This window comes from Miscanthus floridulus, chromosome 5, assembly GCF_019320115.1.
Source record: "Miscanthus floridulus cultivar M001 chromosome 5, ASM1932011v1, whole genome shotgun sequence".
Classification (NCBI taxonomy): domain Eukaryota; kingdom Viridiplantae; phylum Streptophyta; class Magnoliopsida; order Poales; family Poaceae; genus Miscanthus; species Miscanthus floridulus.
This window is the reverse complement of record NC_089584.1, coordinates 36138829-36210917: the sequence shown is the minus strand read 5'-3', so window position 1 is coordinate 36210917 and position 72089 is coordinate 36138829. Positions and strand designations below refer to the sequence as shown.

Genomic DNA, 72089 nt, shown 5'->3' with positions numbered 1-72089 from the left:
CTTACTCTAGCAAGCAATTCTATGGATATAAAACAAGTATTGAATTGCTCAAAGTAAATACTCAAAGTAAGTGCTCAAAGTAAGTAGAGAGAGAAAGGAACGCGGCGATGTTTTGCCAAGGTATCGGAGAGTCGCCACTCCCCACTAGTCCTCGTTGGAGCACCCGCGCAAGGGTGTAGCTCCCCCTTGATCCGCGCAAGGATCAAGTGCTCTCTACGGGTTGATTCTTCGACACTCCATCACGGCGAATCACCCAAAGCCGCTCACAACTTGAGTTGGGTCACCCACAAGCTCCGCCGGGTGAACACCAAACTCCCAATCACCACCAAGCCGTCTAGGTGATGGCGATCACCAAGAGTAACAAGCACGAACTCTCACTTGACCACGCGAAGCCTAATGAGAAGATGGATGCACACTTTGCTACTCTTGATTTGCTAGTGAGGCTACTCTCTTTGATTCTCAAATCACAAACACCTCACTAGGATCTTGCTCTTCTTGGCACTCACAAACGTGTTTCTCAGCTGTTGGAATGAGCAAAGGATGCTCCACTCACGAGTGGAGCTTCTATTTATAAGCCAGCCTAAAAAACGAACCGTTATGAGCTTCTGCGGGATGACCGGACGCTCCGGTCGTGATGACCGGACGCTCCGGTCAGTTCAACCCGCGAACTAGCATTCAAGTGATGACCGGACGCTGTCAGGGTCCGGTCAGTACCGACCGGACGTGTCCGGTCGCTCTTGGATGCTTACTGTAAATGACCGGACGCTGGATACTCAGGGTCCGATCACACTGACCGGACGCGTCCGGTCACACTTTTCCAAGTCTGGACCCTTACTGGAGTTGACCGGACGCTGGCCCTCAGCGTCCGGTCACATGACCTCCCAGCGTCCGGTCACACCAGACTTGATCTTCTCGGTCAAATGAACTGACCGGACCCTGCAGCCAGCGTCCGGTCGCACCGGAGCCAGCGTCCGGTCAGTATTTGACCCTCCATTCACTTCCAACTTCCGAACATATGTGAATGAAGTTTGCTCCAAAGGATCTTAGGCATTCATAGGAGCTACCTAGAGCTAGTTTTAACAAGTGTGCACCACACCTAACTCACTAGACTCAACTAGGTCAAGCTACCCGTTCATACCCCCCTTCATAGTACGGCCAAAGGAAAAAACAAAGTCCTAAACTACTCTAAGTGTCTCTCCAACTCCAATCGACACTTAGAACTAGTTATCCTTAACCTTGTCGTCCATCCTTTGAAAACCGAAATGATTTCCATCGTAGGGGCATGACAACCTCGATTGCCCAATCGATCTCCATTACCATGACCTAACTTAATTGCCTCTGCAAAACACACGTTAGTCATAGTAATCTTGTATTGACATTAATCACCGAAATCCAACTAGGGGCCTAGATGCTTTCATAGGGGATTATTATTACTCTCATAATAAAATGATGAAAGGAAAAACAGAGATAGGGTAGGGATATGGTATGGGTATTGGTGGGTGTAACAGGTTGTGTCCCGGGGCCAACGGGGATTAGCTTGGTTATACTGTTTTCTCTGTTCGTGTCGATTAAGGACCGACCGTTGCTATGGATGATAGTCAGGTCACAAACTTATTATCCTGAGCACATACTTGCTTATGGGAGCGGGAAGGCTCGTTACGCTCTTGTCGTAGGTTCCGGCTCTTTCTGGACCGACTGATTGGAGGCGGGGAAAGATGGAGGTCTAAGCACCATACTGAGACCGGGTCTCAAGTGTGGGGCTTGGAGTCCAAGTTTGGATGGGGACCTAGACCCTATATGTAACACCCCTGGTGTTACGAGTTTATTTAGCACCGCGATTTAGGGCTAAGAAAAATTTCCGAAACGAGTTTCTCGGGTTTTTAATTTAAAACGTACTTGCTGCGACAAGTGAATCCCGTATGACTTAGTTTCGTGGACTCAAATCAACGCTCAAGATAAATTACGTAGTGCATAGAAATATTTAGGAATGTCCGACGACAATTCTAGAGAACGTTTTGTTCGTTTAGATTAAGCATGAAAATCAACTTTTATAAATAAAATAAAAATCCATTAATAAATAGAACGATACATATAAACTCACAGGTTTATTTTGTTAAGCACGAACTGACGAGAAAGAGAGCGCAGCAGCTTCGTTTATTTTTTTTCGGCATGCACCATACTCGCCTGGAATCCAACACGGTTCACTGCGTCCGGCATCGTCTTGCACGTCGGGCACGGTAGAACCAAGGAAACCACTGTAGCACGAGACAGCAATGTCCGCAGAAAACACTGTAGCGCCATGGAAAATACTGTAGCGTCGAGGAAAACCAGTTGTAGGGTAGAAACCCTGTTCATCCGGGAACGCCACAGTCGTGCGCAGCATCGCTTTATTACCTTTAAGCAAGCTAGTTAGACGCTAACCTTACGACGCGTCGCTGTCGCGCCTTCGCGTCGCCTACCATTAAAAGGTTACGCCGAGCCGTTCCGCTCCACTGCTCACTTGTTTCTCTCAATCAAGTTTCTCTGTTCTTGTCCGTGAAAGTTGCGTCTATCGATTTCTCCCGAGCTGCAATAATCAGCTGAGGTAGCTAATCTGCAATTGATCTTCTCATTCTCTAATGTTTCCTTGACCTGTGGTCTCCTTCCCCATTAATTCCTTGACCTGCATGAATGAATCAGCACCTCACCACCAAGCACGTTTAGCCCAAAGCACACTCTAGTCCTGATGTGCTCGTCAAGTCCAAAGACCACTCAAAGTCTATCATTTGAATTAATGTACTCATGACCAAAGACCCACTCCAAGTTCATCACGTGAAATCCAATTCACATGACTAGCTAGCCAAATGCCAGCTCCACCTCCAGCCCTGCATCTCCTGCCTATAAAGGACACGCCAAGCCTGTCGAGCCATCCCACTCCGCCGCTCACCATCTTACTCTCTAAATCGAGTTTCTCTGTTCTTGCCTGGGAAGGCAATGCTCTGTTGATCTCCTTCCTCAAGCTGCAATAGACCAAGGTAGATAGTCACCATACATCCCCTACCTCCCTTCTACCTCCCCATGCCCTTAGATTTGGAAGTCATGGCCAGAATCGCCATCAGGCGAAAGTCCAGTAGCTGTCCATGGTGGACGAGCTGAGGAGCACAAACGCTCGGTGCTCTCTGTGTCTCTCACAAAGAATCCTAGCCGTATACCTGCCCTGCTCTTTGTTTAATTCCACAGCAGCAGCTTGTCCTATGCCATGTGCTAGTAGCAAAGCCGAGAACCAACTCAGCTCCTATACACGTAAAGTCAAGAGTCATGAGCCATTAATCCACTCCACCAATTTCTTTATTCCTTTTCCCTTTCTTATAACCAGCGGCAGCTCATGGCCACTAATCACGTTTCATTTTCTCTCCTCGTGATTAATTAGCGGCCACCTTGCACAATTAATATATCCACTATGCTAACTCCGATTCCATCACTTCTTCCTAAATTCATCTAAAATCGAACCCCGCCTATCCATAAAGTTTCATAATCTTTGGAACGTAGTTGAATTTATATGAATATTTAATTGGGTCTGTTTGCCGAGTACCGCGAGTTCGACGCCGATGGAGGGACATCGATGGATTGTGGAGTAATTGGGAGTTGCTGGAGAAATGGTACTTTTGGAAGCGTGATTGGATTTCTAAGAATTTCGGCTGTCGTTGATTATTTACATCTATGCATTTGCATCAATACAAATCATAATAGGAACGACGGTGGATCGATGATATCAACTGGAGTAGCTGAAAGATGATGCTATGGTGATCATATCACGAAGATGGAATGCTAACTTTTAGTTATATTTTACCCAGGCAAGCCCCGGTGCATAACCCCTACTTTTCTATAGTTTAAATTATATTTGTGCATTAAGTTTAAGGAGTTGAATGAAACCCACTTGCATATATATCTTTATTCCTATGAGTCTTACTAGTATGACAGGATCATGTAGAATGCTATGCTACAGGGCTCCGGTAGAAGTCGAGTGATTGCCTGTCACTCACGAGAGATAGGAAATATATTATGGGATTACTATCACTTGGAAAATATAAAATGGTGGAAAGGAAAAATGGTGACCGAGCAGGGATATGGTTTGGGTATTGGTGGATGTAAGAAGGTGTGTCGTCGCGGAGGCGGGTCATAGCTTGGTTACACCGTTTTTTCCCTGTCTGGTCGGTTAAGGACCGATCGTTGCATATGACTCTAGGTAGGTCACAGACTTATTATCCTGAGCACATACTTGTGTATGGGCGCTTGGAAGACTTGTTGCTCTCTTGTCGCGGATCTGGCTCTTTCCAGACCGACTGCTAGGGTTTGTTTTTGGTGGAGGAGGTCCTTGCGCCGCACTGAGTCCGGGACTCAGGGGCGGGGGCTTGGAGTCCTAGTTTGGACGGGGACCTGGACACCCAGGACAGGAGAGTGATGGGTTGGTCCTACTTGTGCCTAGGGTACAAGCGGGGCGTGTGTTTTCGGGGTACCCAGCTAGGGGCATTAATTCGCGAATCGCTGGGCTATCCGGTACGGCTTGTCTACGGTTTAGCATCGTAGTAAGAACTGAAGATGAAAGATGAAAGATGGAAAAGGAAATCTGATTGCTTACCACCTGATTGAAAGTAGCACAGGTGCTTACATAGAATGGTTAGTTAATGAACCAATGCGGCTATTAATAAAAAACGAATATAAGGACGTACGCTTAGTAATGCTTCCTGTAAATGCAACCCACAAGCCAGATAGCCTTGCATATCCTTGAAGTATTTTCTTTTCTCCTGTCGGGTAAGTCTTGCTGAGTACAATTGAGTACTCAGGGTTTTATCCCCCCTGTTGCAGGTGACAGGTGGATGCTAGAGCTGACCCTTGTGTGTGGATACCTCCTGGTGGGCTCAGTGAGGATTCCTTTACGCTGCGATCGTAGTTCTTATTTATAACTCTCACCAAATACTTTTATAAATGAAAGTTTCATAATCTGTTGTCGTAGTTTATATAATAATACTTCATCATGTCATGATTAGATATTTATTTCCGCTGTAATTCTGATCACATGTTTATATTCCGCTGTTCAATTAAATTGCTCATAACTCTGATAATATGATTACATTCCGCTGTTATAATAAATAATATTATACTCTGATGTTGTATTAAAAGTGATGTAAAAAATGGTTAATGATGATGTAAGCTTTATTCTCTCATTTGTGATCCTGATGGCAAAAATGTGGATTTTCGGGTTCTCCCCTGGGGTGTGCCCGACGGAACCGAGTAATTTAGTGTTCTCCCTCGAGTGCTTAGTGTCTAATGGAAGACAAGCACTCCTGTGAGGCATTAGATTAGGCGGTTCTACCATAGGTTATATCAGAGCATAAATGAGGAAATAAAGCTTTCAAATCCTTTTCTAAGCTAAAATTTGACAACCTGTCTTTGCAAAAAGTTAGGACATTTACATGCGAAGTTATATAAGTAGCCCTATTACTATGGTTATGTATCCAGGATAGATGGCACTCTGCTGACTTAGATAGGCTTAATCAAGTTTTATGCAGGTACACTGACTCGAGCATAGTTTGATAGTATCGACTAGCTACAGGGAGAGAACGTTGTGCCAAAAATATAAGAATGGTTGCCCTATATGCTGGCAACAATGGAAGGACATATAGGACGTGCATTCATGCATATCCTGTTTGTGCATTGTAGCGCTCGTATTGCTTGTAGATACACCCTCCATAGGTGTCACGACTGACTCGTTCTTGTTCCATAGTTAGGTCTGCACTGTGGCTTTGTGTTCCGTGTTCACCCGTGGTTTCACGCCTGTCGTGACCCATGTCTCCCCGTACCCCTTTTATGTGCTCTTGTCGGACCCTTGCCCTACAGTCGTACTAGTCAATAATGGCCTTGAACGTCGCTCGCCCCGAACACACGGAATTTGGTTGATTCGTCGTAGTGATCTCGCGCGGGAACCCTAGTGAACCATGCCAGGACCGCTGAGCGCTCCACCTTTATAAGCAGAGCCTGTGTTAGCCTTGGTATCACCACTCGGCACACTTTAGCTCGCTTAGGTTTTCCTTCGAGCAAGCTTTCGCTCAGCCTTCCTCACGACCACCGCTAGAAATGGCAGGAGCCTGGGTTAGTAGTTACTGTTTGAACGTTGAGGGTTTTCCCAAAATCCTACATACCACCCTGCAAAAGCTCGGAGTCAAAGCTCGTCCTGAGTATGAGGGCTGTGAGTATGAGGAGCATGGCACCGAGTGGTGTGAGGTTACCGTCTATATCGGGAAGAGTGAGGAGTTTCCCGACCTCACTAAAGCCTAGAGTGTGACCGCAACTGGGTTTCGCTTCGTCGACACCTACCAGGTTGTGGCCCGCAAAGCCTTGTGGTACCTCTGCCAGATCAATGAGGAGCCCATTGCTCGTACCCCCATGTGGTTCTTTCCACCTTTGGACAGGAATCGGCGGGCATGGAGGGCTCGCATGGAGGCCTTGCAAGGGCGGGATGCCTAAGAGGACAGCCCCATTGTGGTGCACTTGACTACGTACCTGCTTGCTCTAGATGAGTAGTACGACCGGCAAGCTTTGGAACTGAGGATCTGCCTCAGTCAAGCCGAGGAGGCTGAGATCTTCACCCGGATGCTCGAGGTGCAGCTCGCTGAAGCGCATGCCAGTGCTGCAGCTACTGAGAGCCGGGAGACTACCATGTCGGAAGCTCTTAAGGAGGCTGAAGACCAGCATGTCCATCAGCTGCGTGAGGCCTATCTTGTCACTAGGGCCAAGCGGAGGACGCTGGCTGCTGAGAGGCAGGATGCCCCGATCTTGGAAGGGATCCCTATCCACTCGCCTGAAGGAAGGAGAACCGATGTGGCAGTGCCGCCAGCACCTCCACCCTCAGAAGTGTCAGAAGTAGAGCCCTTAATTCCTCTCACTCAGCCATTGCCACGAGAAGATGTAGATTAGTGGCCTTGGGATGTTGTACCCGTAGTAGTAGTGTTTTTCGTTGCTGTCCTCCGGTATTGTGTTCGTGTCGTTGTTGTTCATCCATAGTTATTGAGATCATCCGGCAGTAGGGAAGGTGAATGTTGTATCATGAATGGGAGCCTGAATGCCTATATGATGTACTCGTATAAGACCGTTGGAACATGCATTTTATTTAGTTCACTGTGTTTATTGCGTTCATCTAACTTAAGTTCGTTAGGTGTGCTTAAGAGTTTTCATGGGCGAAATTAAGCGGGTTGCAAGAGAAGTTGACATTCAGATGCTAGCAGATTAGCCATGAACATAGGACACTGTATCGACTAATTGTGGATGTCCCAGCAAAACACTTGAATCTCTTTAAAATAAATCCGTCATTGGATTTGTATTCCTTGTCCCTTGTTGTGGAGGGAACCTTTGTTGTTTAAATTTTTCCCTTGCAATACTCCCCTTACTCTGTGGTCTATGACCCCACCGCCTTCATGGCGTGTAAGTTGGTAATAGTTGCCTGGTTAAAAGCTTATGGTGCTGCGATGAAACTGAGGGCTCCCTGTGGAACAGCTGCCACATGGTGACACTGCTCGGCACGCGCTGGTATCGAGGTTGTTAACCAAGTACCTTTACTAAGTTACACCGCCATACACTTTTGCTACAAATAATTTTCTTGAAAATGTTCAGGTGTTTAAATAGGAAATCCACAACGGGTCGATGAATTAGTGTTCTCTCAAAGTAAGCAAGAGGAGGTGGTTTTGGAGGAAGAAAGTATGGCATGGTATTAGTCTACATGAAAGACAGATGTGGTCGAGTAAAGGAAAGAAAAGAAGAGTAGTAAGGAAGGATAGTCTCGAGTAGTAGGGAGTGCTTGTAAAAGTCTGAGTGGATGTCATGTCCCAAGCCCTGTGTTTAGTTGACCACGCTATGTATGCCGGGTTATTTCGTTGCATGCCCTGTGAACGCCGTCTGTGTCAGGCCCTTTAGCTTCCCTTTCTCGCGTGGCCGCAGCATTGTGCCGCACTCGCCGTCCTTGTACACTGTGCACTTTTCCTTTTCCTAGCGTCCGGTCGGCTCTCTACCTCGCACCATTGTTTCCCATACCGGACCCCCCCTCATTTCCCCTTCCCTCTCCTTTCTCTCTTCTTTTGGTGACACGACCGCCCACACGCCTTTCTCCTCGAGCGGACCCCCTCTCCTCTCCTTTATTTCCCCCTCTACCGCTCGCACAGGAAGCGCACCATGTCCGATCTTATGTTCACAGCATGAACCGTCTATGTATCCCATCCACTCCGCCTCCACTACCGGTGATTTGCGCTCCACCTCCATTCACCACTATAAGATACCCTTGGTCCTTGCTCTTCTTCTTCATCCCCATTCTCCTCGCATACGGAGCAGAGCTACGAAATCCAGTTGACCTTGTGAAGCTAGGTTCGTCAGTCTGAGGTGATGGTTTAACCTGAAGAGAAGGGATCTAGTTTTCGGAGAGGTTCAAGTCTACCTTTGGATAGCTCGATCTTAGGGTTTGTGATGTTTTACTTCTCAGTCGACTGTTTTTGGATCTGTTGGTGCTACGCTATGTTTTGGATAATCATTATCTTGTTGTTTCTCAATTGCCCTCGTCTATCTTGACTTCTAGATTAAGTCTCGATTGTACCAGGTTGCTCTTAACCATGTATCCCTAGATCCCCGTGTGGTTGAGTATTCGAAGTCGTGTAATCTTTCGTGTAATCTCTAATCTACAAAATATAATTACGTTTTTCCCTTCTAGTTCTAGCTTCGAATCTCAGGACGAGATTCTTTTTAAGGGGGTTGGTTGTAACACCCCTGGTGTTACGAGTTTATTTAGCACCATGATTTAGGCCTAAGAAAAATTTCCGAAACAAGTTTCTCGGGTTTTTAATTTAAAACGTACTTGCTGCAACAAGTGAATCCCGTATGACTTAGTTTCGTGGACTCAAATCAACGCTCAAGATAAATTATGCAGTGCGTAGAAATATTCAGGAATGTCCGACGACAATTCTAGAGAACGTTTTGTTCGGTTAGATTAAGCATGAAAATCAACTTTTATAAATAAAATAAAATCCAATAATAAATAGAACGATACATATAAACTCGCTTTATTACCTTTAAGCAAGCTAGTTAGACGCTAACCTTACGACGCGTCGCTGTTGCGCCTTCGCGTCACCTGCCATTAAAAGGTTACGCCGAGTCGTTCCGCTCCACTGCTCACTTGCTTCTCTCAAATCAAGTTTCTCTGTTCTTGTCCATGAAAGTTGTGTCTATCGATTTCTCCCAAGCTACAATAATCAGTTGAGGTAGCTAATCTGCAATTGATCTTCTCATTCTCTAATGTTTCCTTGACCTATGGTCTCCTTCCCCATTAATTCCTTGACCTGCATGAATGAATCAGCACCTCACCACCAAGCACGTTTAGCCCAAAGCACACTCTAGTCCTGATGTGCTCGTCAAGTCCAAAGACCACTTAAAGTCTATCATTTGAATTAATGCACTCATGACCAAAGACCCACTCCAAGTTCATCACGTGAAATCCAATTCACATGACTAGCTAGCCAAATGCCAGCTCCACCTCCAGCCCCGCATCTCCTGCCTATAAAGGACACGCCAAGCCTACCGAGCCATCCCACTCCGCCGCTCACCATCTTACTCTCTAAATCGAGTTTCTCTGTTCTTGCCTGGGAAGGCTACGCTCTGTTGATCTCCTTCCTCAAGCTGCAATAGACCAAGGTAGATAGTCCCCATACCTCCCCTACCTCCCCATGCCCTTAGATTTGGAAGTCATGGCCAGAGTCGCCATCAGGCGAAAGTCCAGCAGCTGTCCATGGTGGACGAGCTGAGGAGCACAAACGCTCGGTGCTCTCTGTGTCTCTCTCAAAGAATCCTAGCCGTATACCCGCCCTGCTCTTTGTTTAAGTCCATAGCAACAGCTTGTCCTATGCCATGTGCTAGTAGCAAAGCCGAGAACCAACTCAGCTCCTATACACGTAAAGTCAAGAGTCATGAGCCATTAATCCACTCCACCAATTTCTTTATTCCTTTTCCCTTTCTTATAACCAGCGGCAGCTCGTGGCCACTAATCACGTTTCATTTTCTCTCCTCGTGATTAATTAGCGGCCACCTTGCACAATTAATATCTCTGCTATGCTAACTCCGATTCCATCACTTCTTCTTCCTAAATTCATCTAAAATCGAACCCCACCTATCCGTAAAGTTTCATAATCTTTGGAACGCAGTTGAATTTATGTGAATATTTAATTATGTCTGTTTGCCGAGTACCGCGAGTTCAACGCCGACGGAGGGACGTCGATGGATTGTGGAGTCATCGGGAGTTGCTGGAGAAATGGTACTTTTGGAAGCGTGATTGGATTTCTAAGAATTTCGGCTGTCGTTGATTATTTACATCTATGCATTTGCATTAATACATATCATAATAGGAATGACGGTGGATCGATGATATCAACTGGAGTAGCTGAAAGATGATGCTATGGTGATCATATCACGAAGATGGAATGCTAACTTTTAGTTATATTTTACCCAGGCAAGCCCCGGTGCATAACCCCTACTTTTCTACAGTTTAAATTATATTTGTGCATTAAGTTTAAGGAGTTGAATGAAACCCACTTGCATATATATCTTTATTCCTATGAGTCTTACTAGTATGATAGGATCGTGTAGAATGCTATGCTATAGGGCTCCGATAGAAGTCGAGTGATTGCCTGTCACTCGCGAGAGATAGGAAATATATTATGGGATTACTATCACTTGGAAAATATAAAATGGTGGAAAGGAAAAATGGTGACCGGGCAGGGATATGGTTTGGGTATTGGTGGGTGTAAGAAGTTGTGTCGCCGCGGAGGCGGGTCATAGCTTGGTTACACCGTTTTTTTCCTGTCTGGTCGGTTAAGGACCAATCGTTGCATATGACTCTAGGTAGGTCACAGACTTATTATCCTGAGCACATACTTGTGTATGGGCGCTTGGAAGACTTGTTGCTCTCTTGTCGTGGATCCGGCTCTTTCCGGACCGACTGCTAGGGTTTGTTTTTGGTGGAGGAGGTCCTTGCACCGCACTGAGTCCGGGACTCAGGGGTGGGGGCTTGGAGTCCCAGTTTGGACGGGGACCTGGACACCCGGGACAGGAGAGTGATGGGTTGGTCCTACTTGTGCCTGGGGTACAAGCGGGGCGTGTGTTTTCAGGATACCCAGCTGGGGGCATTGATTCGCGAATCATCGGGCTATCCGGTACGGCTTGTCTGTGGTTTAGCATCGTAGTAAGAACTGAAGATGAAAGATGAAAGATGGAAAAGGAAATCTAATTGCTTACCACCTGCTTGAATGTAGCACAGGTGCTTACATAGAATGGTTCGTTAATGAACCAATGCGGCTATTAATAAAAATCGAATATAAGGACGCACGCTTAGTAATGCTTCCTGTAAATGCAACCCACAAGCCAGATAGCCTTGCATATCCTTGAAGTCTTTTCTTTCCTCCTATCGCGTAAGTCTTGCTGAGTACAATTGAGTACTCAGGGTTTTATCCCCCCTGTTGTAGGTGATAGGTGGATGCTAGAGCTGACCCTTGTGTGTGGATACCTCCTAGTGGGCTCAGCGAGGATTCCTTTACGCTGCGATCGTAGTTGTTATTTATAACTCTCACCAAATGCTTTTATAAATGAAAGTTTCATAATCTGTTGTCGTAGTTTATATAACAATACTTTATCATGTCATGATTAGATATTTAATTCCGCTGTAATTCTGATCACATGTTTATATTCCGCTATTCAATTAAATTGCCCATAACTCTGATAATATGATTACATTCCGTTGTTATAATAAATAATATTATACTCTGATGTTGTATTAAAAGTGATGTAAGAAATCGTTAATGATGATGTAAGCTTTATTCTCTCATTTGTGATCCTAATGGCAAAAATGTGGATTTTTGGGTTCTCCCCTAGGGTGTGCCCGACGGAACTGAGTAATTTAGTGTTCTCCCTCGAGTGCTTAGTGTCTAATGGAAGACAAGCACTCCTGTGAGGTATTAGATTAGGCGGTTCTGCCACACTGTGATAGGAGTGGAATGGGTTAGTCTTGTTTGTGCCTGGGGAACAAATGGGGTGATTGTTTTGGGGTACCCAACTGGGATACATTGGTTCATGAATCATCCTTTCTATGAGATGGTATGACTTGGCTATGGTCTAGCACCGTAGTAAGAACTTGATGATAAAAGATGGTGAAATGGTTCTGATTGCTTAACCCTTGCTTGAAAGTAGAACAGGTGCTTACCTAGAATGGTTAGCTAATAAAGTAATCATGACTATTAATTTAACTTGATCTTAAGGATGCACTTCTAGTAATGCTTTTCGCAAACAAAAAGAAAACAACAAACTCATATTGCCTATCAAATCCTTGAGAGTCAGAAAACTATTCCCACTAGTTGGGTAAGTCTTGCGAGTACATTGTGTACTCAGGGCTTATTTTACCCTGTTGTAGGTGTAGCTTGAGTAGTAACTCTTGTATGGAGGATTCTTCTGGTGGGCACAGATGGATCCTTGTATTGTTTTTGCTAGATGTTTATTTTCGTTCTGTTGTTTAATTATCACACTCTGAACTCTGATATTATAATAAATAATTTCCCAAAACTCTTGTTGTATAAAATGGACTAAGTATTGTAAGCTCGTATTCATTATTAGATTCTAGATGTAAAATGTGGATTGTTTCGAGTTCTCCCTTGGGGTGTGCTCGATGGAACTGCCCGGTGTAGCTAACTTTCAGGGTGCTTAGTGTCTAGTGGAAGACGAGAGCCTCTGAAAGCATGTTATTTTAGACGGTTCTACCACAAATATGTAATACATAGATAATAGAAAAATGAGTCTAGCGTTATATATTTACAATAAAGCGCATGTATTAGTGTAATATGGAATTTCGGTTACATGTACACAGTATAATAATGTGTAGATGTAAGAAAGTTTATAAATTATGATACAAAATCTTTAATGAGACTGGCCTCACAAAACATGTATGGCACTCATGCTATTCTATGAGCACCTTCAAAAGAGGACAAAACCGACACATCATGAGATTGATAAAGTCACTATAGACCAGAAGTGAATCCAAGTAATATTGAGTACTCCATCCGTCCTAGAATAGAGTACGTTCTGGCTTTTGAGAGGTGTCCCCAAATATAGTGCATTTGGGGAACAAGAAGATAAAGTTTACTTAAATAAAAAATACGTGATCTGCTACTTCCTTTTTCATTTATTCTCTCTTCTACTTATCCCTTCATCCCTCCCCACGAGAACTCCGCCGCTCCCATTCTTCTCCCCACCGCTCTCGTTCTCTTCTCCCCACCGAGAAAACTCACAGATCCAGGTGGTATTTGAAGCACTGTTCGCCTAAATGGCCATTTAGCCCATTTAAACATCATGTAAACGCTACACAATGGTACGTTGTCTCCGTTTAATCATCCGTTTATCCCGTTAAATTAGCTGCTTAGCCTGTTTAATGGACTGTTTTGCCCGAATAATGGCTAAACGGTAGGTGACCGACTGTTCACCGTTTAACGTTTAGGAAAACATTGATTTGAAGGAGATGTGCCGCCCACAGTATTGTCGCCGCTCAAGCCCTCTCCACCTTCATTGATGGGCAGTTCCTCCTCAGGCTGCTGGCCGACAGCATGGAAAGGGCAAGGCGGCGCGCGGAACATGGTGGCTGCGGTACCCTGAACCTCGGCCAGCTGTGGAGGGTGTCAATTTCGCCCTTGATTCGGAAGATGGGAGTGGCGATGAGATCTTGGAATTTGTCCCTAGCTCCAACAACGAAGGAGGTGGAGCCAAATTGACTTCCCAAGCGAGCGACATCGAATTTGTTCCTGACTCGGAGGCACAGGAGACTGTGCCCCTAGAGGAGATGAGGCTAAGGTTTGTTAGATTTGTTGATCAGATACTCTAATAATGTTTCCTGTACGCATCACTGCCTCCTTTCTCTCTAATGTCTGCGAGTTTTGTAGGAATTGTCAGGCATCTGAACTTGCAGACAAGCACAGGACTAGCAAGATTCAAGTGAAGGAGGCACTAGCAACAACCAAGAAATTAAGTGGTGCAGAAAACTCAATATCAGACGCTAAGACAGATGATGAGACAAAGGCAAACATCGAACGCAAGCTGAAAGATGAGGCAAAAGATGAGAGGTTAAATGATTTGGTAAATGAAATGCTTAGTCTGATGGTACCTCTGTATGCAAAAAATATGAATGACACACAAAAAAAATAGGATTACTACTCAAATGAATAAGTAGTAGTAGTGCACTAGTATGTTTTACATATCTAGGAGTACTTTTGATTATTCAATAAACATAAACAAAGAGTACTAGTGCATGATAAACTACTGAGACAGTAAACAAAAACATGACTTTGTCTATGAAATTTTTGTTTTGCGCTGTTCTTACTGGATCATCTTCACTAGGCAGCATGTAGAAGGTTTTGTTTTTCTTAGTGCCTTTGAACCACTTCTCATCAATATGGATAATGTTACACATATTTTTGAATTTTGGATCAGTATGAACTGTTTGCTCATCTATCATAGTCGAACAAAACCGAAGTCGTTCCCTTTTATTTTGTTCCCTCAAATAAGGCTTAAGGGTACTAGAGTGACGGCGAACCAGACCTTCCTTGAAGACTTTGCGCATCTTTGTTTTTGAAACATTCAGAGCTCCTGCAAGAGATCTAATGGTAGTCCTTTGGTTCAAAGGAACATTTGTAACATGCGACAAATCAATATCAACTCTTTTCCATCCACAATTTTTTTGCTTTCTTTGAAATAAGATCTACTGCAGTGCCTGCTGCTCTACACCTCTTTACTTTTTCCAAATGTTCTGAACAGTTCTTCTCTTAACACATATCTTTGGATGCTGCTATGCAAATCTTCGACAGCATGAACACTTTCAGCGGCAGGTTCTTCATCTTCATCTACGTGATCATCAAGGGGGGAAATGGTGAGTATCTATTGATTAGAGTATAGTTACAACTACAAAATAAAATTTACCTAGACGCAAATTAAGATCAATTGATGAATGAACAACAGGCTCACGGTCTTCTACTTCATGGATTTGGTCTTGCACGGCGTGCACAACTTCTCCATGGATACCAGCACCTTCTCCATCTTCAATGGTGGCACATAGATTTAGATCAGGTATTGCATCTTCATCTTCTTCACTAGGTGCTGCGTTGAGATCAATTGGCATGCCTATTTTTTGTGGTTTTTGAATGATTTGATAATTTTGGATTTACGGATTGTTGGCCTCTTCTTATAGGAATGGAGGAGCGGCTCTAGTGTTTGGGAGGGAAAAAGATACAGATGGAGGCAAGATGAAATTTTCTAGCCACCTCATTTTGGATGTAGCGTTGGGAGGTGGAGGGAAGTGTAAAAAATGTGGCTTCAATTTTTTTGTTTTTGCTCCGTAGAGCTCCTTCTTTGTATTTTACTGTAAAAAATTGCTTTGGCGCCAACATTGCTTGGCAGGCTATTGTACGGGAGATGAAAGTAATTGAGTGCTTACCATATTTTCTATAAGGAAGCTTATATTCCATCCTTTAATCATGCGGAATAGGATCATATCTCAATAGATTAGGAAGTTAAGTGAGGGATACATGCGTCTATTATCCTCTCTATTATTTTATCTGAGAATAGCCATAAAGTACTGTATTCTAGGACGGAGGGGGTAAGAGCACAAGCCACCACTCAAAGATCGGTAACAATAGTCGCTAACCATTTTTGTACAAGGCCTTCACGCACCAATACTTAGTGTGTGCTCGATCAATTTTTTTTCTCTTGGAGCCCATCTCTGTCACGTGCGTCTCACAATTGATGGACACACTACTCACCACTAAAAAATAGCGTTATTAAATCTTAAATAAATCTAAAAAAAAAAGATAAGTATAGGTGTCAAGTCAAGATTTTAAGTTCAAGTGGGCAAGCCTCATTTTCACCATAAGAAACGTAACCACACACAATATACATGATATATTGTTCCATAAAAGAAAACAATTAAAGCTTGTGGTCCAAACATATAACTACCTTTGTAGAGAAGGTTTACATGCATCGATGATTTTTTTCCTCTTTTTGGATAAAGACATCGGATGATGTTGAGTTCAGCGGGGGGCCCCAATATTTGAGAAAACAAAGAGGTCGGTCCACAATAAAGCCGGCTGATAAGCCGGTCTTAGCTGATTTGTTATGAGAGAAAAATGCTGTAGATTCTAGCTGATAAGTCAAGCGAATAAGCCATAACTGGATGTGTCACCTGTTCAGTGCTCATCGAAACCATTATTAATTAACTTCCTTGCAAAAATAAATAATCAAGGGATTACTGATTTACGCACGTTAGCTAAAAAGAATGTGTCAAGAAAGCGACGAGTCAAGAGACCCTTAAAAAACATAATGCTACCCCAAGCGGATGCATCTACTGCGTATATGTATATCATATATATACCCTTTGCCAACGTTTTTCTTATTTTCATTTTATTATAATTATAAAAAAAACTGCTCTAGGTAATGACAAGCGTTTGATGACTTGATCACCAGTTGCAGCAGGGCCCAAAGATTGCCTACAAACTCAAACACCGGAAGCAGATGGTTGGATCCTGCCATCCTGGCCGTTGATACTAACGGTGGAAACGGCGCGTCGTGATCGCATCAGCCATGGGACCATCTAGCTTGTGTTTGCCGCCTTCTTGCTGTCGCTGCAACTTGTACGACCGTGACAAAGATCCTTCCAGCACTGTTGGATATTCTGCTGCAGCGCCGAGTTTGGTAGGGAAAGTAGTAAGGGTATTTGGTTTTTACTCGCTTCCAAAATTCATGTCACATCGAATATTTAGGTATTAATAAAGAGTATTAAATATAGATTAATTATAAAACCAATAATATAGATGGAGGCTAATTTACGAGACGAATTTTCGAAGCCTAATTAATCCATCATTAGCACATGTTTACTGTAGCAGCACGTTGTCAAATCATGAACTAATTAGGCTTAAAAGATTTGTCTCGCAAATTAGTCACAAGTTGTGCAATTAGTTTCGTAATTAGTCTATATTTAATACTCTATGCATGTGTCCAAACATTCGATGTGACAGGAATTTTAGGAGCTCGTGTAGAAACCGAGACGTGTCCTAAAAGGCCCGCGTTTAGTTCCCACCCCAAATTCCAAAAAAGTGCTACAGTATCTATCACATCGAATCTTGCGATACATGCATGGAGCATTAAATGTAGACGAAAAAAAAACTAATTACACAATTTAGTTAAAAATTGCGAGACGAACGTTTTGAGCCTAATTAATCAATGATTAAATACTATTTACCAAATAAAAACGAAAGTGTTACGGTAACCGATTTCCAACTTTCACCGACTAAATACGCGCTAAAAAAAGAGTTTGGTAGGGAAGTGCCATCGTGGCGTCACCCATCCACCACCTAGTACTATTCACTATTCAGGTTTCTTGGCACTCCAACCCAGGAATCCAGTCGCAAGCGAGGTACTGAGAGCACAGCACAGCACAGTCAGATTTGGAACTATTGTCGGATAGACCTCGGCAAATGTCATTTTCATGCAATTTTCTTGGTGTCGTATTTGCATCGTATAAACTCGCTCCGTATTTATTTGAATACACACATGTCATCATTGACCTTTGCGCTTCGAGTAGTGTGGATATGTTTTTTCTTACTAGTATTAGTGTAAATATGCATTTATTCGGTCTGTTCGCTGGTTGGTTTCTGAGCTGGTTTGAGCTGGTTAGTGCTGGTTTGTTGTGAGAGAAAAACACTGTTGATTGGCTAGTTTGGACTGGCTGAAACCAATAAGTAAACAGACTTATTGACTATTTGTATCTTTAATAATAAACATGGCGTTATTAAACCCACCACGAAAGCATACCTTGATAGTTCATTATTTGATGCTGTAGAGCTACTTGTGGCATTAGCTATTAAATGACCTCGTAAATAAATAAATAAAAGGGTAACTACGTGGATAAGCAATCTCTCCACACAATGGCCCTGTTTGTTTTAGTTTGTGTTGATTTATTGTTAGAGAAAAACATTGTTCGTTCGCTGAAAAGTACCGATAAGGTTATCTTCAATAGAAGACCAATTGCGAAACCCAAACCTAAAATGAGTCTCCAACGTAATACATATAGCCTCCAACAGAGTACCTATATGGAACACCCATTTTATGTGTCAGGAGAGGCATAATCCAAATCTGAGTATCCTCTCTCCTGGAGACCCATTTGTAGAAAGAGTTGTCTTTTGGGTCTTGTTGTTGGAGAAGACCATAAATAGGTATTGAATTCTTTGCTTGTAGCGCTACCCAAAGGACGAATAAGTCTTTTTTTATCGTGGTTGTTGGAGACAGTCTAAAGTAGTGCTGCAGATAACATGCCCTATTTTTTATATAAAATTCTCAGGTACCTCAAACAAACGAAGAGCACTTTTTGAATCCACTGTATAAACCTCTTAGCTTTTTTTTTTTTTGCAAAAACTTCTGCATTTATATGATGTTTAAATGTCCATAAAAAATTATAAAAACATGCTCGTACTACGGAGTATTTCAACAGCTATATGATCCAAAAACTAACACGCTCAGAAACCCTCGGAAAAGTCTCCATCAACCCCTCCCATTGCTGAAAATCCCACTGCTACCCCAATCCCTGAACCCCACAGAAGAAAACTCTCGACCCCCAAAAAGTCCTCAGCTCCCCACCTCCGCCTTTGACCTCGCCGGCGCCCGCCGGCCCAAATCCGCCGCCGACGATGCCTCTGCCTCAGGCGCACTAGCCCCACACCTCTACTCCCCACGATGGCGTCCGAGCGCCCGCTCCTCGTCGCGACAACCCCGGGCGCCTCCACCCCCGACGACGCCCCCTCGCCGCACCCCCCAGCGGCGTCACTGCTCCCGCCGGCCCAGTCGGAGCCTCCTCTCCGCGCGGACCGTCTCGCTTTCTCCGTTGAGGTCCCCGACCCATTCCGCCCCCCCTACCGCCGTGGCGACGGACCCGCCGACGACCCATCCGCGTCGTCGCAGCAGCGGGAGCGCGAGGGCGGGGACGACGAGTCCCGAGGGGTCATCGTGGGAGAGCCCTCACCGGAGTTCGCCGGGAACGCCATCCGAACGGCGAAGTACTCGTTGCTCACCTTCCTACCACGGAACCTCTTCGAGCAGTTCCGGCGGCTGTCGTACGTCTACTTCCTCGCCATCACCGTGCTCAACCAGCTGCCCCAGGTCGCTGTGTTCGGCCGTGGCGCGTCCGTGCTACCGCTCGCCTTCGTGCTCTTCGTCACCGCCGTCAAGGACGCATACGAGGATTTCCGCCGCCATCGCTCGGACCGCCAGGAGAACAACCGCCTTGCCTCCGTGCTCGCACTGGGCACCGCTGGCGAGTTCCAGCCCAAGAGATGGAAGCACATACGCGTCGGGGACATGGTGCGCGTCGCGTCCAATGAGACACTGCCGGCCGACATGGTGCTGCTTGCTACCAGCGACCCCACCGGCGTTGCGCACGTCCAGACTGTGAATCTCGATGGGGAGACCAATCTCAAGATGAGGTATGCCAAGCAGGAGACACAGGTCAGGTTCTCCCAGAATGTTGGTGTCGGTGGCATCCTGCATTGCGAGCGGCCCAACAGGAACATTTACTGCTTCCAGGCAAATCTGGAGATTGATGGCAAGCGTGTCTCGCTTGGGCCATCCAACATTGTGCTTCGCGGTTGTGAACTCAAGAACACCACATGGGCAATAGGGGTTGTGGTATATGCTGGGAAGGAGACCAAGGTGATGCTAAATAGCTCAGGGGCGCCGTCGAAGCGGAGTCGCTTGGAAACACAGTTAAATCGGGAGACTGTCATATTATCCTTTATGCTTATTGGGATGTGCACAACTGCATCCGTGCTTGCTGGGATTTGGCTGCTGAATCACCGGAGGGAGCTGGAGTTCACCCAATTCTTCAGAGAGAAGGATTACACGACTGGGAAAAACTACAATTATTATGGTGTTGGGATGCAGATATTCATCACATTCCTTATGGCAGTGATAGTGTATCAGGTTATCATTCCAATCTCATTGTATATATCAATGGAGTTGGTAAGGCTTGGACAGGCATATTTCATGGGCGCTGATAAAGATCTGTATGATGAGTCATCAAGGTCGAAGTTCCAGTGCAGAGCTTTGAATATAAATGAGGATTTAGGGCAAATAAGGTATGTGTTCTCTGACAAGACTGGGACACTAACGGAGAACAAGATGGTGTTCCAGTGTGCATCGATTCGCGGGGTTGATTACAGCTCTGGTAAAGATACAGGTGGATACTCGGTTGTAGGTATGATCACTTCAATGGATTCGCTGCATCATACTTGTTTTTGTGTTGTGATGTTGTCATTCCCTTATAAGGAATTTCTTTTGCTGGTTTTGGACAGTCGGTGATCATCTGTGGACACCAAAGATGGCAGTTAAAGCTGACCCTCAGCTCGTGAAACTACTCAGGGATAGTGGTTCAAATGAGGAACCAAAGCTTGTTCTTGAATTCTTCCTTGCTCTTGCTGCCTGTAATACCATTGTACCGCTTATTCTTGACACTAGAGACTCAAAGCAAAAGTTGATTGATTATCAGGGTGAGTCCCCTGATGAACAAGCACTAGCATATGCTGCAGCATCTTATGGCATTGTCCTTGTTGAGCGAACATCTGGTTACATAGTGATTGATGTCCTTGGTGACAGGCAGAGGTAACATAGCTCTAGCTATTGGCTTCATAGACATCCTGCATTGGAATGATACATAAACATGTTTTCAATACATATGGCAACAACTATTTTTTTTCTTGCAAATTATTGAATGTAATTACATAGTTAGGAGTTGAGGCTACCTGATCTACGATCTTCTAGAAAATAGTGAACATGCAAAATTTTCTATAACTGATAGGTCCTATTATCAGCAATAATTGGTAGCACTGAAGAATCAAATTTGATATGGATAGTTCAAGATTTTTTATCCTTTACTTTCTAATTTTGTTACATCATCTTTTTATCTTCAACATTGGTGTTTCCTCACTAAAATCCTAGTTTTGACTTGTCTTCCTAATTTGTCTGCATATGTAGTCTTCTCTGATTGGTAAAGTTGTATTGCTAATTGGATTCAATAAACTACAACAACAACAACAACAGCAACAAAGCCTTTAAATCCCAAACAAGTTGGGGTAGGCTAGAGTTGAAACCCATCAGAAGCAATCAAGGTTCAGGCACGTGAATAGCTGTCTTCCAAGCACTCCTATCTAAGGCTAAGTCTTTGGGTATATTCCATCCTTTCAAGTCTCCTTTTATTGTCTCTACCCAAGTCAACTTCGGTCTTCCTCTGTCTCTCTTCACGTTATTGTCCTGGCTTAGGATTCCACTACGCACCGGTGCCTCTGGAGGTCTCCGTTGCACATGTCCAAACCATCTCAACCGGTGTTGGACAAGCTTTTCTTCAATTGGTGCTACCCCTAATCTATCACGTATATCATCGTTCCGAACTCGATCTCTTCTTGTATGACCGCAAATCCAACGCAACATACGCATTTCCACGACACTTAGCTGTTGAACATGACGTCTTTTCGTAGGCCAACATTCTGCACCATACAATATAGCAGGTCTAATCGTCGTCCTATAAAACTTGCCTTTTAGCTTCTGTGGTACCCTTTTGTCACATAGGACACCAGACGCTTGCCGCCACTTCATCCACCCTGCTTTGATTCTATGGCTAACATCTACATCAATATCCCCGTCCCTCTGTAGCATTGATCCTAAATATCGAAAGGTATCCTTCCTAGGCACTACTTGACCTTCCAAACTAACATCTTCCTCCTCCCGAGTAGTAGTGCCGAAGTCACATCTCATATACTCAGTTTTAGTTCTACTGAGTCTAAAACCTTTGGACTCCAAAGTCTCCCGCCATAACTCCAGTTTCTGATTCACTCCTGTCTGGCTTTCATCAACTAGCACTACATCGTCCGCGAAAAGCATACACCAAGGGATGTCCCCTTGTATGTCCCTTATGACCTCATCCATCACTAAAGCAAACAAATAAGGGCTCAAAGCTGACCCTTGATGTAATCCTATCCTAATCGGGAAGTCATCTGTGTCTCCATCACTTGTTCGAACTAAGTCACAACATTGTTGTACATGTCCTTAATGAGCCCGACGTACTTCGTTGGGACTTTATGTTTGTCCAAAGCCCACCACATAACATTCCTTGGTATTTTATCATAAGCCTTCTCCAAGTCAATAAAAACCATGTGTAGGTCCTTCTTCTTCTCCCTATACCACTCCATAACTTGTCTTATTAAGAAAATGGCTTCCATGGTTGACCTTCCGGGCATGAAACCAAATTGGTTCATAGAGACCCGCGCTATTGCTCTCTAGCGATGCTCGATAACTCTCTCCCATAGCTTCATAGTATGGCTCATCAACTTAATTCCCCGGTAATTCGTACAACTTTGAATATCCCCTTTATTTTTGTAGATCGGTACCAATATACTTCTCCTCCACTCATCAGGCATCTTGTTCGATCGAAAAATATGGTTGAACAGCTTGGTTAGCCATACTATAGCTATGTCCCCGAGGCATCTCCACACCTCGATTGGGATACCATCCGGTCCCATCGCCTTACCTCCTTTCATCCTTTTCAACGCCTCTCTGACCTCAGATTCTTGGATTCTCCGCACAAAGCGCCTATTGGTGTCATCAAAAGAGTCATCCAACTGAAAGGTTGTGTCCATATTCTCACCTATTGGATTCAATAAACTGTTTCGTTAATTATGGTAACTATGCTTTTTTGCTTCTATTATCTTGTGGTCCTATAGGATGGCACTTGAGCATGTGCCTTCTGAGTTCTAGTGTAGTTACATGAATGTCAGGATAGATGCCAGAGCAATACTTGAATTGGCTACCAGGAGAAACTTTTAAATTCGAGCTTTTGTTGAAAAGTCCTGTTTGCCTTTTGAATTATATTATGAAAATTCTGCTGGGAAGGGATAGGGTGCATGAACAATTAGGGACTTTCGGCATTGTAGTTGTTAATCTATCTCTAATTTTACTGGGGGGACTTTCGGCATTGTAGTTGTTAATCTATCTCTAATTTTACTGGTCACAATTAAATTTCTCTAGTTTTTGGGTCATTCATCGTTCCATGAATGTTTCAAAACGAACTGTGCTTGCCAATTTGATCATGTACAAGTTTAGTGTGACCAACTACACTGGCTGTTATATTTATCTATTGTTTTATGTCACGACAGTTTGCTTTCTGCTGTAGGACTATATTGACTCTGTTATTCCCCATTCGAGACTTCCATTGCACCACCTTTTTGTGTATGTCAATTAATATTTCGATAATTTAATAGCATTATTGACTTACAATACTATTGTATTGTGCTGGTATGGAGCGCAGATTTGATATACTGGGACTTCATGAGTTTGATAGTGATCGTAAGAGAATGTCTGTCATAGTTGGCTGCCCTGATAAGACTGTTAAGCTGTATGTGAAAGGTGCGGACAGTTCAATATTTGGAATTACAAACAATTCATCTGAATTGGACATTGTTCGTGCTACAGAGGCGCATCTCCACAAGTATTCTTCACTTGGTCTAAGAACTCTTGTTGTTGGTATGCGCGAACTGAGTCGATCTGAGTTTGAGGAGTGGCAATTAGCTTATGAGAATGCCAGCACAGCAGTACTTGGAAGAGTAAACTTACTCCGATCTGTTGCTGCAAACATAGAGCGCAATGTCCACATATTGGGGGCCACTGGGATTGAAGATAAGCTTCAAGATGGGGTTCCAGAAGCGATAGAGTCTCTTAGGCAAGCAGACATAAAGGTTTGGATTTTGACTGGAGATAAGCAGGAGACCGCAATTTCTATTGGCTACTCCTGTAAGCTGCTGACCAATGACATGACACAAATTGTTATAAATAACAATTCAAAGGAGTCATGTCAGAGAAGTCTTGTGGAGGCGCTTGCTACAACTAAGAAGCTCAGAGCTGCTTCATCAATTGGTACACAGGGTCCATTGTTAGCATCAGAAACTTCTACTGTAACTCTTGCTTTGATTGTAGATGGTAACAGCCTTGTTTACATTCTGGAGACGGAGTTGCAAGATGAGGTAACCATCTTGATATAGCAACCAATGAATGTTCTAGACTTATGGTTTCGTTTTGACTTTTAGTACTAAGTTTCATGACTGATGCATGAATTGCTTTCTTTTGTTTGTGGCAGCTTTTCAAACTAGCAACTGAATGTAGTGTTGTCTTATGTTGTCGAGTGGCTCCATTACAGAAGGCAGGGATAGTTGCCCTTATCAAGAACAGGACAGATGATATGACCTTAGCAATTGGTGATGGTATTATTCCTCCTGCTTCCCTTATTATGGCGTACTTTATTCTCTATGAACTAATATGTTCAAATCTGATATATGAATTTCCTTACCTATGGTATTCAGGTGCAAATGATGTTTCAATGATTCAAATGGCCGATGTTGGGATTGGCATCAGTGGCCAAGAAGGACGACAAGCTGTTATGGCATCAGATTTTTCTATGGGACAATTTAGATTCTTGGTTCCTCTTTTATTAGTTCATGGTCACTGGAATTATCAAAGGATGGCCTATATGATCCTTTACAACTTTTACAAGAATGCTACGTTTGTCTTGGTTCTTTTCTGGTAAGAGTTTTTGGTTTCTTAATATAGATATCTGCATTATGAACCTGAAAAAGGTAGTAGGAGTTGTCCTCTATGCTATGTCTAATGTAAATTAGTTTGGAAAAAGGCTAGGCTTCAATTTTATTATAATTTATCTAGTAAATGATTTCTACTAGGTTTACAAATATTGTATCTGAAGGGCAGGCCTGGTGTAGTGGTGAGAGCTGTCACCAGGTCATGGGTTCGAAGCAGCCTCTCTGCAGATTTGCGGGGGGAAGGCTTGCCTCGGTTTTTCCCTTCCCCAGACCCCACTCATGTGGGAGCCTCCGGCACTGGGTCTGCCCTTTTTTTACAAATATTGTATCTGGTTATGTAAGTTGGATGGTTCAAATTTCTTGCACTAACTATTTTTCTTATAATTACTCAGATATTTCTGAAAAACTAATACTCACATGTGATCCCAGGTATGTACTGTATACAGCATTCACTTTGACAACTGCTATCACTGAATGGAGCAGTCTCCTGTATACTGTCCTTTATACGTCCCTTCCAACAATTGTCGTCGGCATTCTTGACAAGGATCTTAATAAGGCAACCCTGTTAGCTTATCCAAAGCTATATGGATCTGGCCAGAGGGATGACAAGTACAATGTGAATTTGTTTGTGCTCAATATGCTTGAAGCACTATGGCAGAGTTTGGCCGTTTTCTACTTGCCATATTTTGCATATAGACGAAGCACAATAGATATGTCTAGTCTTGGAGACTTGTGGGCACTTGCACCTGTCATTGTTGTAAATATGCAATTGGCCATGGACATTATTAGGTGGAACTGGATAATACATGCGTTTGTTTGGGGCACAATAGCTGCAACAACAGTCTGCCTCTTTGTGATAGATTCCATATGGGTTCTTCCAGGGTATGGGTGAGTACTTCCTCTTCAGCCTCTTGTGACTGAACTCATGCATTTTCCTTTTTTATTCCATGAATTAACTGCATCATCGTTATTACACATTCAGTGGGTTGACGTTCAGAAGAGCAAAATGAATTCAGATCCTTTTCTCTGCAGAATAATGTTCTTAGAATGTAAAATGATTCATTTCTTGAAACATGTTAGTGGAGGATCGCATGAAGAAACAAACCAAACTAATGCTCACTAGAAAAAAGAAAGAAAAAACAGTACTTCTCATTACTGAGGAGAGTGGACTATAAGTCTATAATCTCTGTGTCTAGCATGCATAATATTATGATTTGCTACTTTTGCACTGTGGCTTTTCAAATACATTGAGAACTCCAATAATCAAAACTTAATAAGAATCATATGCATTAATATGTTGCTTTGTGATTACTTGAATAGCTGCGGTGAATTGCATGATAACTGTTTCCATTAATTATTCCAGGGCAATTTTTCATATAATGGGGACTGGCCTGTTTTGGTTTCTGCTGCTTATCATTGTTGTTACAGCAATGGTCCCACATTTTGTATTCAAGGCTTTCACTGAACACTTTAGGCCCAGCGATATTCAAATTGCCCGTGAGATGGAAAAAATTGCAAATGTAAATCAGGTGAACTTGTCGGAAATTCCAATGAGAGGACTTTCATGACAATAGCAGGGAACCTATAGTATTTCTTTTTCTTCTTTTCACTTCTTTTTTTCCCCTTTTGGTGTGAATACGAGCTGATTCATTTAGCTGTAAGTTTATAGGTTTAATCTCTAATGTGCATGTATGTATTCGTCTAACATTTACAGAAAAGGAAATAGAAGTCGATGCACAACAAGTTTTCACCCGTTTGTTGCAGCACTATTGCGGGCTAAATTTGTGGAGAGTGTATTGTAAATATGGAGTACTTGGATGCTTGGAAATTCAATTTCCAAGTTTGTAGAGTGTAAATTTGGGAACACAGATGCCTGGAAATTTAAGTTCCAATTTTGTTTCTTCCGAAATTTATAAGTTCCAAAATTTTTTCTTGCTGGTTTGCTCATGTATTCTCCTAGTCACAGTTTGTTTGTTTTGACTGTTGCATGTGTGGTAGGGATATTGCAGCATTGGATCCCAAAATTCCAAAGTCTTACAGGTAAGTGCTTGTGCCACTGCCATGTAGACTCCACAAGCCAGTTGTGCCACCACATTTGGTAGTGGCAGGAGTGCACATAGGGCCTGTATGGTTGCTTTACTGGCCTTAGCATCGCCGGCCAAGCAGCCATCACAGCCCCAGGCCTCCAAAATCGAATGCCTGGGAACGCTGCCTGGGCTAGGAGCTGCCTGGGAGGCAGGAACCAAACAGGTCCATAGAGTATTTGCACCTGATTTCTATGCTAAATGAACATAGCTGATTGAATTGCCGGTTCCTACTGTAGTAATAACCTACGTTGTTTTCACATTTTTTGCATCCGGAAAATATTTACGGGTCAAAGGATCGACTATACAAATTCTTGGGGGTTATCTAAAACTAAGCTGATTCAATTTCACCTCTCCAATTGAGCTAAGAAATCATTACGATTTAACAAAAAAGAATTGTGCATTTTGGTTTTATTATTCTTCTCAAAATAAAGATAACACCGAAATGTTCCGAGCAACTTTGGGTGCCTCTGGTTGGATGAATATCCCTGAATGGGATATGACAATCTATGGACAGCTGCTGTTTGGTTTGTGGACGAGTTGGATATGGATATCCTAGTAGGGAATAATTCTTCTAGATGCTAGATATCCCTGCCACAAAAAAAAGTTGCCGCACGAGCATAAACATATACAGGCTAGTGACCATTATCATCTGTTTAATTGCGTTCATTAACCTAGTTACCTACTGCATGACCTCAATGCAATTACTCTCTCCATTCCAAATTATAATTCGTTCGGGCCTTTTTAGATATATATAGCTTTTACTATGTAGATACATAGTAAAATCTATGTATTTAGAAAAGTCAGAACGACTTATAATTTAGAACGGATGGAGTACATTAAACTTTAACCGGTGCCAGCAAAAAGGCTATCGACATCAATTCACAGGCCTACTGTATTTACATAAGCGCTCCTTGAGCAGTCAGAATCTTCAGACCAACCTAGCTATCATCAGAAAGAAAAGAAAAACTGTAAATCTTGGCCAGGTCTGAGTTGATTGCCAAACTGCTGTGCTTAGCGACAGATCAATTCAAGAAAAGCTTAAATAGGAACATTGACCATCCTCTGGTATCCTTTGTTTTGAGGACACTTTATTTGCGGTATGATGTCACCGATGGGAGCATCTATAAGTTTCTCAGGTCCTCTCCTGAAATGTCTGAGAGCGGGAAAACGCTGCTGGATTGGCCTGCAGGGATTCTGGCATCTTAGTCTCACTATTTTTCAGATCCTTGGACTGGAAAGACTTGAATATGATTCTCTCATCAGCCTTGATACCAAGAGAGGCCCAGATTGAACTCTTTGCTGCCTCTTCTGGGTTGTCAATTCGGAGAGCTTTAGGGACCCAAAACTTTTTTTCTGCTTTCTGTTCTTCCTGCATATTAGCTACCCTTGTATGCTTTCCTAACACCCTAGAGTTGCTTCCTGAAAAAGCTAAACTGTTTGGAGGAAGAGATAGTAATGTAGGGCCACTACTTCCTGGCCATGGTGCACCCCATACTGCACTTGGCCAGCCAGGAATGCAGCTCACGAAGGCTGGCACTAGAGGGAATGGAACAGCAGGTGCACAAATTCCTGGGGTTGGTACCATCATGGGTGGTGGTGGCAGTGAAAGAGGACTGACCGTCCTATTTCCCGACCCAAGAATACCATCTGCTGAGCACTGATTAGTCACCATGACTGCAGCAGGATTTCTGGAGAACACCGAAACAGGTCCAGCATGGTGAGACTCTGTGTTGGGATCAGGTTCTTTCACACCATTACCGTACGCTGAAGTATTATCCTCCTTTTTAACTGTATTTTCTGGCATCCAGTTTTCGGAGGAACCAGATACCACTGCAGAGGATGCACATGATTTCTCTTCCTTATTGTCACCAGAGACTAAGGAAATAAGGTCGGCATTATTCTGCTCTTTAATATTAAAGACTGGAGAGACAGACTTGCATGCTGTTTCATTTTGTTTTCCTGAAGCTTGAAGTACAGATGGCTTGACTGCAAGAGACTGGTGCTGAGTTGCATCAGAAACATCTCCATTAGCAGTTATGATATGATCACACGGCTTGGTGACATGATGGTGATGAGATGGATCCTTATTTCTGCGTCTACCAGAACCTACAGGGACATTCCTCATATTTCCCCCGGCAGTCCAGTACCTCTTGCAGTTTCGGCAGAAATGCCTGGGCTGGTTCACATTGTAATTGTTGAAGTAGCAGAACTTTGTTTCCATACTGTGGCAGCGAGGGCAAGGCAGAATCTTATCTGGCTTCTTGAGTACCTTCCCTTGGCCAGATCCACCAGATTCAGTCTTAGCTTCCTCAGACTTGGAATCGTCTGTTTTCCCAGGCTGACTGATGATAGCTTGTAAACTATTCTTAACTTCCTCAGACTTGGAATCAGATTCCATTTTCCCATCCTGAATGCTGATAGCTTCTAAACCATTCTTCATATTGTTCTTGGAAGAGAAGGGACTTGCTTTGACAATGAAAGACATGTTGGGAAGGCATGGCATGCCATCGTTGCTTCTTACATCATTTGCTAACTTGGTGCTAACCTGAAACAGATAATTTATGACGTGTCATCAGAAGATAAACATCAGATAATAGATTAGACAAGTCAGCAGGTGAAAAGCATTATATCAAGCATAATTTTAGTTTAATTCAGATCCAGACACAGGTACCAAATACTAACACTAAGCAACAGTTACCAACTACCACTTTATTTGGCACTGGAGACGCAATTAGTTACTATTAAGCATAAAAATATGGAAACTTTGAGACATTTTGTGTACTGCCTGTCACTGATGAAATTAAATGAGGGGTCAATACTCGCAAGAACCACCCAATGTGTTACATGATTTGCATTTCCATGCCCCACAACTGAGGTTGTTAAAACTTCTTGACCCGTTGCTTTTCAACGAACTGTTGGTCCAACTATGGAAGTACACTGATGCACTTGTGTTCAACCAGATTAGGCTGAACCACATCTATCATGTGGCACTGGAATTTCATACTTCATATGTCAGTGTTTGCTACTTTCAAGTTACAGCAAACTCGTTTCCATTGCACATGTACTTACCTAAAACACGTGTGCGGGTGACCTGGTGTTGAAATATAGTTCGGGTGCAAGTGTGAGGTGCCCGACTTGGTATATTTTGTTTCTTTGGAGACACAAATACCACTTTGAATCTGTCACGAATGTTTGAATCCAACATGGGTGCCTGAATTCGACACGAGTACAGGTGTCCAGATCAGACAAACTTTCTAGGACTCGGGTGTCTAGGTGAAAACCTATGTAGGCTATGGAGTATTTCAAACAAGTGTTCATGGATCAGCTTTCAGCTATGTTGCTCATAACTCAAAGGCCACTATCACAGTACTAATGTTCTGAAACATGCCGACACTTCAATGGTAGACCAGGCAATTACCAACAATTTAAGACAATAATTTCGTGGTTGCCACATATGGACCACAGTTGACTTCCAAAGATCAGTGTATTAGGGACGCATACCAAAATGGAAACCTTAATTAAATGAAATAGCTTTCTTCAAAAAAATTAAATGAAATAGTACATGTACAACAAGGTTGTTCCAGCAAACCAAAAGGACCATCCCTGATTCCACCATCAGGGACGCATACCAACAATCTTGCTTTCATATTTAGTACACTGAAAGATAGGCAGAGGAACTCACCCTCTCTTTTTTTTAAACAAAAAAAAAAGACACCCAGAGGAACTCACCCTCTCTTTTTTTAAAACAAAAAAAAGACACCCAGAGGAACTTAAGGAACCTGATTATAATACTGGTCTCTTGACTGACATAACCTGAATGTTCCTTATCTTTTCGACGGCATTACCCCCAAGAAAATTCTCAGCGATTTCTCCTCCGACAAAGGCAATGTACTTTTTAAAGAAAAAAAAGGAAACAAAATCATACATGGACACTATGAACAAGGCAAGCAATCTTCATACCACACATATTGAGCATTTCGATTCCAAACTATCACATAAAGCACCAACAGAAGTAATCCCTCAGCAGTCAGCACGAAACGATTATTATAGCAAACAAAAAAAAAACCTTGAAACCGCAATGCCGTCAAGTAGCCAATAAACACATTGGAAGAGAATTCCCGTACAAACACTGAAGGAAGTAAACCCATAGACCCATAAGTTTTATTTTTTTGGTTGGGGGGGGGGGGGGGGGGGGGGGGGGGGGGGGGGGGTCGGGCATGGAATCAAACATGGCTCCAAAAGGAAGAATCGTTTCGCAGCAACAGCGATCGGAATCCCCGCAGGAACCATGATCCACCAACACGCATTTGACAGCGCAGAAGCAGGGGGGAGAGAAAAAGCGCATCCGATTCCGCTTTCCTGTCCTCCCCCTTTTTCCACAGAAACGGCCGGCAATGACCATCCTGCCCCCCGCCAGAAGGGACCCCGTCGACCGAGAAAAGAACCCCGTCCATCCCTCGTCGTCAAGGAATGATTCCGAGAGCTGGGACTGCGGCTGCTCACCTCGGATGCGGTGGCGGCGACGACGGAGGAGTGGAGGACCGGGATGCTGCGGCCGAAGAGCTTAATGGCGGCGTCCTGTCCACGGCCCCGGTCCCGGTCCTGGTCCAGGCCTCCTCCGGGCGCGGCCATGGCGCGCCGGCCGATCTCGGCCCCGCGCGCGGTCACCGGGAACAGCAGGCGGCGCCTCGTGCGGGTGGCATGCGGCGGTCCGTCTCCAGGACGGGGTGCTGCCGAGGAAGGGAAGGGAAGGGAAGGAGAAGAGGGAGAGGAAGACTGCGGTGATGATTGCGTGGGTGCTCGAGCGGAAAGGCGGCCTGCTGCTCTGGGACTCTGGAGTCTGGAGCGAGGTTGTGTTGTGCCCGGGCGAGGAGAATTCGGTGGCCTTTTCGCCCCCTTTTCTGATGGCTGCAGCAGGAGAAGGGTGGGGCAGGGAGGGCGACCGGGCCAGCCGGTGAGAATGTCTTGCGGGTCGGCTGGCGCGCACGGGCCGTGTCCTGCTCCTGTGCTGCCCGTCAGGCGCTGCCCGCCCTTCAGTATGCGAGGAGCAAATAACGCCGTGATATAAGATCCATTCGTTTTTTAAGTAGATAAAAAGTTTAATATATATATATATTTTTTGTCTTCTCCAATAATAAGATATAAAAAAAATTCTTTCTGTAAATGAGTCTTCAGAAAAGATGATACTCAGATTTAGATTATGCCTCTCCTGACACCCAAAATAGGTTTTTATATAGGTACTCTGTTGGAGGCTATAGGTATTATGACCTCGTTCGCTGGTCTTAAACTTAGTTGAAACTGGCTGAAAAACATTGTTCTGGCTGAATTGTTGTAAGAGAAAAGCACGGTTCTCGTTGAAAAAACAAGCCGAATATGGAGTAAGCCGAACAAAGCCATGTTAAAAACCCATTTTAGGTTCGGGTTTCGCAGCAGGTCTCCTGTTAAATACAGCCTCGTAATGTAACCCCACACACACCAACCACCCACCCTGGATTAAGGACTTTTATTTTTTTGTTGAGCAGTATTTTGGTTGTGAAATTACATGGAATGGAGTCATGGAGAAATTATGAGAGACGAAGGTCGGCGCTATAGCTTAAGAACCAAGAAGTCAATGAATCAGATATTACTTTTAAGTTTAGGTTACACTATCTTTTAGAAAGAAACGACAAAATCGCTGAATGATAATAGTTGCCGGTGCTAGAAAAGAAACGGACGGCAGCGTGATAGTAAGATACGTGAGTGTCGGCGAAGTGGGTAACGAGTAGGTGTTGTGGACCAAAGATAACGAATAGATAGTGGCATATTAGCTGCTATTTTTACTTTTAAATTTACGTTACAATCCTTTTCTTAAATGGAAACGACAAATAAAGCTTCAAAATGTAAATAGGAAGTAAGAATTTGTTGTTAGAATCTAAGTTATAGGCCCCGTTCGCTGGTCTGAAACTTGGCTAAAATTGGCTGAAAACACTGTTTTTGCTGAATTATTGTGAGAGAAAAACACTGTTCCGGCTAAAAAAAGAAGTCGAATAAGTGAAAGCTCTAGTTTGACTTTGGTTAATTGATGAAACCCTAAGTCCTAACCTAGTTTATCAAAGTGATTATGAGATAGGTAGCACTACTCCAAATAATGAAGCAATGGTAAAGATCATGGTGATGGTGATGGCATGGTGATGATTAAATGTTTGAACTTGAAAAAGAAGAAAGAGAAATAAAAGGCTTAAAGCAAAGGTATAAATAGTAGGAGCCATTTTATTTTAGTAATCGAGACACTTAGTGAGTGTGATCACATTTAGGATCGATAGCCGTACTATTAAGAGGGGTAAAACTCATATTGAAATACGGTTATCAAAGTGCCACTAGATGCTTTTACTCATTGCATATGCATTTAGGATCTAGTGGAGTGCTAATACCCTTGAAAATGTTTTGTGAAAATATGCTAACACATGTGCACAAGGTGATACACTTGGTGGTTGGCATATTTGAGCAAGGGTTAGAAATTTTACCGACGGAGTATCCACCCGTAAAGTGCGGACGGCCCGACGGTGCCACCGGTGCTCTTTACAGAAAAGACGGAGGTCACTGTAAGTGACCAGACGCTGGTCTCAGTTGGACTGGTGTCGGTCTTTGACCGGACGCTGGGTCACTTAGTGACCGGACACTGACGGGGTGCGTCCGGTCCTGCTGACGTGGCAGCGCATAGAGGAGACGTCGTGTGACCGAACGCTAGGTGAGTCCGGTCGAGCATGACCGGACACGTTCGGCCGTGATTTTTCGCTTCTGGATGCTTACTAGAAATGATCGGACGCTGAGGTCCAGCGTCCGGTCACTTCGCAGCAGCACGTCCGGTCATCACTTAACCGTTGGGATCGGGCGCTCAGTATTTGAAAGGAGGGGACATGTGGCGTGCATCGCACGACCAGACGCTGGGGTCCAGCGTTCGGTCGATATGACCGGAGCGTCCGGTCACCCTGTGTTCAGTGCAGTGAGTAGCCCAACGGCTCTATTTCATAGGGGCTTCTATTTAAGCCCCATGGCCGGCTCAAGCTCACTCTCTTGGCTATTCGCATTGACATAGCAACCTTGTGAGCTTAGACAAAGCCCTCCTACTCATCTCTATCATTGATCCATCATTATTATGAGATTAGAAGAGAATCCAAGTGCATTGCTTGAGTGATTGCATCTAGAGGCACTTAGTATTCGTGTTTCGCTGCAGGATTCACTTATTTCTCTTGGTGGTTACCGCCACCTAGACGGCTTAGAGCAGCGAGGATCGTTGAGCGGAGGTTGGTGATTATCTTCGGCTCCGATTGTGGTGATTGTTAGGGGTCTTATGCCTTCCCTAGCGGAGCACCAAAAGATAATTCTAGTGGATTGCTCGTGTCATTGAGTTACCTCACTTGTGGGTAGGTTCTTGTGGTGTCCAATTATGTGGACGAGGTTCGTGCAACACCTCTTAACCGCCGAACCACCAAGTGTTGGTCGACAACAGGGACTAGCGTGCCGGCAAGCATGTGAACCTCGGGAGAAAAATTGATTGTCTCTTGCCCTTTGGTATTCTCCCGGTGATTGATTTGGTATTCATCTTGTGATTGGTTCACTCCTCTATACGACGGTATAATCACCCTACTCACTTAGTTATATTCTTGCAAACTAGTTGTAGCAAGCTCTTTAGTGTATATTAGAATTAAGAGCTTGCTTTGTTATTTTAAGTTCATCTAGTGGAGCTCTTTAGTGTAGTAAGTGTGAGAGCTCTTAGTGAGTAGTGATATAGCAAATTGTGTGTCTAGAGATCATAGCAACTAGAATTATTAGATAGGTGGCTTGCACCCCTTGTACAGTTAGAGTAAGTTTGTATTTCGCTATTTGTTATACTAATCAAATTGCTCTAGTTGATTTGTAGATTTTTAAATAGGCTATTCACCCCCCTCTAGCCATATTAGAATCTTTCAAGTGGTATCAGAGCCGTGGTCACCGTTTGATTAAAGGCTTAACAACCTCGATATCAAATTATGGCTCAAGTTGTGTTCAACCATGTGGGCGGCAAACCACCGCTCTTTGATGGCACGTGCTATGATTATTGAAAGAGAAAGATGAGGATGTATCTTGGTTCAATCAATGATCAAGTATGGGAGGTGACCGAGAATGACTATGCTATCATTGATCCCGATAATCCCACCAACTAAGATAAGACCAACAAGCAATGCAATACAATGGCTCTCAACGCCATATACAATGCCATTGATTTTAAGGTGTTTGAGAAAATCAAGGATTGTGAAAGAGCTAATGAGGTGTGGAGAAGATTGGAGAAAATATATGAGGGCACACTGACGGTGAAGAGTGCCAAGTTGTATATCCTCAAGAATAAGTTGACAAGCTTCAAGATGAAGGATGATGAGAGTATTTCAGAGATGTTCCATCGGTTGCAAGTAATTGTCAATGACTTGAAGGCTTTAGGAGAGAAGATCAAGGATGATAATGTCTCTCATCGGTTCTTAATGTGCCTACCTCCAAGATTTGAGATATTGAGATTGCTTATCATAAGAGGAGGATTGAAGGAGATTACCTCTAACTAAGTACTAGGTGATGTCATGACACAAGAGACATACTATGTGGAAAGAGAGGGGGATGACAAAGATGACAAGAAAGAAGAAGAAGACAAGAAGAAAAAGAGTATAGCATTCAAGGCTAGCTCATCATCATCCAAGAACAAGAGAAAGTCCAAGAAAGAATCAAGTGATGATGATAATCTTAGTGATGTTGATGATGAAATTATGGCCCTCTTTGTATGTAAGATGGGAAAATTCATGAAGAAGGGCTATGGTGTAAGAAAGAGAAGAGATCACACCAAAAGCAAAGAATATGTGAGAAGATGCTACAATTGCAAGAGTCCCGATCACGTTATAGTGAATTGTCCCTATAATAGTGACAATGATGAGGATGAAAAGAAGAAGCACAAGAAGGACAAGAAAGAGAAGAAGGAGAAGAGAATGACCTTTCAAAAGAAGAAGAAAGGCGGAGGCTATGTGGTCACATAGGATAGTGATGGCTCTTCGAATAGTGATAGCTCTAGTGATGATGACAAGAAATCTATCAAGAAAGCACTAGCATGCATCGCCATCAACAACAAGCCCTCCATCCTCGATACTCCACCGACATGCCTCATGGCAAAGTCTACCAAGATAAAATATGATGTGAGTGATGATGATGAATATGAAAGTGATGCTTATAGGAATGATGATGATGATGATGAGGAGGAGGAGGAGTACACTAAGGAGGAGCTCTTGGATATGTGTGAGCAAGTGCACACTTACGTTGAGATGAAGAGAAAAAAGTGCAAAAAATTATGCAAGAAAGTTAAATTTCTTGAGCAATCCTTTGATGAGCTCAATGCCACTCATGAGAGGCTAATGAAAGCCCATGAGAAGCTTGGCAAAGCTCACTCTAAGCTTAAAAAAGCTCACTTCTCTCTCATTGAGCAAGTCAAGAAGGAGGAAGCCAAGAAGGAGCAAGTGATTGTGTCTTGTAATGTGGGACTAACATGTGATATTATTGCTGAATCTTTTTATAAGCCCATTGTAGTTGCTCCCACTAACACTTCTTGAAACACTACTACTTCTACTTCACCTTTAAGTGATGGTCTCACTTGTGATGCCTTACTAATGGTGGAAAATGAGACCCTCAAGAAGGAGGTGAATGAGCTCACTCGTGCCTTAGGTAATGCCTATGGTGGAGATGCCCACTTGCTAAAGTACTTGGGTAGCCAAATATTTTCTCTCAACAAAGAGGGATTATACTATACCCTCAAGAAAGGCAAGACGGCCTTTGTCACTCCCAAAGCTAGCTTTATGAAGGGCAATGGTTAGTTTTGCAATAGATATAACCAAGTTGGACATATAGAACAAAATTGCAAGATTAACAAGAACAAGCTACCTAATATATCCTCAATTAAATTTGATTCTTGTTGCATGCTTGTTAAGGGTGTCAGTGGTGTGAAGGCTAAGTTTATTGGTACACCAATTGTGGACCTAAAGAAGAAGGCTATTTCGGTACCAAAGATCTTGGTAAATAACCTTCAAGGATCCAAGCAAGTTTGGGTATCTAAAAAGAATTGATCTTCTTTTGTAGGCAAATTATAAGGCCGGAGAAAGATATTGGGTGCTTGATAGTGGTGCACACAACACATAACCGGTGATTCAAGAATGTTCAATTCAATCAATAAAAATAAGAGCAATGGGATTGATAGTATCATATTTGGTGACAATGGTAAAGGCAAAGTCAAAGAGCTTAGTAAGATTACAATATCTAATGACTTGAGCATTTCTAATATGGTACTAGTAGAGAGCTTGAACTTCTATCTATTATGGTAGCTCAATTGTGTGATTTTGGTTTTAAGTGCATATTTGGTGTGAATGATGTAGATATTATAAGTGTAGATGGCTCTAACTTGATATTCAAAGGATTTAGATATTAAAATCTATACTTAGTTGATTTCAATGCTAGAGAAGCTCAATTATCAACATGTTTGATCACTAAGTCTAGCATAGGTTGGTTATGGCATAGAAGGCTTGGTCATGTTAGAATGAAACAATTGAATAAGTTGATCAAGCATGACTTAGTTAGAGGCTTGAAAGATATCACATTTGAAAAGGATAAGCTATATAGTGCATGTCAAGCTGGAAAGCAAGTTGGTAACACACATCCTAAGAAGAGCATGATGAGCACATCTAAGGCATTTGAGTTGATGCATATGGACTTATTTGGATCAACTACATACACTAGCATTGGTGGAAACAAATATGGATTTGTGATTGTGGATGATTTCACTAGATACATATGGGTGTTCTTTCTTGTTGACAAGAGTAATATGTTCGCAACATTCAAATTATTTGTCAAGGGTATTCACAATGAGTTTAAAACAATTATCAAGAAAGTTAGAAGTGACAATGGTAGTGAATTCAAGAACACTAGAATTGATAAGTTGTGTGATGAATTTGAAATTAGACATCAATTCTCGACCAAGTACACTCCACAATCAAATGGCCTAGTTGAAAGAAAGAATAGAACTTTAATTGATATGGCAAGATCAATGTTGAGTGAGTACAATGTGAGTCATTCATTTTGGGTCGAAGCAATCAACATGGCTTGCTATTATAGCAACGACTCTATTGTCACCCCATGATGGAGAAGACACCTTATGAGCTATTGAATGGAAGAAAGCCCAATATAGCATACTTTTGGGTCTTTTGTTGTAAATGCTATATATTGAAGAAAGGCACTAGATTGAGCAAGTTTGAAAAAAAATATGATGAAGGTTTTTTGCTTGGTTACTCCACTACTAGCAAGCCTTATAGAGTTTGGAATTTAGCTAGTGGTACTCTTAAGGAGGTTCATGATGTGGAGTTTGATGAAACAAATAGTTCCCAAAAGGAAGATGAGAATCTAGATGATGTAAAAGGCACTCAATTGGTCGATGCAATGAAGAACATATATATTGGTGATATAAGGTCTAGAGAGGTGATTGATGTTGAAGATGACAAGAATCAAATGCTATCTAACTCAAATGTGCAAGCTAGTGGTTCTCATGATCAAGTTCAAGCAAGAACTAGTGATGACAAAGTGCAAGATCAACAACAAGTGGCTAGTTCATCATCTCAACCAAGTGATCAATCAAATTCAAGCAATCAAGTACAAGTGCTTCAATCAACCAATGTTGTAAGAGATCATCCATTGGACACTATCATTGGTGATATTTCAAGAGGTGTGCAAACTAGATCAAGATTGGCTTCATTTTGTGAGCATTTCTCATTCGTGTCATCCATTGAACCTAAGAAGATAGATGAAGCTTTGAAGGATGTTGATTGGATCAATGCTATGCATGATGAGCTAAACAACTTTACAAGAAATCAAGTATGGGAGTTAGTTGAGAGGCCTAAGGATTATAATGTGATTAGAACCAAGTGGGTCTTTCGGAACAAGTAAGATCAAGATGGGATAGTAATAAGGAACAAAGCAAGATTAGTGGCTCAAGGTTACACTCAAGTTGAAGGTCTTGACTTTGGAGAAACATATGCCCCGGTTGCAAGATTAGAAGTAATTAGGATCTTGTTAGCTTATGCTTGTGTCCACAACATCAAGATGTATCAAATGGATGTGAAGAGTGTATTTCTCAATGGATACATCAATGAGCTTGTGTATGTTGAGCAACCGCTCGGTTTTGAAGATAAAAAGAAACCTAACCATGTTTATAAGTTGAGAAAGGCTTTGTATGGATTGAAACAAGCACCTAGAGCATGGTATGAGAGATTGAAGAATTTCCTACTCTCTAAGGGATTCAAAATGGGAAAGGTTGACACCACTCTCTTCACCAAGAAGCTTGGAAATGACTTGTTTGTAATCCAAATCTATGTTGATGATGTCATATTTGGGTCAACAAATCAAGATTTTTGTGAGAAGTTTGACAAGATGATGGCAAGTGAGTTTGAGATGTCTATGATTGGAGAGCTTAGTTACTTCCTTAGTCTTCAAATCAAGCAAATGAAGAATGGCACATTTGTGAGTCAAGGCAAGTATATCAAGGACATGCACAAGAAGTTTGAAATGGATAATGCTAAAGCTATTAGTACACTAATGGGGACAAATGGAAGCTTAGATAGTGATGCTAGTGGCAACATGGTGGATCAAAAGATGTATCGGTCTATGATTGGAAGCCTACTCTATGTGACTACATCAAGGTCGGATGTGATGTTTAGTGTATGTATATGTGCTAGCTTTCAAGCCTCACCAAAAGAAAGTCATTTGAAAGCAACAAAGAGAATATTGAGGTACTTAAAGCATACACAAAATATTGGATTGTGGTATCCCAAAGGAGCAAGATTTGAGTTGATTGGATATTCGGACTCCGATTATGCGGGACATAAAGTTGAGAGAAAGAGCACATCGAGCACATGTCAACTATTGGGAAGATCACTTGTGTCTTGGTCATTAAAGAAGCAAAATAGTGTAGCACTTTCAACCGCCAAAGCGGAGTACATTTCGATCGGTAGTTGTTGTGCTCAATTACTTTGGATAAAGGCTACTTTGAGTGACTTTGGAATCAAATTCAAGCAAGTGCCATTGCTATGTGACAATGAGAGTGCTGTAAAGCTGTAAGGTCCTAATAGTTAGAGGGAGGTGAATAGCCTAATAAAATTTCTACAACAACACTTAACAAAATAGTTAGACAATTATAAGGCGAAGCAAGTGTTGCGTTAGCCTACTCAAAATACAAGCCACCTACCACAATTCTAGTTTAGATAGAATCTATTCACACAATAGCTATGACACTATCCTATGTTAGTGTGCTCTCAAAGACTAACTAAAGAGCCACACCAACCAACCAACCAAGCTCTCACAACTAGCTACACTAAAGAGCTTGACAACTAGTTTACGGTAAAGTAAAGAGAGTGATCAAGAAGGTTATACCGCCATGTAGATGAAAGAACCAATCAATCATAAGGATGAATAACAATGAAGACCAGTCACCTCGGAATCAATGATGAACATAATGATTTATACCGAGGTTCACTTGCTTGCCGGCAAGCTAGTCCTCGTTGTGGCAATTCACTCACTTGGAGGTTCACGCGCTAATTAGCTTCACACGTCAAACCCTCAATAGGGTGCCGCACAACCAACACAAGATGAGGATCACACAAGCCACGAGCAATCCACTAGAGTACCTTTTGGCTCTCCACCGGAGAAAAGTCAAGAACCCCTCACAATCACCACGATCAGAGCCAGAGACAATCACCACTCTCCACTCGACGATCCTCACTGCTCCAAGCCATCTAGGTGGTGGCAATCACCAAGAGTAACAAGCAAAATCCACAGCGAAACATAAACACCAAGTGCCTCTAGATGCAAACACTCAAGCAATGCACTTGGATTCACTCCCAATCTCACAAAGATGATGAATCAATGATGGAGATGAGTGGGAGGGCTTTGTCTAAGCTCATAAGGTTGCTATGTCAATGAAAATGGCCAAAGTTATGAGCTACAGCCGGCCATGGGGCTTAAATAGAAGCCCCCATGAAATAGAGCCGTTATACCCCTTCACTAGGCATAACACGGGCTGATCGGACGCTCCGGCCAGTTGACCGGACGCTGAGCCCCCAGTGTCCGATCGCTCGTAGCTAGCCATGTGTCCTGACTTCAATGGTCATCAGTCTTGACCGGACACTGCGCCTGAGTTGATCGGACACTGCGCCTTAGTAAGCATATAGCATGAATCAAGCTTAATGCAGGATACATTAGCATTTTTGCTCTTATTTTTGCATTCATGCTCTTTATGACCAACTTACTTGCAACTAATACAAAACCGACCATTATTCTTCACAAAACTAGTTTTGTGAGGAGCAAAGGCCGCCATGCCTTTCTTGGGGGTATAGCCCAATCCCTCTTTATAGAGAGAAGCTCTTTGGCTACCCAAGCATATAAGCAAGCGGTCCTCACCACCATAAGCTTTAGCTAAGGTGTGAGTGAGATTATTGACCTCCTTCTTGAGGTTCTCATTCTCAACCACTAGTGAGGTGTCACAAGTGAGACCATCACTACTAGATGAGGAGGAAGTGAAAGTACTACAAGAAGGCTTAGTAGGAGCAACAATGATAGGCATAGATAGTGATTCATCAATTATATCACAAGTTAAACCTACATTGCAAGTTTCAACATGCTTCTTTTTATTTTGCTCATCAAGCAAAGATGAATGAGCCTTTTCAAGCTTTTTATGAGCTTTTCCAAGCTTCTCATTGGCTTCCTCTAGCCTCTCATGAGATGCATTGAGCTCATCAAAGGCTTGCTTAAGGGCTATTAGTTCCTTACGCAAGCTTTTGCATTCCCTTCTCTTGATGTCAAAGTGTTCTTTAGCATCTTCTAGCATGTCAATTAATTCATCCTTAGTGGGTTCATCATCATCACTATCACTATCATTTTCATTTTCATGTTCATTATCATCAATATGTTCTTCATCACTTTCATCATCACAAGATTGTACCTTAGTGGCCTTAGCCATGAAGCATGATGAATATTTGAAGAGAGAAGGCTTCTCATTGATAGCAATGCTTGCAAGAACCTTCTTTTTGGTGGTCTCGTTATCATCACTATCATCATCATCATCACTTGAGGAAGCATCACTATCCCAAGTGACTACATATGAACCACCCTTCTTCTTCTTGAATGCCATCTTGTCCTTCTTCTCTTTCTTTTCCTTCTTGTCCTTCTTCTTGTTCTTCTTGTTGTCATTATCATTGTCACTATTGTATGGGCATTGAGCAACAAGATGATCTTTACTTCCACACTTAAAGCACCTTCTTGACTCTTCTTTGTTCTTGGATGAAGACTTCTTCCTTCTAGCATGGTAGTCCTTCTTCACCATGAACTTGCTAAATCTCTTGACAAAGAGAGTCATCTTCTCATCATCATCATCCCAAGATTCATCTTCTTCACTTGATGTCTCTTGCTTAGCTTTGCCCTTTGATGATGTGGCTTTGAATGCCATGCTCTTCTTCTTGTCATCTTTCTTCTCCTTCTTTTCTTCCTTCTCATCATCATCTCTATAAGTATCATCGGTTATTATATCTCCCAATACTTGGTTTGATGTCATGGTGTCCAAACCGCTCCTTACTAGAATAGTGACCAATGTGCCAAATCTTAAAGGTAAGCATCTCAAGAACTTGTGGGAGAAGTCCTTGTCCTTCACTACTTCTCCAAGTGCTTTGAGATCATTGATAAGCACTTGAAGCCTATGGAACATCTCTGGCACACTCTTATCCTCCTTTATCTTGAAGCTTGCAAACTTCTCTTTAAGGATATATGCCTTAGCACCCTTTACAGCTTGAGTGCCCTCAAATGATTATTCCAACTTCTTCCATGCCTCATGAGCCATCTCAATATTTTTGACTTGCTCAAATGTTCTTTCATCAATTACATCATGAATAGCACTTAGAGCAATGTCATTATTTTGGAGAAGTACTTCTTCGGCCGTGGTGGGATTCTCCAGATCTTCAATCTCCATTTTGGTTTCTACCACCTTCTAAACCTTCCTATTGATTGACTTGATATAAATTGTCATCTTGGCCTTCCAATAGGGATAGTTAGAGCCATCAAATTGGGGTGGCTTCTTAGTGTTGTTGATTTGAGCCATTTTAACACCGAAGGTTGTTAAGCCTCAAATAATAGTGACATTGGCTCTGATACCACTTGCAAGGTCCTAATGGCTAGAGGGGGGGTGAATAGCCTAATAAAATTTCTACAACAACACTTAACAAAATAGTTAGACAATTATGAGGTGAAGCAAATGTTGTGCTAGCCTACTCAAAATGCAAGCCACCTACCACAATTCTAATTTAGATAGAATCTATTCACATAATAGCTATGACACTATCCTATGTTAGTGTGCTCTCAAAGACTAACTAAAGAGCCACACCAACTAAGCAAGCAAGCTCTCACAACTAGCTACACTAAAGAGCTTGACAACTAGTTTGCGGTAAAGTAAAGAGAGTGATCAAGAAGGTTATATCGCCGTGTAGATGAAAGAACCAATCAATCATAAGGATGAATAACAATGAAGACCAGTCACCTCGGAATCAATGATGAACATAATGATTTATACCGAGGTTCACTTGCTTGCCAGCAAGCTAGTCCTCGTTGTGGTGATTCACTCACTTGGAGGTTCATGCGCTAATTGGCTTCACACGCTAAACCCTCAATAGGGTGCCGCACAACCAACACAAGATGAGGATCACACAAGCCACGAGCAATCCACTAGAGTACCTTTTGGCTCTCCGCCGGGGAAAAGTCAAGAACCCCTCACAATCACCATGATCGGAGCCGAAGACAATCACCACTCTCCGCTCAACGATCCTCGCTGCTCCAAGCCATCTAGGTGGTGGCAACCACCAAGAGTAACAAGCAAAATCCATAGCGAAACACGAACACCAAGTGCCTCTAGATACAAACACTCAAGCAATGCACTTGGATTCACTCACAATCTCACAAAGATGATGAATCAATGATAGAGATGAGTGGGAGGGCTTTGGCTAAGCTCACAAGGTTGCTATGTCAATGAAAATGGCCAAAGTTATGAGCTACAGCCGGCCATGGGGCTTAAATAGAAGCCCCCATGAAATAGAGCCGTTATACCCCTTCACTGGGCATAACGCGGGCTGATCAGACGCTCTGATCAGTTGATCGGACGCTGAGCCCCCAGCGTCCGGTCGCTCATAGCCAGCCACATGTCCTGACTTCAACGGTCATCAGTCTTGACTGGACACTGTGCCTAAGTTGACCGGATGCTAAACACCCAGCGTCCGGTCATTTACAGTAAGGTTCCAAAACCAATTTTTGCCGACCGGACATGTCCGGTCATGCTCGACCGGACCCTACAAGCGTCCGGTCACACTGTGACTTCTTACTGTGCTGACCGACAACACGACCGGACGTAGCCCTTTAGCGTCCGATCGCTGAGCGACCCAGTATCCGGTCAGTTGACCGGCGCCAGTATCTTTGTGACCAACTCCATTTCACCTCTAACTTCTTCACCCTTGCTCAAATGTGCCAACCACCAAGTGTATCACCTTGTGCACATATGTTAGCATATTTTCATAAATGTTTTTAAGGGTGTTAGCATTCCACTAGATCCTAAATGCATATGCAATGAGTTAGAGCATCTAGTGGCACTTTGATAACCGCATTTCGATATGAGTTTCACCCCTCTTAATAGTACGGCTATCAAACCTAAATGTGATCACACTCTCTAAGTGTCTTGATCACCAAAACAAAATAGCTCCTATGGTTTATACCTTTGCCTTGAGCTTTTTGTTTTTCTCTTTCTTCTTTCCAAGTCCAAGCACTTGATCATCACTATGGTATCATTATCATCATGCTATGATCTTCATTTGCTTCACCACTTAGAATGTGCTACCTATCTCATGATCACTTGATAAACTAGGTTAGCGCTTAGAGTTTCATCAATTCACCAAAACCAAACTAGAGCTTTCAAAAGCTCACCAACAACCCAGTTCAACATTCAAGAACAAAGCATATTGATGTCCGCCATCATTTCATAAGAGATCATCAACAAAAAGGGGGACATTTGCATTGAGAGTGTGGGCACCAAAGATCAACTTGCCGATATTTTCACCAAGCCACTTGATGAGAAGAGGTTTTGCAAGCTAAGGAATGAATTGAATATACTTGACTTCTCCAATATATGTTGATGCACCCCCATTATATGACATGCCTCTCCTTCGAGCAAAATAAGGTAAAGTTGATTGACATGTCATCCATCTATTGCTAAGGACTTATTTAGTGCATCTAGTCATTCCTATCATGTTCTAGGCTGATTCATAAAAATCAAATGAATTTGATGCTTGTATGGTACCACTATTGCTTGTATATTTGAAATGATCTAGTGGTAGCATATGACATGTTTGTGGCTTATAAACCTAGTGTTTGATCTAGAAAATAAGTTATAAGTGTTTAACTCAACATGATACAAGATAACCCTTATTTAAAGGTGTGAAGAAGCTTGTCCTTAGATCAAACCGAGTTAAATATCTTTTGTGAGTGATCTAGATTGAACCAAATTGAGAAAATGATCCTCACTTCACATGGTTTCACCCCAACTTATCTAAAATTTGAGCTCACTTTTTTGTGCTAATTGTTGACAAAGGGGGAGAGAAATTCACAAAGATAGTAAGATAGAAGGAGAAAACAAATGAAATGAAGTAACTAGACTTATGTTCATCGTATGGAAACTAGACCCTTGCTTGTAATGTTGATCTCATGGGGTATTCTAGTTTTTGTATATGTCTAGTTACTAATTATGCTAAGGATGGCATATTGGTGCACTCTGATTGGTATCATGTTTCAAAGGTCCATCTCTTATATCTTAGCATCATTTGGTAGAAATTGTCTCCTATATTTCCTATCTAAGCATATGTGCAAGCTATAATCCAAACTCTTAACACATATATAGGGGGAGCAATTGCTACCATTTGGAGTTCATGAAACTTGTCCATATTTTTTTATACATGGTAAATATGCTTGGGCAAGCAACATGGATTCAATTAAATTTTAATTCATATCTTTGTGTAAGGGTTGTCATCAATTACCAAAAAGGGGGTGATTGAAAACTCTAGTTTGGTTTTGGTTAATTGATAAAACCCTAAGTGCTAACCTAGTTTATCAAAGTGATTATGAGATAAGTAGCACTACTCCAAGTAATGAAGCAATGGTAAAGATCATGGTGATGGTGATGGCATGGTGATGATCAAATACTTGAACTTGGAAAAGAAGAAAGAGAAAAACAAAAGGCTCAAGACAAAGGTATAAATAGTAGGAGCCATTTTGTTTTAGTGATCGAGACACTTAGTGAGTGTGATCACATTTAGGATCGATAGCCATACTATTAAGAGGGGTGAAACTCGTATTGAAATGCGGTTATCAAAGTGCCACTAGATGCTCTAACTCATTGCATATGCATTTTAGGATCTAGTGGAGTGATAACACCCTTGAAAATGTTTGTGAAAATATGCTAACACATGTGCACAAGGTGATACACTTGGTGGTTGGCATATTTGAGCAAGGGTTAGAAACTTTACCGATGGAGTGTCCACCTGTAGAGTGCGGACAGTCCGACGGTGCCACCGGCGCTCTTTATAAAAAAGACGGAGGTCACTATAAGTGACCGGATGCTGGTCTCAGTTGGACCGGCGTGTCCGGTCAGTGGAAGTGTGAAGATGCTGGCGTTAGTCTTTGACCGGACGCTGGGTCACATAGTGACCGGACACTGACAGGGTGCGTCCGGTCCTGCTGATGTGGCAGCGCACAGAGGAGACATCGTGTGACCGGACGCTGGGTGAGCCCAGTCGAGCATGACTGGATGCGTCCGGTCGTGATTTCTCGCTTCTGGATGCTTACTGGAAATGACCAGACACTGAGGTCCAATGTCCGGTCACTTCGCAGCAGCGCGTCCGGTCATCACTTAACTGTTGGGATCGGGTGCTCAGTATTTGAAGAGAGGGGACATGTGGTGTACATCACACGACCGAACGCTGGGGTCCTGCGTCCGGTCGATATGATCGGAGCGTCTGGTCGCCCCATGTTCAGTGCAGTGAGTAGCCCAACAGCTCTATTTCGTAGGGGCTTCTATTTAAGCCCCATGGTTGGCTCAAGCTCACTCTCTTGGCCATTTGCATTGACATAGCAACCGTGTGAGCTTAGCCAAAGCCCTCCCACTCATCTCTATCATTGATCCATCATCATTGTGAGATTGGGAGAGAATCCAAGTGCATTGCTGGAGTGATTGCATCTAGAGGCACTTGGTATTCATGTTTCGCTGTGGGATTCACTTGTTTCTCTTGGTGGTTGCCGCCACCTAGACGGCTTGGAGCAGCGAGGATCGTTGAGCAAAGGTTGATGATCGTCTCCGGCTCTGATCGTGGTGATTCTGAGGGGTCTTGTGCCTTCCCTAGTGGAGCGTCGAAAGGTAACTCTAGTGGATTGCCCGTGTCATTGAGTTTCCTCACTTGTGGGTAGGTTCTTACGGTGTCCAATTATGTGGATGAGGTTCGTGCAACACCTCTTAACCGCCGAACCACCAAGTGTTAGTCGACACAACAGGGACTAGCGTGCCGGCAAGCACGTGAACCTCAGGAGAAAAATTGGTTGTCTCTTGCCCTTTGGTATTCTCCTGGTGATTGATTTAGTATTCATCTTGTGACTGGTTCACTCCTCTACACGACGGTATAATCACCCTACTCACTTAGTTATATTCTTGTAAACTAGTTGTAGCAAGCTCTTTAGTGTAATTAGAATTGAGAGCATGCTTTGTTATTTTAAGTTTATCTAGTGGAGCTCTTTAGTGTAGCAAGTGTGAGAGCTCTTAGTGAGTAGCGACATAGCAAATTGTGTGTCTAGAGATCATAGCAACTAGACTTGTTGGATAGATGGCTTGCAACCCTTGTAGAGCTAGAGTAAGTTTACATTTCGCTATTTGTTATACTAATTAAATTGCTCTAGTTAATTTGTAGATTTTTAAATAGGCTATTCACCCCCCCCTCTAACCATATTAGGACCTTTCAACAAGTTGAATATGGGGTAAGCCGAATAGGGCCATAGTTGCTTAATTCTGCTCCAAGATTCATGGTGCCATATTTACTAGTACCTTTTTATTTGTTCATGGTTCCACCATTTTCCACAAAATATATGTAATTACTTCCATTCCTAAGATGGGAGGCAGGGTGAAAGTGCAATCAAGTATTAATTGTAGGTTTTGATGATAATGACCACATAATTAGAGAACTAATGAGATTTATCGAGATGACAAGCAGTAAATCTATATTTGAGGATGTTACATGAAACGGAGGAGCCTCCAATTACAAATGTTGATGGCTTCAAATTCAAAGGAGGTTTAAATTCTTTTATATTTTAGCCTATCTGTCTCCATAAATAAAAACGACCATCCTCTGGAATTTTTTTTTGATAGTAGCGCTAGGTAATCGTTAGGGTATGCAAAATTAGACACCTGCATCAATCATCATAGTAAAGTGATTAAAGGGAATAGGTAATAACATGATCAAGTGACGCTTGCCTTCTCCAAACTTTTGCTGCTCAGGCTCCTCCAAATACTGCTCCTGGAAATCCCCCTGTTGCTTTCCTTCTGTATGTCACTCACATTGTTCAATCAAAGGCACATACAACATACAAACCTCAGATAAGTAAAAAAAGGGGTCATTTGGTAGAGATTCTCTACCAGCTCTAGGATCTATTTTGCGGCTCCGTCTGCCAAACGCGTAAGAAGGGAAGGGAGTCTATTTGCTTATGCTGAAATTTAGTTTATGCTGATGCTAAATTATTATAAGAGAAAAATATTTTTTTCATGGCAAAAAAGTAGTTCAAGCGACGAGGACTAGCTCCCACCAGCTTCACCTTGCGATGGTGGCCCCCACGCGCAGCCATGGTCATCTTTGCCCTTGCGGAGGCGCACGGGCATGGTCAAGGCAGTCGCGGTCGGCGCGGGAAGGGATGACTGGCGCGGCCGCGCGGCGAGGGGCATAGGCGGTGTGTCCGCACGGGGACGAGCGAAGACGGCGCGAGGATGGCTGGGCGTGGTGGTGCGAAGCCGGCGTGGGCGTGGAGGGTGGAGCCGGCGTAGGCGTGGAGGGCGGAGGCAGCGCGGGCGCGGAAGTGCGGCACCGCCACCGGCCCGTGGTGCATGTGGCCGCGTGAGCCGATAAGGATGAAGAGATGCGGTGCGTACGCGGATAAGATTAGGAAAGAAAAGAAAAGAAAAGAAAAGAAAAGAAAAGAAATGTAAAGAAAAGAAAAGGAAAAAAAATTAAAAAAGGGTATTTTGGAGATTTTGTCCTTTTAGGTTACCAGGTGAAACTGTTTTGCCAAACGATATAAAAAAACTGCTTCAGCTCCTCAATTGAATCAGCTTCACAGGTGAAGCTACAACTGAATCTGTTTTAGCTGAAGCCAGAGCCCTACCAAATGCACCCAAAACATCAAACTACACCAAGTACATGAAACACATACTAAACTGTAGAGCACGTCACTGTGGTCTTGGGAGCACAAATATCATCGAAAACAGATTTAAAACATAAAAGATACTCCCCTTTTTCATATTATAAGTCGCTATGATTTTTTTGATACATCTATTTTGCTATGCATCTAGATATATAAATTATAAGTTGTTATGACTTTTTGGTACATCCATTTTGCTATGTATCTAGATAGCAAATTGGATGTACCAAAAAAATCATAACGACTTATAGTTTGACTTATAGTTTGGAACGGAGGGGGAGTACGTATGTTAAAAACATGTTTTTAGGGGCATAAACGCGAAAGATAATGGGGTTTCGGGGCCTTTTCTGAAAACTGCAGTGGCACATAAATTTTTGCACGTAAAAACTGTGAAACACGGAGGCTTTTGTGCAAAAACTTAGGCACTGCCTGGGTTCTCCTTGGTTGACCGACGGTTGACTCTGGTTAAAGCTCCGGGCCGTCCATCTTCAATCCGATGACTTACAGCAAGCAGTTGATCTCTGGCCATGGTCTACGGAGAACGTGCCGTGGCGACATGGCGAACTCTCATAGCCGGCTAGCCGACTAGGTGGCAATGGTCCTCGGCAGCCCCTCCAGAAGCGAAAGCGGCCATGGGCGGAGCCAAGGCCCGGCCACCCTAGGCCGGTGGCCGGGCTGCTGCCTGCTGCACACACAAATAGTTAGATAGTTTAGAAAAAAAAAACAAACAAACAAACAATGATGCTACATACAGACCCTGCTAAAAACAAAAGCTACTTCTAAATAAAACTCAAAAAGAAAAGCTACGTACAGAGATGAGGTAGGGAGAAGGCGCCGCTTAGGACTTAGTGATTATTTTAGTTTAAAACTTGTCTAATTTTTCTTGTATATTATATAATTATGTGTCCTATTTTACATAGCTTTGTTAGGACACTAACAATACTAAAAAAACATAGATAATTTCTATGTCTATTAATTTATATAGACAGTATACATATAAACTACTCCATTCGTCTCACAAAGAATGTCATTCTTAGTTCCTCAGAAATAAAACTTTTTAACTTTGACAATTATATATAAAAGAATATTAATATTTATAATACATAATTGGTATTATTAGATAAATCTTGGAATATATTTTCATAACAAATTTATTTAGTAATCCAAATGTTGCTGATATTTTCTATAAAGCTAGTCAAATTTAAGAAAGTTTGATCAGCAAGTATCTCATAGCGTCTTTTTTTTTGTGACCGAGGGAGTATATTCCTGTTGGATAGTTTCTACACAATAATCTTTTGTCCAATAACATATCTTTTCTCTCACTCGTCTACCTATCACATCTTTTCATGTTTTAGTTCTCTGTAGACATGATTTCTTATTCAGATTTAATTTCATTTTCTCTTTTAATTACAGTGTCACATCATCTTTTTCCTTAGTTGATATCCTAATTAATGAATATAGAACCATGTAGTTTCTGCATCAGCAGTGACCTTAACAACTAGCATGGCGTTTTGTCTCGCCCAGGATCCGCCACGCCACTGGGGGCGGCGATTCTTAAGCCGGGCAAAGCAAAAACGAGAGGGGCAAGAGTGCCAAGACAGAGAGCAGGGCGTGCCTCGTGGGGTTGGTTCCTCACCGGCTCGCGGCGGATCCGGTCGTGGTGCCAATGCCGGCAGAGACAGGGAGGCGGCGGCTGTAGCGAGAAGGTCACCGGATACACGAAATAGTACGGTACGGGGAACAGGAGAGATGCGGCGGGCCTGTGATTGTTGCAGGGACTGGCATCGACGTCCGACTCCTGGTTTGGCGTGCGCGCACGGGTTCGTCTCGGCGGCCGCTTGCTGGATTGGGACGAAGAGCGGAGAGGGGATGGGGATGACGGGCGTTGGCCTGCTGCTGGCCCGCGGGAGAGCGGCGGTGGCTGGCTGGGCCAAGCAGGCCTAAAGACCAGGGCGGGCCGAACAGCAAGAAAGAAAAGGAGAGAAAAGAGAGTTTTTTTTTCATTTAAGACAGGGTTTTTAACACTTTCCAAACCATTTAAGTTTAAAAACTCTCAAACTTTTATAAATTTATTTTGAAAATATTTTTTTTAAAATCTGTTATGGATTCTGTTCCTTTTAACCATACTAAGAAAAACTTTTAGACTCTATTTAAATAATTATTTTAAAAAAAATCTATCCAATTTTGAAAGTCAAACCAAACTATTTTGAAACCGTTTATGAAACATACCTTTTGAAGTTTTCTTTAAATCGAATAAAACCTATTTGTATCTTAACCAAATTCTAGCATGCACACAATAAACCTAATGCAAAGGTATGAATGTAGGCACGCAAATTTCATTTATTTTAAATTTTAGGGTACGTTTGGCAACCTTAAACGTTCTGGTTAGAAATGTTCCTGGATTTGTAGTGATTCTCTCTTGTTTTTCTTGCCTCTCATGTGTGTTAATAATTGTATTTTCAGTTATAATCCGCTTTTTGTGCAACAAGTTAAAATGGGTTATTGAAGTTGTTCTTCTCTCGCAAATTTTTTTTTGAAAATTTTAAACATATTTTTATTTATATGAACTTTTAAGAAAAAAAATTATGAATCAGAATCCAGTCTACTAGCCAAACAGTTTCATGAAGTGATTCTGATTCATCAATTGAAACATTTCTTGAGAGAGTCTGGATTCAAAATGTTACTACGAGAATCCGAATCCGTATCGAACACACCCATAATAAATCACTTTTTCATTCTCTGAATTGGTAACAAACTAAACAAATATTGAAAAAATTAAGAAAATATTAAAATTATTTTTTTATTTAGTAATTTCTAGTCCCATCTCAAAATAGATAATGGAGGAGGGGTTGACATCTACGAATAAAAAGCCTAATCGGTTTAGATCATGATCGTGACACGAGATCATGAAAATCTTCTCTATATATACCATATATCGGCCACCACCAGAAACACACCTATTCGAGCTAGGGTTTTGTCTCTTTTCTGCTGCCGTGCTGCCATCATATATAGTCTCCTTGTTCCAAGAGGCTACATGCAATGGCAGTCGGGAGAGAAGATCTTCGTAACTCCTCTCCATTGTGATCCTGCATCAGGAGAGGGCGAATTAGGTTTTTGGGAAGTTCCTCCACCTGACTGGTTGCGATCTATATGATGGCGGGTCTTCCATCCATGTTAGGAGGTACTTCATATTGTCGTCTGCGCCATCGGCTACTTCGACTCGTCTCTGCCAAAGCTATCAACAACACTATTAAATGTGCTAGCTCATAAAATATTTTATTGAGTAAGAAGTAGAGAGAATGCTAAATTGACTCTTTACAAAGAGCTAAACTCATACACTTTTTTATGATTATCATATTTAGACTAATATTAAGAAGTACTCCCTCCGTCCTAAAAAGAGTGTCGTTTTTTATTTTCAGACATCTTGTTTGACCATCCGTCTTATTCAATTTTTTATATAAATATCATATATTTTGTTATGACTTATTTTATCATTAAGATACTTTAACAATGATTTATTTATTTTATAATTTATATAAAAATTTAAATAAGACAAACGGTCAAACACGATGTCTGAAAGTAAAAAACGTCACTCTTTTTTGGGACGGATGGAGGAACTGTTTGACGATAAGCCACCATGCATGAGCTCAGGTGCAGGGGATCGCATGACATCATCATCATCATGGTTCGCCCACTAGCGGCTTGATTTTGATCCCACGAGGGCCTCCCATCCTCATCCACTGGGCGGTCGGTCATTTGGTTGGTGCTTCTGCTTACGTAGCTTGGTTATATATACGGTGAACAATGCCGGCCGATGACTCTCTGAGATCGAGAGTATCTCGTGCTAGCTTTTTGCAGGAACGACGACGATATACTAGTGCAGTGCACACCATCTGTGATTTTTGTGGAATGTTGAGACGATATTATACTATGGCCATGTTTGGTTACTACACGAAAATTTTAGTCCATGTTCCATCGGATGTTTGGACACATGCATGAAGTATTAAATATAGATAAAAAAAATAACTAATTGCACAGATTGTGGCTAATTTACGAGACGAATTTTTTAAGCCTAATTAGTCCATGATTTGACAATGTGGTGCTACAGTAAATATGTGCTAGTGGCGGATTAATTAGGCTTAATAAATTCGTCTCGTAAATTAGTCTCCATCTATGTAATTAGTTTTATAATTAACTCATATTTAGTTCTCCTAAATAATATCCGAACGTCCGATATGACATGGACTAAAATTTAGTCCATGGAACCAAACACCCCCTATGCCCAGCCTCACATCCACGTGCTCGCACTGCTCACCTACAATCCACCAGTCGATATCATATCCTATTTGCTTCGATACGGTACGGTCGTTTCATCTAGTACTGCTAAAAAAGAATGACGTTACGGGATACGTGTCCATCAAATTTTTTTAACTTTCACTAGATTTATAAGAAATACGTGTAACATTTATATCTTTAAATAAATTTATTATGAAAGTATATTTAATGATCTATCTTACCGTACTAATTATGTATTATAAATATCAATATTCTTTTATATATAATTGATTAAAGTTTAAAAAAGTTGACTTCTCGAAAAATGAGAATGACTTCTATTTTAGGACAGAGAGAATAGCTATTAGCTTCGCTAATATTGTGGTGTGGTCGAGTGGACTGTTGTACTATGTTATCAAAAACTTGCATGATGCGTGCCAAAATGCTTGACACACACACACATACCCAATATGCTTAACAGTGCGATCGCGGAGTGTGATGTGCACATGCACTATATATATGGACCTCTACGTGTATATGTGTGTGATGACTAAAGAGAGACCAAAAAGGAGGCGAATGCGGCGCCAAACCATAGATATCCATGATCTCCCTTGTGTATATGTTGGTGGAGGTGACGTACACTTGTGATCTTCCTACCTCTGTCCCAGCGGGATATAATTACGATCGATGTCGTAATAATGGTTTTTCTGTTTGTTTTTTAGTCCATCTACCTTGTATTCGGGCGTTTCATAGCACGGAAGCACTCGATTTTTCCCCTAGGCATCGTCTTCCTTCTTCCGCTGCTTTAGCTTTCCACGCTCCTCCTCCGCCGCTCCCTCCCTCGCCATCGAGCACCAACCGTCATCCTCATCTCCGCCCTCCTCATCCTCGCTCCTGCCGCCACCCACCGCCCCACCATAGCGCGCTAGGGCATCCAGGAGCTCCACCATGGCCATCCTCGCCTACGACACCCCCGTCCCTCCCCGCTGGCCCAACCACCTCCATCGCCGCCAGGGCCCCTAAACCGCCCGACCACCATCCCCATTGCCAGGCGCCCAGGCCTGCCTACCTCCCCTTGGTTGGCCCCTTCTATACCCGCCGGAGTTGGAGAAGAAAAAAGGAGAGAGCTCGTTGGAACCCTAGCCACCACACCAGAGCTAGGGAAGAAGACGGCGGCCACGGGCGAGGAAGAAGACGGCGAGCGCGGGCGCAAATCGGATGGCCTCCACCACATCCTAGCGCGAATCGGATGTAGGAAAAATTGCGTGTGAAATCCAGGTAAAACACTCGGTTATTGTATAGCATTCCTGTTGTTTTTTGGTCGGATATTATTGTGGTTGAATATATACCCATGCACTAATGAGCCCGTTCTGATTCAATTGCGTATGTGGGGTCGAAGTAAATAATTGACCAATTGTAGAAATGTTATACAAATAGAGTGTGAATTACTGACTAATAATATTGATTTTGTAATATTACTGATATGTGCTATTAAAACTATTTTAAAGTAACGATCAATAATATTATTTTAAAATTAATATGTATATATAAATAAAATTTTAATTAATTTTGCATACTAATGCCATTAATTTAATATGGATGATTATGATATAATATATAATGTAGTTTTTAATAGTTGGCATTCAACTTTGAAAGGTTGAAATTATTTAGGCCCTATTTGCTTGTCTTATAATCCGTACTTTTCGGCTTGTCTTTTCAGCCAGAACAGTGTTTTTCTATCACAACAAATCAGCCGGAACAGTGTTTCAGCTTGTTTTTTCAGCGAAGCGAACGAGGCTTTAAAAGTTTGTCTACAAGTAATTAGTGGTCTATGTTTTATCTTAAATACTAATGATACACATATAATGAAGATTATAATTGATTTATAATTTATAGGTTAATATGATTATTGATTTATAATTAATATGATAATTGTTTGACTAATAAAATTTGTATTATTGTTTATCAATAAATATAGAATTTAGTGTACTTATTATATTTTGGCATATCATTACATTATTTGTTTCTCTAAAATCATTGATGAATATTACTAAATCGATAAATCTCGAGATTGACGAAGTCACCATAGGTGTTTCTATGAGCACCTTCGAAAGATTGTTCTTTTTTACTACTAAGGTACACTTGTGATATCTAGTGAGAGCTTCAAACTTTCTTGGCTTGATGAAGTCAGCATGGGTGTCTGGCTCTCAACTAGCACATACCCTATGAGCATCTTTGAAAGATGACAGATTGAGTCAATAGTTTTCAAGATTAATGAAGTTAGAATATATGCCTCGTTATTGACATGCATGTATCCTAGAACAAATCCAGGAAAACGTGATCACCCACGTCAAGTCGATGACTTGATATGGATAGGTTCTAATGCAAGAAACCCAACCAACTAAGTTACATCCAATTTGCAATCATGGCGGTGCCATTGTAGGGCTTATTTGGCAAAGCTCCTATAACAATTTCTACTATGAATGTAGAGAAGCTCCACCGAACAATTCTTTTAAAGAGAAGTGATTATATGTTGATTTCATGAAGTAGTTTTCTGTAATGAACAACATGACTAGGAGCTATTTTTTTTATTTACTTCATGCACATGATTGATCACTTTTTGTCGGTGTTTTGTAAACCAACAAGTGAATTTATGTGTGTCACGCTGCTCTAGGAAGACGATGGTAGCACTCAAAGACATAAAGAATTATACCGGTTTAGGCCGGAGCCCTACGTCCAATCTCAGATAGTTGTGAGTTCGTGTTCCTCGATTCAAGTGCTCTGAAGTCTTACAATGGTGGTGTGTAAGCTAAGGGATTCGAGGTAGAAGGACTAAGGTGAACGAAAGCCTGAATGGAGTCTCGAGAGTTCGTCCTCCCAGAAGGGAGGCCTGGCCACCCTTATATAGAGTTCGGGGGCCAGGTTACGTGTGGAGAGATGGGTTCTCCCGACCGAGTGGTCGAGATCCCGAGGGAGGGAGAAACGAGTAAACTTGGCTGGCAAGCCATCCTATCTTGTCCTGGCATCATCGTACGTTTAGGTATCGTCGTCGTGGTCCTGCTCCCCATGCCATGGCATGGTGCTATATTGCCGGTTGTGATGGCACTATTGGCACGGCGGTGGTTCACCGACTGTCTTGTGCAATGTGGTCTCGCCGTGGCCTTCATCATCGTCTCCTGTTCTCTCGGTGGCATCATGGCGATAGTGAGGGAGCAGGTAGCCACCTCTAGGTCGTGGGTCGCCTTTCCAAGTTGTGGTGCCGAGGGCCTTGACCTTGGATCACGAGGTTGAGGCCCCTGGTGGCCTGGTTGGTCTTGAAAGTCAAGGTCGATGTTGTGTGACCCATTCCGTAGCAGGTGGGGCCTTATGCCCGTCTCATTAGGCAGAGTTTGGATAGTGTAGTGCCGTACCGGTCATCACTGCTCTGTAGTGTTGTCTTGTCTATGCAGGGATGCGTAGGGATGATGCCTGCCCTAAATCCCACGTCTTGAGAGATGGCCATCCTCTCTATCTTGGCAGAGTAAGCAAAGCCTGCCTGTCTCTAAACGGACCTTGATGTCACCTAGAGGGGGATGAATAGGTCTGTTTAAAACAAAACTCAAACTTGCTGTTAGTATAGGCGCGACACTGCTGCTCCCAAGGTGTGGCACTACCGCACTGCAGCACTGTCACACTGAAAATGCAGCACTATTGCGCCTTCAGATAAGCTCAAACTATAATTCAAAAACTGCCCAAGGAATATTGGATCAGGTAAATTACTAAGGTTCCTGGGGTAGTGTTGAACCTATTCCACCACTTGAATCACAGCGGAAGCTTAAGCACTAGTAGGTCGAGGCCTAACCCTAGAATCACCACAAACACAAGTAAAGCAATGCAAATCACAAGAACACAAGTGAGACACCAATTTATCCCATAGTTCAGCTCGCCACTAAGGCTTGCCTATGTCCATGTTGTTGAGGTTGCCATAAAGGCTTTGGGTCTCTTTCAACCTTTTTCTCGTTCTCAAGTCAAGAGAATGAACTCTTGAGATGAGGGGTGATTTCACTAGTTGTTTGAGGTGATTACAAACCTCCCGGGGCTGCCACACAAGTTGACTAGCTCCATGGGCAATGCTCTAGCTGGCTAGGAGCAAGCTATAAGAGTAACAAACACAATCCATTGGCTTGAACACGAACCAAGTGCTCTAGGAGATGAAGAATAGTTGGGGCTACTCTCTAATGCAGTTTGGAGGCTCAAACTCTCTTGGATTAGGAAGGAAATCAAGGAGAGAAGCTTGAGGGGCTCCAATGGTGAGTGAAGGAGAGAGAGAGCTGCTTTGGTCATACCTGGGAAGGAAATGGTCGATCTAAACTAGTGACCATTGTGGGAAAGAAGAGAAGGTATAAATACCCCCTGCTCCTAATGGTCAGTTAAGTCGCGCTAGTGCCACGGCTAAACTGCGGCAGTGCCTCGCATCAGCGCGGCAGTGCCTCACCTACCAGGCAGCACAAAAGATAGGATTACAAAGCTTGCTATCTTGGCTAAGGCTTTAAGGATATTTGGTAGGTAAATGAGCACTTGCTTGCACATTAAAGCTTGCGCATTGTATCCCCCTTTATAGTACGGCTTTTCGTAAACATAAATTCAAAATACTAAAGAATTTAAACACCTTTTAGTTGGTCACCGCATCCTTTTATAATTGGGGGCTCCACCATCGAATGTATTGTCCTCATTCCCATTATACCTTGAGCATGTGACTTGAACCATTTCAACACATGTGAGTTCAATCCATGGCTTCAAGTCACTTCCACTAATGATTTGATTCTCAACACAATATGACTCCTTATAGCTCTTGATTTTCTATAAATAAGCTCAACACAAGAGGACATTAGTAATATAAGCACTAGTTTCTCATTTAGTAACCTTTTATGTGTGGAAGACAAATGGGTTACTAAAATAGAGAAACCTCATAACATGGACTAAATCTCCCTTAAACCCTCATGCACATTTTTTGAGTGGAATGGAAATGTAAATGTACATAGTTGGTCAATTAAGTCCAAAAGGGTATATTTAAGCCATATTATGGTGAGTGGCTAAAATAGATGAATCAATTTTAAATTAACTAGAGAGAGAGCACATCACATAGTTTTGGATTGATGATCTTCCTATGATAGCACATTCCATTTGAGAAACACATTCTCATTTAGTGAGACTACACAAATCACTTAGAGAGAAAGATTAGTCTGACAACGCTAGTCATAGAGTAAATTCCCTTTTGATAAGTGCTCTAAGTATTTGAATTTCTCACATAGCACTTTATTCACTTAAGAACTTGGGATTTCACTCTACGTCTAGGTCATGGTAACAATAGAATATTTGAATTGAAATATGCCAAGAAATACTTACAACCATTAGAACATGTAGATGGCCATAAGATAAGAATGAGAATTTGGCAATCTACCATAAGACAAGATTCCATCAAGTAGAGAGTTCTTGAAGTGTGAGTGATAAGTGCCTCTACTTGAGCTTGATTCTTTATTCTTGGCTTTCTTGAAATTCTTGGTTTGAAGTCCACAAAGAAAACTCAAGTCATCTATATTGCTTGGTGTGGATGATCAATTCAATTCCAATCATACTTTTCTTTCATGATCAACAACCAATGAATATCTCCAAGTGCTTCCTTTATCCTAAGTGGCTACACAAGACACAAAGGAGTAAAATTTGATAATATTATGCACTTGAGATTTAGTTGTTACCACCCTTCTTGAATATAATGGATGAAGTGGTCTCTTCATATTCATCTTGCTCAAAAATAGGTTGTAGGTTTTGTCCATGACTTGGACTGATGTCAGCTGCTGCTGTCTGGATGGGTGCGGCACTGCTGCTTGTGTGAGCAGCACTGCTGCTCATACTTCTACAGCAGGTTGCAGATCAGCTGCGACATGAGGAGCTTCCACTTCTGTAGCCTATACTTCTTGTGGTCTTATATCACCAATGGCTATTTGATTGATTGCCTCACAAGGTGGTTCCTTATTACCTACAACATGAATAAGATCTTGCTCTACTAGAGAACCATTAAGAGCATCATATGGCAAATGATTCATTTAAACTTTAAGTACTCTAGCCACTCCTAATAATTCACAAACACATACATATTTGTGAACTACTAGAGACTACACAAGTTAAGTGGCTAGCCAGCAAGGGTTAGGTACTAATTACAGAGGTGAGTATGAAGTTAGAAATATATCTATCAATTTGTCCTTGGGTCAATCTTCAGAGAATAGATAATATGAATAAGGTTGATAGCTTGAGATGATATTTTCAATTAACTTGCTCAAGCACCCCAAAGCTTCATACCACCTTCAAGTACCTACAACACTCATCAAGCACAACTTAGTACCCAAACAATGTTGGGTCCATCAAGGTTAGTCACAAGAGACTTAGGCACCCAAATGACCTTTGTTCTAGCATGTGGTGACCCAATCACCTTTCTAGCACAAGTGTCATTTTTTGGCCTCCTAAGCATATTTGAATCAATTGATGAATTGAGCTTAGGAGTGTTACCCATAGGACAATCCATACTTAGATGTCCCTTTCCTCAGCAAGTGTAGCAAATGCGGAGCTTGATCTTGTAAGACATCTTCTTATCTTGCTTCTTGTTTGATACCCTGCTAATGGGCCTCTTTCTTGATGACACAAGGCCTTCACTTTTCTTGTTCGGACATGAGCCAATTTCATGTCCCTTCTCATTGCATCCATAACACTTCCTCTTGCTTTTTCTCGTCTTCTTGTTTGGAAGTGTGGCTTGGTCATCAACCTTGTTGGAACACATAGAGGCATTGTGTCCCATGTTGGAGCACTTGACATGAGCCATCTTCTTCTTCTCTTGAATCTTGCTCATGCCCTTCTCTTCTTTCTTTAAGGAGCAATCTCTTACATGGTGACCCTCCTTCTTGCACCTGAAGCAAGTGATGAGAGTCTTCTTTGGTTGAAGTTGCACCTTGGTGGCCTTAGGGGCTTTGCTGTTCTACCTAAGTGCGGCACTGCCGCACTGGGATGTAGCACTACCACATCCTGGAACCTCTGTAGCCTTGAGATGAGCTGCTGCATTTTGGACAGATTGCACTTCTTCAAATTTTCCCTTGACTTTGGCACTGTTGGACTTGTGTCCTTCTTGATGGGGCTTGATGCATGCTTCGGTTGATCCCTTCTCAAGCTTTTTCACCATGTCTTCACAGTTATCTTGAAAAGGTTGAGCATTGCACTTTCCCTTTAATTGAATCAAGTCCCTTTTTAGCCTCTCAACTTCTTCCTTGAGCTCTTCATTTTCTTTTGTAATGGAATCATCATAGATTTCTACAATCACATGCTCAATGAAAGGTTGGCTTGCTTGAGAGCAACAATTGTTAGCACATGATAAAATATATGGAACTTGTGTACATGTGCACTTGTGAGTGTGAGGTTGGTATGATTTTACCATTGTTACCACAACCTCATGAGCAATTTCTAGCATGAGATGAGAATCCATAAGCTTCTCATGAGAGCACAAAAGCTCATCATGATCTTCTTGTAAGATCTCATTCTTGCTAGTGAGCCTTTCCACCTTGTCCTTGAGCACATAATTCTCATCTTCTAATTTGGCAACACAAGATAGAGAGTTAATAGTATGAGTTTGCTCAATTGACAAGTTCTCATACCTTTTGACCAAACTAGCATGAGAGCACTTAAGCTTTTCATGCTTTTTGGTCAATTTCTCCAAGCATTTGATCTTATTGATGAGAAACTCTTCTTGCTCGTGAAGTGTTTCTTCTTGCTCTTAAATTTTCTCTATGAGCTTGAGCACCATCAACTTGTCTTTCTTGCTTAGACGTGCCAAGTGTTGATTGAACTCATCACTCTCACTTTCACCTTCACTCTCACTCTCACTTGCCACATTCTTCTCTTTCTTTGCCATGAGACCCAAATGAGGAGTGGCATAGAGAGTTGAGCTTCTTGGTGAGGCAGATTCATCATTTGGCCTCCATCGATCACAATCTTCTTTTTCCTTCAAAATATTAGTCTCACAAGAACAAGAGAAAGTAGAAGTACCACATGTAAAATCATTGTTCTCACCAACTATTTTATTGCCTTTCGTTAGGTCATATGTTGGCGAGGAAGTGGATGTGGCATGATCACTTAGGCCTTTTGGGAGAATCACTTGAGGCTCTTCATTTGTCGGTGAAGCTGAGCACTCCTCAAGTGGTTCCTCCAATGAGAGTGTATTATCATCATATTTGGACTTGTCATATTTTTCTTTGATTGTGGTCCAGATGATATGAGCATCATCAAGTGGTTCATCATCTCCAAGTATGATGGCATCGAAAACATCTTCACTCAAAGCACTAAATAAGACATTAATAGCTTGAGCATTGTGTTGTAAGCATTTCACTTCCTCTTTAGATAAGATGGCCAAATTGTCACTAGGAGGTGAAATGCTTACATCTACAATCTGCTCAATATGAGGACCCATGGCTCTAAAAACATCAAGCACACTAGCGGACCAAGATGCATAATTTAAGCCATCTAAAAGTAGAAGTTCTAGAGATACCTCCTTACTTATTGACATCGTCTCTCAAGGCAGTTAAGCCCTAAATTGAGAGCCTAGCTCTGATACCAATTGAAAGGACCTTGATATCGCCTATGGGGGGTGAATACGCCTGTTTAAAACAAAACTCAAACTTGCTATTAGTATAGGCACAGCACTGCTACTCCCAAGGTGCAACACTACCACACTGTAGCACTACAGCACTGTCACCCTAAAAATGCAGCACTACTGCACCTGTAGACAAGCTCAAACTATAATTCAAAAAGTGCCTAAGGAATATTGGATTAGGTAAATTACTGAGCTTCCTAGGGTAGTGTTGAACCTATTCCACCACTTGAATCATAGCAGAAGCTTAAGCACAAGTAGATTGGGACCAAACCCTAGAATCACCACAAACACAAGTAAAGCAATGCAAATCATAAGAACACAAGTGAGACACCGATTTATTCCATGGTTCAGCTCATCACTAAGGCTTGCCTATATCTACGTTGTTGAGGTTGCCATAAAGGCTTTGGGTCTCTTTCAACCCTTTTCTCGTTCTCAAGTCAAGAGAATAAACTCTTGAGCTGAGGGGTGATTTCACTAGCTGTTTGAGATGATTACAAACCTTCTGGGGCTGCCACACAAGTTGGCAAGCTCCACGATCGATGCACTAGTCGGCTAGGAGCAAGCTCCAAGAGTAACAAACACAATCCATCGGCTTGAACACGAACCAAGTGCTCTAGGAGATGAAAAACAGTTGGGGCTGCTCTCTAATGCAGTTTGGAGGCTCAAACTCTCTTGGATTAGGAAGGAAATCAAGGAGAGAAGCTTGAGGGGCTCCAATAGTAAATGAGGGAGAGAGAGAGCTGCTCTGGTCGTACCTAGGAAGGAAATGGTCGATCTGAACTGCTCCCAAAAGTCAGTTAAGTCACGACAGTGCCTCACCTGCCAGGCAGCACAAAAGATAGGATTGCAAAGCTTGCTGTCTTGGCTAAGGCTTTAAGGATATTTGGTGGGTAAATGAGCACTTGGTTGCACATTAAAGCTTATGCATTGTATCCCCCTTTATAGTATGGCCTTTTCTAAACTCAAATTCAAAATATCAAAGAATTTAAATACCTTTAAGTTGATCACCGTATCCTTTTATAATTGGGGGCTCCACCATCGAATGTATTGTCCTCATTCCTATTATACCTTGAGCATGTGACTTGAACCATTTCAACACATGTGAGTTCAATCTATGGCTTCAAGTCACTTCTACTAATGATTTGATCCTCAACACAATATGACTCCTCATAGCTCGATTAGTTCCTCGAATCAATGCAAGTGCTCTCTTCTTCACCTTAGCCATGGTACCTCGGTCCTCAAGCCATTGCTTGCCCTTCACCTTCGCTTAGTTCCTCGAAGCCCTTTCCTTGTTATCTTCACCTTATCAAGTCATACTCAAGTCACATCAATATTAAGTATCCATTGAAAAAACTATTTCTTTAATATTGTGATTCTTGCTTGAATATCTTCTAGATATAACTGTTGAGATCAATCAAGCTTTAGTTGGATTCACATAGATTGAGATATATGAATCAACATCAATAGAGTCAAGCCAATTCATGATTCCTTATATCCTCTTCATCTTGGCTTAACACTCATAACACTCACTTCAATGTCTATCTTCATACTTCTAGCTTGATCAAAGCAATGCAAAGTGATTTTTCAAATCTTTATCCATACAAGCAAACCAACATAGAGACCGACTTATATCCAATATGAGTTGTGTCCTTTGTCATTTAAACATTTGCTTGGTATTTCTTCACTTATACATTCTTGACTCATTCTTCGATCCTTGATCAAAGCTAATCCACTATCAAACTCTTCTTTTTCATGCAAAGCAAGCCATTATTGAGACTAATCCAAAATCATCAACTCATGTCTCTTTTAACATTTGCCAAATATGCTTGCTTTCTCATGATACTATGATATTCCTCAACATAGAAGCCATTTCATCAACTCCATTTGCATTGTTGTTTTTCTCTTGAACTATATTGTTTCTATGATCTTCCAACACAACAATACACAATTTTAGCCTTGATTTGAACATTATGTGGAATATCATCAAGTTTGTCTTCTTATCGAACCTATATACACTTCTCATTCCACAATCCACAAGTGTATGCAATAAACTTATTTTTTGTTCAACACTTAGCAAACTTGTTAGACCTTTAATGTTGTTGTCATTCAATTCACCAAAACCCACTAAAGGACTAGATGCACTTATAGTCTCTATCAGGGTTGGTGTACCTGATGGCGTCCGCCCTGTCCCCATCCTTTCTTGGGGGTTAAGACAGGGGAGAGGTCGAGCATGACTGCGTAGTGTACGATGGAAGGAGAAGGGAGAGGTCGTGGTGGACCGTGTGACTTGTTGTCTGGCCCGGGGCCTATGTGGCTTAAGTGGGCCGCGGTTGTTAGCTTCTGGCTGGCTCTATTCGGTGCCTTGAGATACCCAGGGTATTTTAACCCGACACTTTCTGCAAAAAGAGTTTATCCTCGAGATTTAATAGAGAGAAATATTATCGTCAACATAATCACTTATCTTAGAAAATCGCTTTCCAAAGAGAATCAAGAGCAGGAGACCTCTACCAAATAGAGACCCGTACATGTGAACATTGGGATGTACAGTACATCTCTCTTCTCGAGCTCCGATCCGACAGCTATACATGCACTGGCTCCGGCAACTGTACAAATGCAGTAGTTTTTTTTTGCGCCTCTCATCTAGGTACAACTGTAGTATCTGTTCATGAATAGACACACACCAACACCACACACACTCACACACACCTCACTCACACCACATGTACACAAACAGACCCTACAACTATACCTAGATTCTAAGATCGTGTCCTTGAGGAGATCACCGAAACCATCCAAGGCTCCGTAGGCGACGGGAGCGCCGCTATCCCTTTGTAGCTCCATGCGAAAGAGGCTGCACCTGTAAAAAATGGGGAAAACCCCGGTGGGGATCGTGAGCCGAGCAGAGCTCGAACCCACGACCGGCCACTGCACCACCTGCAACGATTGCCACTCGAGCTACGGCTCGATCCCACAAATGCGGTAGTTTGAACGCCTTTCCTTGGCCGAAAAAATTAGGTCATGTGTACCCATCATGTGCACTGTGCACATGCACACTGAGAAGTGCCTCAACTTTGCAAGAAAAACGGCATTGGCCTAATCGAGATGATCCATGCGGGGTTAGCTCGTGCTTTTTTTCCGATCAAATTCCAATTAGCTTCTACTTCGAGTAGTAAATAATTATCGACGACGTTTTATTCCTTCACCGGACCAAAATTTGCACTGAGCAACAATAAGGCCAACGACAAGCTAATTATCAAACTCACATATATAGCAGGTGCAAACATTAGGGATATGCTATATCTACTCAATCCGTTCTAGAAAAATGATATTTTAGTTTGTTCTAAGTCAAACTATATACAGTTTAACTAAATTTGTAGAAAATAACATTGATAACATTTGTATCTTTCCTTGGCCGAAAAAAATTAGGTCATGTGTACCCATCATGTGCACTGTGCACATGCACACTGAGAAGCGCCTCAACTTTGCAAGAAAAACGGCATTGGCCTAATCGAGATGATCTATGCGGGGTTAGCTCGTGCTTTTTTCCGATCAAATTCCAATTAGCTTCTACTTCAATTCCAGGAGTAGTAAATAATTATCGACGACGTTTTATTCCTTCACCGGACCAAAATTTGCACCGAGCAACAATAAGGCCAACGACAAGCTAATTAACAAACTCACATATATAGCAGGTGCAAACATTAGGGATATGCTATATCTATTCAATCCGTCCTAAAAAATGATGTTTTAGTTTGTCCTAAGTCAAACTATATACAATTTAACTAAATTTATAGAAAATAACAGTGATAACATTTGTATCTCTAAGTAGGTTTATTATGATAATATAATACATGATTAATCTAGTACTAATGCTTATTTGATATGACAAACATTGATATATTTTATATATTTGATTAAACTTGAGATTGATTGACTCCTCACGTGTACACATATTTTGAAATGAAAGGAGCAGTTGACACGCCGCTATGATCTCGCAATATTGAACAAAATTCAATAGAAATAAAAGCCCCGCTGCTAATAACCTCTCCGGTGTGGACTTATTCGCACTTCACGCTGATTGACTCGTATCTATCTCTATCAATTTTAAGACGCATGCACTCTAGGAGAGGCGTGCGAATTTTATTTGTCCACATCCATAAAACCTAACACCATGTTCGCTTGATCGTATCAGCTATGCTTATCAGCCATGATATAGTGTTTTTCTCTCACAATAAAACAGCATCAGCCGACTTATAAGCCACAGAAACGATAAGCGAATAGGGTGTAAGTAGAAGGTTTGAAACATTTCAAACCTAAGTAGAACTAATATAAGTCAAAAAATAAATTTAGTTACATATATAGAAAATATTATCAACATAATTAATTACACCTTTGTGGTATCATAAATGTTAATTTTTTTTATAGATTTGGTACAACTTTGAAATTGATTGACTTCTTGGAAATCTAGAATTGCATTTTTAGACGGATGGAGTATTCACAATCAAGACCAACTTTGTTTCGAAGATGTTTTGTGCTGACAATTTGAATTGAAACTAATTTCAAGTATAGAAAACAAATTTGACATTTAAATTTTCCAACACGGTGCCAAAACACCTCTCCGGCATAAGATGTTTATCTCTAAAATTTTACCGTGCATTTTTTTTCTTGTCAATTTCTTTTTTCCCCGCCTACTATGCATCGGCTTCCTCTTCGTATTTCCCATACTGTTGTTTTCATGGTTATATTATATATTATATATTGTATATTTCTATAAGAACATGGTTACATTTTTTTTACTAATTTTAAAAAATAGAAATATATAGTAAGTTTTTTTTTTGAAAATTATTTCTATATCTATATTTTGAATAGATCGACCGGGAGTTGACTTGAACTCTCCAGCTCACCCATCACGTTCTTTACGACCAAACATCCGGTATTTTTCCATGAAAGCTCTCTAGCCAACCTTCGCGAGGAGTCCTCGTCTTTCCAGCATGCAGGGCAAGTGCTACCGACAAATCTTGGCTTATACTTGGTGCTAATTGTACTTCAATCCGATGGAGCATAACAACGCCTGACATATGTGCCAAAGACCAAAGTCAGTGCAGGTCGATCGAAAACGTGGTCGATCTGTGTCCAGGTCCCACTAGCACTGCCGTAGCAGAAATCAGCGGATCAGGCGGCGTTGAAGATGTGTGATATTTGCTCCATCTCTCTCGAACTGCTTTATTTATTTCCTTGGCGGATTCGATCCGACCGAACCCATGGCCGATTGGTGCTGGCCATGCGAGGTCCCGTTCGCACCCGAGATCGATCACGGCGGACGCGGCGCAACAGTGCGTAGTGGTAGTGGATGCCAGTGCGAAGCTGCGTGCATGCACGTCCACCTACGCAGAATGCAGTAGGTACGCGTGGCCGTGATCCCCCCCGCACATTTCTGGTGCTCCATCGGTCCTCGTCTCCCAGACCCGGCCGGTGCAGCAGCATGGCCTTGCGCCGTCACCTTTTCGCGCCAAAAAAAGCTTAGGGGTGTTGGGTTCCGTGGACTAAAGTTTAGTCCATGTCATACAAACGTTCGGATGCTATTTAGATGAACTAAATATGAGTTAATTATAAAACTAATTACATAGATGGAGACTAATTTATTAAGCGTAATTAATCCGCCATTAGCATATATTTACTGTAGCACCACATTGTCAAATCATGGACTAATTAGGCTTAAAAAATTCATCTCGTAAATTAGCTACAATCTGTACAATTAGTTATTTTTTTTATCTATATTTAATACTTTATGCATGTATCAAACATCCGATGGGACAGAGACTAAAATTTTTGTGGAGTAACCCAACACCCCCTAAGTTACCGCCACCCACCTACAGCTAGGGCTCCCCACCCAAAGCTTTTGCACGTACTCACATGCCTGTCGTTCCTCTTCCTACCGGCAATTCCTAAGCAACACGGAATGTGCTCGTTTGACCTCCCTTGATGTGACCCGGCCCTTCGATCACTAGTAATGCATGCACTTAGTAGTAAACTTATATTTATATTAGTCATAATATATAATAAAATCCTGCGTCAGCTGCTGGCTATATAAAGCCCCACATATCCATCTCTCGAGAGCTGACTAATCAAGCTAGGCTGCTTGCATTTCTTCTCTAGCTAGCAATCTCTCTCTACAAAAAGAGGGAGGGATCATCGAGAGGGAGAGAGAGATAAGTAATCAAGCAACCTGAGTTCTGAGCTTGCTTCTGATCCATACATATAACATATATACACGTACGTGCGTAATTAGAGGTTCACTGCACGCATATACCTATGGCGACGACGACGAGGAAGGTGTCCGTCTCCGTCCCCGCCATCCTGCTAGTGCTGGCCGTGCTCTCCTGCCTCCTCCTCGTCCACGGTTTGTACGGCTTGCTCGAGCTGTTCGGCCCGCCGGACCTCTCACCGGAGGCCACGCTGCTGATCTTTGCCCTGTGTTTTCTCCTCCTCCTTGCAGCGGCAGCGGCAGGCAACCGGAGGGCTCTGCTGCCGAGGGAGCCACCAGCCGACACCTACGTCGGTGGTGGTGGTGGACAGGTGTTGCCGACGACGGCGGAGGAGGCCGCCGCGGTGGGAGGTGAGCCGCATCAGCTCGCCGACGACGACGAAGAGATGATGGAGACAGCAGCGGCCAGGAGGGCGGGGCTGCTGCAGACTCAGGACTACCCGGGGTCAGGCCCCAACGGCCGCCACGATCCGCGGAACCCGCACTGATGAGACTGTAGCTGCCTCCCTCCCCTGCACAACACGTGTAGTCGTGTATACACCTATAACGTATCATACGCATGTTTATCACACCATAATTTTGCATATCTAGACACACATATATAAATATATACTAGTTTACATATGAAGGAAACATGATCTAAATTTAATTCATCTCGTGAATGACAACCAATAAGGCTACCATGTAAATGTACTACTTGCATCTTGTTTTCAGTTTTCAAGTGTACTAGTAGTAGAGTAGTTTGTGATCAATCCTAGAAGCTGGAAGTTCAATAGCTAAGTTACAATTAAGCATGTGGTACATGCATGTGTCATCATCTGTACTCGCATAGACCAATAATGAATAAATCAAACATGTGTTTTTGCATCTGTCCAATACCAAGCCCAATAGCTGGGATTTTCTAACGAGTTAAATGCATGATCGGGCCCTGCACTTGTCAAATGGTGTCACTTAGGTCCATGAGCTTAGAAAACGTATTTTTGAATCTCTAAACTTGTTAAATTGTGTATCGCAGGTCCACACCAGCCACATGTGCATTTCTAGCTGACGTGTCACGCCAACGTGGCAAGTATTTTTGTACTTAGCCCCTCATCTTCTCTCGTTAATGTATCCCTTCCCTCCCATTTTGTCTATTTGAGACAAAGGTGGGCACGCGCATGCCATTTGCTGCCGCACGGCCTTGCCACCCGGCTAGAACTTAAAGTTGATGCAGTCTTCGTCGGGCTTTGGCGCGGGCATTGGTGTCGCGTTGTCAAAAGAGGTACGTGCGGTGACGTTGAGGAAGTACATGCGTCCGGGAGCCATAGCCGTCTCTATGGGCACCATGCAGTACTCCTCGCTGGAACAACGGAACCGTCGTGGCAGAGCTCTACACCGGCGCACCCTTGTGTTCATGGGGACATGGAAGGCCGATCAGACAGTGGAGCTAAGAGACGAAATCATCACGACGGGAGTGGAGACCTTCGACTGGTACGGATTGATGGAGCTTTTTCAGCTTTCGCTGACTGGGCTTGAGTTGCTCGCTGCCTCGCTGGCTCAAGTTCAGCAGCGGCACGAATAGACTTTGAACGACGCCGACGGGATCCTGTCGTGCGGGTGCCTGGCGTTCGCGGCCACCGGCAGCGGCATGGCCATCATCGTTGGGAACGAGCAGCGGTCAGAAGAGGTGTGTGCAGTGTCGACAATGCGTCCGTCAGGTTCAAGCCCAGCTCCTGCTGATCTATCAACAGTTCCACACTAGTGTCAGCAACAAGCTAGTCACTCGTGCATGGTCAATTGCTGTTGTATATTGCTTCTGTCGCGTATTACTGGGCAGGTGCTCATCAACTGATAGATCCACGTTGCTTTCGCTCCATGATACTATGCGTAGACACAAGCAAACATGCCAAGCAATCAAGAGTGGAGCCGTAGACATGAGAGCGGACGGGTACAGTACAGGGACCTCAACACTCTGGTCTGGTGCCTGGATGCGACACGGTACACGGTGGCCGCCGTGGTGACCGTGCTCATCCTCACCGTCATCGTTGTTGCCTTGGGGGATGCTCCGTGTACTCAGACTCCGCAACAAGCGAACAAGGTGGTGATCTTGCAGCTCAACCTCCTGTCAGATAACCCCCATGCATCGAGTCCGAGCCCGGCGGCGAGGCCGTGCTGCAGCAAATGGCCTACTTCGACGTTTGATCTGTTGTACATGAGGCACGGCGGTGGCTGTGGCGGTTCCTAGTTCCCACCCATGCGACGGGAGTGCGAACAGCCACAGCGCAGGAGGTGTCAGGCGGGCGTGACGGCAGCAGAGTGCGCTGCAGTGTGCTATTATTTTCTGTTTGCGGTGGCAGAGTTCGCCGTCCTCGTGGCCATGCGCGTGCCCACCATTGTTCGTGAAGCAAAAAGCGCGAGGGAAGGGATACATTAATAAGACAAGCGAGAACAGGAGGGGCTAAGTACAAAAATACATGCCATGTTGGCGTGACACGTCAGCGAGAAATGCATATGTGACTGGTGTGGACCTACGATGCACAATTTAACAAGTTCAGAGACTCAGAAATGCGTTTTAAAAATTTATGGACCTAAGTGGCACCCCTTCACAAGTTCAGGGATCGCTCATGTATTTAACTCTTTTCTAATTGATCTTTTGTAAGCTCATGGGCTTCATATTAATGCAATGCTTATCTATATCTATATATATCTAATATTATTAAAAATAGAAAGTCTACATCCGTCCGTCCGTCCGTCCATCTCTGTGCCCCGTCCACGACCGGGACTTACTACTACCCATACAAATACGAGTCAGATCGCCGTGCATCTAACCATGGCATTGAGTCTGATTACAAGATGTGTTGGAATATATGACGTTGCACGGAGTCTAATTCTAAGATATATTGAAATAGATGACACAATTGTTATATAAATCCCACTACAGCTCATATATCCTTCTATGACGTTTCATTTATGTCATCATAATATCTAAAATTTATGTCATGGTTCAACATCTACGATGTTTGTGTGACAAAAATACATACGTCACCTATCATGTGTCTCTAACCATATTATGTGATGTTTACTTATTTTGCGTCACAGATCTATGACATTCCTTTATACATCCCAACTTCATAGACATGATGTAGAGTCGAGATGGCAGAGTAGAGGAAGGGTGAATAATCCTTTCTAAAATTAATCGTATCGGCTAACCGAACAAATACAGAATTAAAACTAATGGTCTAGCCAAGACTACACCCCTCTATCTAAGTTCACAAGCACCTTATAAAAATCCTAATTAGACAATAAAGATGTCAAGCTAACGAGAACTCACCTAATCAATTCTAGAAGCAAGGTCACACAAACTTATGTCACTGGTACTTCAAACAACAGGGGAGGTCCTACACGTGCTAGTAAGCAAAAGCATAAAACCACCTAAGCTCATTAGCAATGTTCAATAACAAGGCTACACAAGCTAAATTATAGAACATAAATTACTTAGCTACACAAACTAAGCAATGTGACTA

At 42.5% G+C, this 72089-nt stretch overlaps 3 protein-coding genes across 3 annotated transcripts; 2 read left to right on the top strand and 1 right to left on the bottom strand.

Annotated features, from left to right (window-relative positions):
• The first annotated feature begins 18668 nt into the window (after nt 1-18668).
• LOC136449834 (phospholipid-transporting ATPase 1-like) lies at nt 18669-26628 on the top strand. The gene is made up of 7 exons (XM_066450030.1): nt 18669-20341; nt 20439-20745; nt 23444-24155; nt 24269-24392; nt 24492-24711; nt 25155-25613; nt 26089-26628. The coding sequence occupies exons 1-7, from the start codon at nt 18826-18828 to the stop codon at nt 26291-26293; spliced, it is 3543 nt and encodes a 1180-aa protein (XP_066306127.1). The 5' UTR covers nt 18669-18825; the 3' UTR covers nt 26294-26628.
• A 777-nt stretch (nt 26629-27405) lies between these two features.
• Nucleotides 27406-31677, bottom strand: LOC136451953 (cyclic dof factor 1-like). Its single transcript, XM_066452630.1, has 2 exons — nt 31316-31677; nt 27406-29357 (listed from the first exon to the last, which is right to left on the bottom strand). Exons 1-2 carry the CDS (start codon nt 31442-31444, stop codon nt 27945-27947), a joined length of 1542 nt encoding a protein of 513 aa, XP_066308727.1. The 5' UTR covers nt 31445-31677; the 3' UTR covers nt 27406-27944.
• A 36790-nt stretch (nt 31678-68467) lies between these two features.
• LOC136451952 (uncharacterized) lies at nt 68468-69432 on the top strand. The gene is made up of 2 exons (XM_066452629.1): nt 68468-68721; nt 68818-69432. Exons 1-2 carry the CDS (start codon nt 68634-68636, stop codon nt 69072-69074), a joined length of 345 nt encoding a protein of 114 aa, XP_066308726.1. The 5' UTR covers nt 68468-68633; the 3' UTR covers nt 69075-69432.
• Nucleotides 69433-72089: the final 2657 nt, after the last annotated feature.

Excerpts from the sequence above, each read along its gene's own strand:
- LOC136449834 (XM_066450030.1), top strand. The coding sequence starts at position 18,826 with ATGGCGTCCGAGCGCCCGCTCCTCGTCGCGACAACCCCGGGCGCCTCC. Across the intron at positions 20,342-20,438 it reads AGGTGGATACTCGGTTGTAG|TCGGTGATCATCTGTGGACA; the intron begins GTATGATCACTT and ends GGTTTTGGACAG. Across the intron at positions 20,746-23,443 it reads GTCCTTGGTGACAGGCAGAG|ATTTGATATACTGGGACTTC; the intron begins GTAACATAGCTC and ends TATGGAGCGCAG.
- LOC136451953 (XM_066452630.1), bottom strand. The coding sequence starts at position 31,444 with ATGGCCGCGCCCGGAGGAGGCCTGGACCAGGACCGGGACCGGGGCCGT. Across the intron at positions 29,358-31,315 it reads TCGCCGCCACCGCATCCGAG|GTTAGCACCAAGTTAGCAAA; the intron begins GTGAGCAGCCGC and ends TATCTGTTTCAG.
- LOC136451952 (XM_066452629.1), top strand. The coding sequence starts at position 68,634 with ATGGCGACGACGACGAGGAAGGTGTCCGTCTCCGTCCCCGCCATCCTG. Across the intron at positions 68,722-68,817 it reads CTGCCTCCTCCTCGTCCACG|CGGCAGCGGCAGGCAACCGG; the intron begins GTTTGTACGGCT and ends TCCTCCTTGCAG.